At 36.6% G+C, this 72,089-nt stretch overlaps 1 protein-coding gene and 2 pseudogenes across 1 annotated transcript; all 3 read right to left on the reverse strand.

Annotated features, from left to right (window-relative positions):
- Positions 1-7,592: 7,592 nt before the first annotated feature.
- On the reverse strand, positions 7,593-9,048 carry LOC145038584 (eukaryotic translation initiation factor 3 subunit D pseudogene; annotated as a pseudogene).
- An 8,285-nt stretch (positions 9,049-17,333) lies between these two features.
- On the reverse strand, positions 17,334-22,092 carry LOC145039709 (uncharacterized; annotated as a pseudogene).
- A 40,772-nt stretch (positions 22,093-62,864) lies between these two features.
- LOC145039710 (uncharacterized) lies at positions 62,865-64,073 on the reverse strand. Its single transcript, XM_078987730.1, has one exon. The coding sequence runs from the start codon at positions 64,071-64,073 to the stop codon at positions 62,865-62,867; it is 1,209 nt and encodes a 402-aa protein (XP_078843856.1).
- Positions 64,074-72,089: the final 8,016 nt, after the last annotated feature.

Raw genomic sequence — 72,089 nt, forward strand, 5'->3', positions numbered from 1 at the left:
CTGTTTGGTTATAAGACTCATGTTTCTTAAAGTATTTAACTTCAATTTGGTATCCTTTGAAGTATTTAACTTCTTGCTTTATTTTTGGAAAATGGGTTTGAACCCAAAACCCATGGGTTTAAACCCAGAACCCGTCAGTGTATGGGTTGAACCCAAGAAACCGAAAAACCGCCCAAACCGACCTCAGAACCTAAGAAACCGAACCGATTAGAAACCGATCCTATTGGGTTCTGAAAACCAAAAACCGACCAATTATGGGTTGGGTTGGGTTTGGGTCCAAAACCGACCCATTCACAACCCTAATTTTTATATCTATGCGTTTGTATTTTAGTTTACTACAACTTCCGTTTAGATTACTCCCGTTAAAAAGTAATATATTTTTTAATTACTATCTTTATATCCATATATTTTTTATGAATGCATGTATGGATGTTTTTTTTATAAAATCGTAAGTAAAAATATATTATATTTTAATAGGAGTAATCTTAACGAAAGTTATAGCAGACTTAAAAACGAACACGTAGATATAAAGATCATTGAAATCAAACATCATATGAAGAAGTTATGACGTTTGGAATACAAAACCTAAACCAAACCATAAGACCTGTGCAACCAAGCAGTCGAGGCTGCAATGGACATAAGCATCAACAGCCCCAAACACCTCATCAATCAGGGACGGACGCAGGATTTGGTAGTAGGTGTTGTCGGTCCGTATTAGGTGTTGCCAGTAAGTAGAAAAAAGAAAAAAAATCGAAAACTATTCATTGCGTATAGAAAAAGCAGGGGTTGTCCGTGCCACTGCGGGCACCTAAAGAGAACCGTCCCTGAAATCAATGATAGTATCATGTTAGATGTCGTGAGAAAAACCCTAAATAAATCATTTATAATTACTGAATTTGTATAAAAACAAAAAATGACTTATTTTGAAATAAAAAAATATTAAGGACTAAATGTGTACAAAAATATTAAAGACTAAATGTGTACAAAATGAGAAATATATTACCCTAATAAATCATTTTTCCCGGCTAACCTGGAGTAACCGGTCATAAGAACCGGATGTGTACAGTTTAACAAGTTGAAAGGGTAAATGTGGACGAAAAAAAACTCACTGACCAAATGTATACAAATCCAAAAATATGTTACCCTTTTAAGTCATTATCCCTTTACTTGTCCGCGCTTTAATCTCAAGAATATTCCATTGGAGCACTTTGATATCCAAATTTCAAGCTAAGTTATCGAAATGGAAGGCCTCCACAGTCTCTTTTGGTGGAAGACTAACGTTGTGCAAATATGTGTTGGGAAGCCTTGGGGCTTTCTTATTCTCGCTCTATAAGGCACCAATTAAAGTCGTTAACTCTCTTGAAATTTAGAGAAGACATTTCTTTTGGGATAGACAGACACAACAGACAAAATATCATGGATTAGTTGGGAAAATGTACTCTCGAAACAAGAAGACAAAGGCATAAATATTGGAAATCTTTAAGGCTTAAAACCTTGATTTGTTAGGAAAGTGGTGGTGACAGTTCAAAGAAAATAAACAAAATAAACAGGAACTATGGAAAAGTGTCGTCATGGCAATTTATGATCGGGATGGAGGATTTAAATTACCCTCAAGGGCAAAAAGGAAGAGTTGCTACTGGGGTAATATTAAACTTGTTAGTAATTCTCTCAAAACAAAATGTTAACTTCAAAGATCTTTTCAAAGAATCACATACAACTCAGCATACTAAATAGTCTTGGAATCTGGAAGCACAAGAAATATACTTGGTCTCTTCCCTAAGAAGTTTTATTGATAACTCCACGTTGCCCAAATCAACGGTAAGGAGAGTAGCACATGATAGATCCTAACCAATAGGGGTGAGCAAAACCAAACCCGGAAACCAAAAAAACGATAAAACCCGACAAAACCGAAACCGACAGTTTGGGTTTGATTTTTTTAAACCAAAATATTTGGTCGGTTTTGTTTTTATAAAATGTAAAAAACCGAAAACAATAGAACCAGAATTTTATGAAGTCTATGTATTCTACGAATTATATATATATATATATATATATATATATATATATATATATATATATATATATATATATATATATATATATATATATATATATATATATATATATATATATATATATTCGTTGGTTTTTAAACACAAAAATAAACCTAGTGTAGTGGTTAAGGTGCTAATGCATCTTTCTTGAGGTATGAAGTTTGAAAACCATTGCCTGCATTTCATTTGTTTAGGGATGTGCTTCGGGCCAGAACTGATCCGAACCCGAACAATCCGAAACCTAAATTGGATGAAAAGTGGGAATCGAAACCCGGACCGATTATACTAATACGGGACTGGTTCGGTTCCGGTAATACGGGTTTCGGTTCAGGTATTTACCCGAAAGGACCGAAATAACCCAAATAAACATTAACACTATGTTTTTGACCCGAATAACCAAAATCAACCGAAAGGACCCAAATAATCCGAATAACCCAAATAAAAAAAATTATATATCTAGTTTAAGAAAAAAATACTAAAATTTCATAATTCATATTCCAAAAATCCATAATTCATAGTCCAAAAATCCATAATTCATGATTAAACATTAAACATTAAACATCCAAATTAAAATATGAATCTTAAGTTTTTCGCAAAATAAGAATGACCAAATACAAATTAACTATTCGAAAATATTGATTGGTTGTTTTCCCTTTCCACCTCCATTGTTTATCGCGTTTTCCAACTCTTTCGCGACGTCATCATCTTTCAAAACTTCATCAATGTTGTCCACAATTGGCTTCCTTGATTTCTTTATCCAATCTTGAGTGCAAACCGAGGCCTCTAATATATTAGCGGACAAATTTGTTCGATATGGATCTAATATCCATCCACTTATACTAAAAGCCGCCTCGGACGCCAAAGTAGAAATTTGTAGTCCCAAAATATCTATCAACATAAACAAAGAAAGTGTTAAAATATAATTATAAAAAAACCATACAAATAAATAAAGTTATACCTTTCGCCATACGAGCTAGAATAGGGTAAAAAGATGCATTTTGTTTCCACCAAAGTAGAATGTCAAAATCTTTATTATATTTAAGTGACCGCTCGTTTAGGTATCATGTCAACTCTGTTTTTGTAGAGTCCAATGGGTAATCCGCTTGTACTATTAAATCATCCATGAAGTCATTCTCATCATCAAGCATAACTACATCTTCATGAGCACGTGTTTGATTTTGAGAAGACTCAGTATTGTCGAACTTTGCTTTGTAGAAATTAAAAAAATTCTCAATTTTTTTTCAATGTCCCGTATTAAGGCCTTAGCCTTCAAAGTGACCTCCGAGTTTAATATGGGAGGTTCTTCGGTATTCTTCAACCTAATCAACTTCTCAAAGGCTTGTTGAAGAAACTCAAACTTCAATCGTGGATCTAATACGATCGCAAAGTACAAAAGTCATTTAATTTTTCAAGGTCGCCCCAATACTTTTCATATTTGTCAATCATATCCTTCTCGTTCAAGCAAAATTGGGGAGTTGACACCTAATCTCTAATGTGCATGTACACATCGCATATTTCTACAAAAAAACGATGTGTCATAGGTTTTGTAGACGTCGATATTATGTAGGTTTTTACCTTGAATTTCTCAAGAAATCCAACCATAGCTCTACAAATTTTGAAATCTTCTTTTACGGTGGACACAACATCTCGAACATATGTAAGATCTATTATACAACCATAGCTTTAATACCCTTTGTTTAAGTGCCTATATCTCATTGAATATACAACCAAAAATAGCATAAAAATAGTGTAAACTGAATGTTAACTTGTGATCTACATGCTGGAAAAAAAATCAGGCAAATTGGACTGATAATGAAGAAGATATGACAGTTCAAAGTGGACATAAAAATCTACAAACTTGCTGAATCAGAAAAAACAACTTCAATACCTCATGTTTAAGGACCTATATCTCATTGAATATACAACCAAAAATAGCATAAAAATAGTGTAAAATGAATGTTAACTTGTGATCTACATGCTGGAAAAAAAATCAGGCAAATTGGACAGATAATGAAGAAGATGTGACAGTTCAAAGTGGACATAAAAATCTACAAACATGCTGAATCAGAAAAAACAGTTTCAATACCCAATGTTTAAGGGTCTATATTTCATTGAATATGCAACGAAAAATAGCATAAAAATAATGTAAACTGAATGTTAACTTGTGATCTACATGCGGGAAAAAAATCAGGCAAATTGGACAGATAATGAAGAAGATACGGCAGTTCAAAGTGGACATATAAATCTACAAACATACTGAATCAGAAAAAACAGCTTTAATACCCCATGTTTAAGGGCCTATATTTCATTGAATATACAACCAAAAATAGAATAAAAATAGTGTAAACTGAATGTTAAATATTGATCTACATGCTTGAAAAAAAATCAGGCAAATTGGACAGATAATGAAGAAGATATGATAGTTCAAAGTGGACATAAAAATCTACAAACATTCTGATTTTAAAAAAAAAAAAAAAACAAAAAACAATTGAATGGAATGGAAAATGAAATTACCTTTAACTTCAAACTTTCCAAAAACCTTCGCCAACTCCACTGTAATCTTCAATAACTCGTATGTAGAGTTCCATCGGGTTGGGGAATCATTGCACAAAAATTTCTTGGATTCCACATTTAATTCTTTCATGCATTCTTTAAACCTTTGAATCCGTTAAGTGGAATTCCTAATATATATAACGGCCTTTTTGCATGCACTTAATACTAGATTGGTGTTCATCAAACCCATCCTTAACAATAAGGTTTAGGATATGGGTCATACACATTACGTGTAATTGTTTCCCCCAATCGTATAAGTTTGGTAGTTTTTTCATTAGAAATTCAACTGCTTTATCACTTGAAATAACATTGTCTACTTTTATGGTCATTACATTATTGATACCCCACTCTTCAAGACAAGTCAATAATGTGTGCCCAATGTCTTCTCCCCTATGACTATCTAAAGATTTAAAGTTGATAACTCTTTTGTGCATGACCCAATCTTTATCAATAAAGTGGGTCGTGACCACCATATAGCTCGATCGTTGACATGAACTTGTCCAACAATCGGTGGTTAAATGCACATTCGTTAGGGGATTACTAACGAACTTAATCAACTTTGCCTTTTCTTCAATATAGTAATCGATAACTCTTTTTGAAATTGTGGTTCTACATGGCAAAACAACTTTCGCGTTCAATGCATTGGTATACTCAATAAATACTTCATTCTTTATAAACTTGAACGGTAATTCTCCAACTATAAATAAGTTTAACAAAGCTTTTTTTATTCTTTTCTCATCATGCTTCCAAGTGCCAATACTATTCTCCCCATTTTTTTTTTGAAATTTAAAGTGTTTTGCTTTTTTAAATTTTCTTCTAAATTTTTTGGGTTCTGTTTACATCTTTTTGTATGTCTAATCATACTAGATGTACCGTTTTCGCCGGACGCAGTTTTGAGCCACGTCTCACACTATTTGCATTTGCTATATTGAACGTTGTTAACCTTAACTTCATCATAGTCGGCCCAACAAGCCGCTCTTTTGATATATTTTTTCTTCTTCTTTGTTGTTTGACCTTTTCCGTCTTTGTTGTCAATTTGAGTGTTATCAATCAAAACATCTTCATCATCAATCTAAAACACAATAACAAAATGATTTTAATATCATAAAATAGCAAAATATGTTCTTTAACATTGAAATATAATAATTACAATAAGACAATGATTTACAATCACATAATACATTGAAATAGATTAACAATTTTAACACAACATATTGTATTTAATATGATAAAATAGCAATGATAACATTTTGAAAGAATAAGATCATAACAATTAAAAGAAAAACAGTAGATTAAGATAATAATGCTTACACTTGGAACCCAATTGTCCATGATTTAGAATGATTCCTTGAAGATGAAGATTGAAATTCGATTTATTGATAGTAGAGTGTAGGTCGATTTCTTGAATGCTTGGCTTGATTTTTTTGTGATTGATGACAGTAAACTAGGAGGTAGGCAAAGCTGATGAACCAATGAGTCGATGGAAATTGGGCAGTGGTAGTAGGTACGATCGACGATAACAAGGGTGAAACAATGATCGACTAGAGCAAACTCCCTTTTTTTTTAAACTTTGATGATAGCGGGATTATGGATACGATCATAGCGGGATACGACTCTTTTCTCTTTTGCATGACGATATTACTTGCTATGTAATACGCACGGCCAAAGTAACCTTTCATTTTTCGGGTCGGTCTTTTTGACCCGATTAAATCTTTATTCGGGTAACCCGGACCGAATAACCAAAACCCGAATTGGGCAAAAATAAATACCTGAGAACCGACCTGAATAACATATTCGGTCCTAATTCGGGTCGGTCCGGTTCGGGTATTCGGTCCAAATGCACATCCCTACGTTCGTTTTATTTTCGATGTCATTTAAAAAGTATATCACATCTCCCAGGTATTTAAACTAAGCTAGCATATCATCTCTTGTATAAACAATGTTGATTCTAACTTCATTCCCGCATCACCCCTAGTAAGAAAAATCCACCATCGTTACTTCTATAAAAAGGATATATCATCTTTCAAAGAATTACTTGGGCTTCTAATTAGGTTTGGGTTTAAGCCTCAAACCAAATCGAAAAGAGCCTAAAAACCGAGAAACCGAACCCATTGGTTTTGGGTCAGGTTGAGTTCTAATTTTTGAAAACCAATAAGTTAGTTTCCGGTTCGGTTTTAGGTCAGAACAGACCCATAATAGTTTGTATGTAATCTATGAATATTTTTATGGTTCGTAAAATCTTTAATCTTATGTTGGTAAAATTGAAATTTAAAGGTTTTATTTACGTAAAAGTTTTCATATTAAAATAGACAAATAAATCCCTGATTCCTCTTAATGCGGAATCCTGGTCCATATGAGGGTGAGGATGTGGATTCATTTATATTTTTTATTAGGGATGATGATTGAAATGAGAGTGAATGTGAATTCATTTATATTCTTTATTAGGGATGATGATTGGAATGAGAATTTGAAGATGACCCTATTCCCTAGCCGCGTGCAATCTCCAGGGTAGTCACCTTTGAGGATTTTAGACTCCATGCCTCAGAACTTCTTTTGTGTATCTCTTTTATGGGTGGTTTGGTGGTGATAAGTCAAGGTGTTTTTGGTGTGTGTTTTTATTTCTTTTCATGGCTATATTGATTCTTTTTATTGATATGTGTGGGATTTTGATGTGGTTTGTATGATAGTGGGATCTCTTCTGATAGGTGTGAGCAAAACCAAACCAAAAAACCGACAAAAACAAATGACCGGAACCGAAGAAGTGAAACCAAACAGAAACCATCGGTTTTATGTTTCAAAATCAAAAACCGAAATATCAATCTCAGTTTCAGTTTGGGTTCTCGCTTTCAGTTTGGGTTCTTGAGAAACTCACCCTACCCAAAATCTGACCCACTATATTTAATTGTGTTTTTTTAATATTTATTATTAATATATAACATAAAAAATAAGGTATACATCGGTATTACCTAAAGTCCCAAACCCTAAACAATCGTTCCCTTTCTCCCTCGTCTGGTTACTGCATCATTCTCAATCTCTTCCCTCTTTGTTCGTCGACCTTCATCATTCTCTCTTGTTACATAACCTAATTTCACTTGCTAAAACTGCACCTCTTTGAGTATCCAACTTCCTCCTCCAGTCTACACCGGAATACTTTGGATCAAATTCATTCAATGCATTCAAAGTCAAGAAAGATTTCTGATTGTTAACCTCCATAACACTTTGAACTTCACATCTAGCCACCAAGGAGATATCATTATCGAGCTTCCATCGTCTATACCTGCATGTACCCAACAGATGCTACTTCTTCTCCTTCGGTTGCAAATGGATTTGGCTCCTCAAATGTAAACCTGCTGTGAGAAGTTTTGATTTATGTAAGCGGCTTCTAGAGATTAAGAATGAGCAGAGTTGATATCATCTTTCGCTTCAGGCAATGGCTCCTGTGACGTTTCGTTAACAGATAGCAAATGTAGCTGCGATCCATCTCGTTTATCGAAGAACAATTTGTTACCAACTCGTTGGATTACGATATCCCATGAGTAAACCGACCTTGGCGCGCACATGAGAGTGGAGAGAATAGAATTGGTTGCGAGTACAGTCGCTTATCTTCATTGGTGAGCCTTCGAATCACTGGATCGTGCGTAGTTGTGACTTTGAAGAAATTCCAGTTCTTGTCTTCTTGAAACGCTCCAATCGGCGTTCGTTCTTCGCCGTTGTTCTATCGTAGACTTTATCGTAAGATTCAAGCGACTCACAAATAAGTAGATCTTCTGGTTCGGGAACAGTGTATGAGAGTTTTGAAACGTCGAGAAAGGGATTTGATCGAGCATGTTCTATTCCTGTTGAATGTCAACTGACGATTTGAACACCACTGCTTCGCGTCTAGGGTTATTACCTCCAGACCTGTTAGCATGGTCTAATCGGTCACTGCAAGCACGCTGCTTCTCCGCTTCACGTTTACGCGCTTCCACCTCCTCATCACGGCGTTGCGGGAGCTGGTTGCGATTGTCCTGGAACCTCCATTTAGGACCAAATTTCGGGCGTGGTGGAGGCTTGCCGTCGACGAGGCGGAAGGTGGCATCATCGTCAGCGTTGAGACCGCCGCCCAAAGAATCGTCATTGATGAAATCGAAGGCGGAGTTGGCAGGATTATTGCTGCGGTTGTTGAAACGATTAGGATCGTTGTAGTTGGATTTGGTCCAATCAGCAATACCTCCAAGTTTATCGGAACGGGAGAAAGGGGCGAAGTAACATTGACGGGGTGATTAAGGATACAGGCAGCGGAGCCGTCGGATTCCGGTGGACCCATCCGTCATGACTAAAGGGAACATCGCCGATTTCAAATCCTACCATGTTTTCCGATGTGTCGTGCAGAAGAGATGAAGAGGGTTGAAGAAAAACCCAATGCCTCGAGTACAATTACCATTTACACCCTGATTAATAATAGGCCAAAAATCATATTGGTCCTGCTATATTGGGCCAGAATAGCCCATTTATTGTTTTTATATCAGTCCAGACCAATAGTCTGGATCGGGTCCTATTTATCTTGAATCCGACTAACAACAGTTGGGTCGGGTTTTGCTTTGTCCACCGTGTGGGTCCTACCCTGTTTCCAACGACTAGATCAACTTTTACGGTAAGTTTTTTTTTTTTTTTTTTTTTTTTTTTTTTTTCAAAAACTCACCTATAGATTACATTTTATCCACAAACCATTTTTTCCACCCCAAACTCTTTTTCTTTCTTGAAATCTTTCTAAATTCTACAAATTTCTTACAAAGCTTCAAGTTTTTAACATCAAACAGTCTAAAAAAGTTGGGAGTCGAAGAAAATGGTTATCGTTCGTTCCATCAACTGGTGCACTTTTGATCCGATTTAGCAGATTAAACCGTACCATGTCGATTTAGAATAAGTTCATCCAACTTCGACAACTAAATAAACTCTTTAGAAAATACAGTCGGGTGCTATCAAGTTATTGTTGGCGGGAATAGTATGCTAGAACAACATGATTTCTTATTATAAGTTTAATAGTTGACTTAATTTAGGTAATTTATAATATGTTATGCTTAATTAGTTTTATTTAGTTAGTTTCACTTAATTTATAAGTAGTTCAATTTAATTTATAAATAGGTTAGTTTAACTTATAATTATTTTAGTTTGATTACTTTACTTTACTTATAATTAGTCATTTGCATTATATAATTTAATTAATAATTGTCAGTGTAATAATAGTGGATATAATGCAAAGAGTGATGTCTAGAATAGTCACGATCAACTTGGTTGTTTTATTTTCCAAAATGCTTTATATTGAAAGAATCATGTCTTTCGATTGTCTTGTATGTCAACGGTCTTATATGTCAATTATTTACTTGATAGTCAAACATATTATATTAGATTTTCTAATTGATTAATGGAGTGTAATTTACTAATTGTAAATTAACTACTAAAGTGAGTAGTGCAACACCTCTGTATGGGTTGTTTGAAGTTGTTTAATCATTATAATATTTTTAAACTTTAAGAATATCATCAAAATGTACAATTTGGCCTAAAAAATAAACTTAACAAAAAATTGTTAAAAGTGCAAGGTTGCATAGATCAAATCAAATCATACAGTTAAAAATATTATTTACTTATTAAATGTCTTATAAATGTTCATATTTCATATCTTTATCCTTAATATGAGTTTTAATAAGGTATATGTCCAAATACTACGTTAGACTTTGGAAAACCTAATGAAAAGAACACCTTTGGCCAATCCTTTAAGAGTAGTGGATTTGACAAATTCAAGCTTAAAACCTCCCAAAATAATTTTAAAATATCAAATAACATCGTACTCCAATAAGATGGGAAAAAACATTCTAACATTTATATATCATCAAAACATCAAATATCAACAATACATTTACACTAAACACCAAAATATATGTAAGAAGCAAGTTAAACAATTGCATTTTATCAAATCACCAATACACCAAAATATTTCTACACTGAATACTAATACAATACAGATACTTCTAAACCTATACACATGTCAATATTAAAGTCTAACACCGCTTACTAGGGAATCAACAATATGGGAAATAACTAATGGGCCCATCAAACTAGGATACATGTGCCCATTACACATGGTCGACACATGAGATAGCTAACATCATGTGACAATGAGGCTTGTCTAGAATGTATTCACACACTAAAGGTCACAAAGTATCTCCTTCAAAATGGCGTCACTGTCCAAACCCTTCCTAAGAGAATGCACCAAATATGGATGTAAAACATTTTCTCTGAAACACAACAGTTTATCCATTTGAAACAAACACACCAAATGCTTTTCATGAATGCAAACACTACATATGCTATTCACAGACTACGCATATTATGTCATAGATAGGGAATCACACCAAAAATCACAAGAATAAATTATAGAGATATGTACTCTCAGTATACTCACCTTATCTTGAAATAACTATTCACACCAAGCAAAAAATTTATGAGTGTTCAGTGTAGACCTATATAGATAAATATTTTCATCACTCAAATTCTACGATAAGCTCATACTAATACTTCAATACTTTGTTTCATCTTAACTTCATATTTTAATGGTTTAATATGACTTGCTAGATTTTCCACATTGTTTCCAAATGATATCTAACTAAATGAAATAACATATTCTACATAAGTTGTAGGTTATTTAAAAACCTAATTATGTAATGATTTATGGGTCAAGTATGATGACCCAATCAGTTAAACAACTGAAACTCCATTAAGTTCTGTAGAAGACATTTAAGCCTCTGATCTGGATGTCAAGCCCACCAAGCAAATTACACCCTTTGATTGCTATATAAACGTAATATAATGGTAAAAGGGGTATCGATCCTCGGGGAAATGGTTGTATTCAATCACCAATGCAATTCAATAGAACTAGTGAAATTAAACTAACTAACTACAATTAAAATAAAAGGGGGGTGTTTGATTACTTGATAACTAAAATACATAAATAACTAAAAACCTTGCAATTAAGAAAGTTGATGAGATGCTCAAAGGTTAGGAATAATTGGTTAACTAAGGCAATTCAACACAATGAACATTTGTGTGTTTATCATTAGGATCTAATACAAAGCTTATCCTTCATCCCAAATTGGTTATAGCAATCATGAAGCATGATATGCCAAGATTCCTCATAGGTAGTATGGAGGTTGGGGAAGCCCACAACACACCTTCTTAATTAAGATCAAGGGTCAATTGAAGCAATTAATCCCAAGAAATCAATTAGCCTTAAGAATGAAGGAATCCCCAATTCCTAGAGGATGTCAAATGCTTACACATCCATAAAGGAGATATGATTCATAAGCTAGAGATGATTTCTACCATCATAAAGCCCTTGTTCTAGATAAATTCAATGATCTAATGCAAAATCAATGAAATAAATCAACTATTGCTCAATCAAATACTAAGCTCATGATCAAAGTATCAAATAAGCATAAGAATTGCAAACTAGGATCATAAACATGGAATAAATTGATAATCAACATAAATCCTTCAAAACCCACAAACATTCATTGGGTTTCAGCCAAAGTCAACCAAATAAGAGTATTAGCCACTCATGGCAACAAAGTAACAAGAACAATAATGTAATTGCATAAAGAAACTACCTAAGATTTGGAAAGATGAAAGGAAATGATTTCTAGCTCCCAAAATCGCCTCTTGCAGGTCTCCAATGGTGGAAAATCGTGAATGCGCCTCCAGATCTGATCCCCAAGGGTTATGGCAAGCCAAATGACCAAAATGCCCAAACTGGGCAGTTGCGCGGGTACCCGCGCGATGGAAATTCCACCCGCGCAAATGTTGCTGTAATGCTATTGGTCCACCAAGCCACTCCACCCTTCCACTACCAAAGATTCCTTTGGTCCCCCCTCCTTGTCCATGTAATTTGAAATGCACCAATCATCATTTAGCCACCAAATGGATGCTCCAAGCCCAAAATTTGAATTTTATGATCCATCTTCACAAGCGCAAATAATCTAAGTCAATAACTTTCAAAGCCCAATTCTTCCTCTTTGATTCCGCCAAGCCCAATAATGCTTCGGGAGCCCACTAAGCTCGTCTCCAATCAACCCGCAACCGCAACAAGCATCGAAAAACCTACAAAATATCTTATGCAACATAACAAGCACCCCGGTACGATCCATACTAAAGAAAAATAAATAAAATACAATGCATTAATGATAAAAAGATCTAAAAATATAAAATAAACTAATAAAAATAAGGAAATAAAATAAGCTATCAAATCACCCCAAGCTTAAACCTAACTTGTCCTCAAGTTAGAACAAGACTAAAAATGAGCTCGGGATGAACTATCTAAATAGGAAAAAGAAAGATACCATAGAACTTGGTCAACATCAGTCAACATGGTCAGAATTAGTCCTTCATGGACCCTACGCATCTTCAAAATGTTCCCCGCTTTAGTGCCATAAACCACATTCTCAACCACTTGATGGGAGAATAGATCACGGCTGGATGCGGTCGCGGTGTGCAAGACAAAGGAAACAGAGATGCGCCCAGTGGGGGCACTTTAAATCACCAATGTAGACCATAGTGCACGAAGGAAAGGCGCCTCTTCACACACTATGATTCCTACATTTTTCAGGCCAAAGTGTATAATAACGAAATAGGGTTTTGTAGCACGACCTCCGGGCAAACATCTGGTTTCAGAGGCTTCTCCCTTGTACTATCCTTTACAGTCTACCGTTTCATCGTCGGGGCCTTTTCTCACCAAAAATCAAAAATAAAATAAAATAATAAAAACTATACTTAACCTAAATCTAAACCTAACAACCTAAATCTTCAATCTTGAACTTCTGTTATTGGGTCTTCAATCACATTTGCTGCTTGACATTCAGTTTTTTTTTTTTTCACTTTTTTTTTAATTCTTTTTTATTTTTTCTTTACTTTTCTTTTTTTCTTTTTTTATTTTTTTATTTATTTTTTTATTTTTTTTTAATCATCTTTAATAGGCTCTTATTTTCTTCACTTTTTCAAATTTCTTCATTCTTTGTGTTGCTTCTTGGAAGGTTTAAGGATTTTCACCAAGTAACATATGACTCCAATAGTGAAAATTGAGTGATAGATGGAGGTTAATATGAACACCTAATGATCATTGACAATGTGCCAAGATCAACTAAAAAGGGTAGGGAATGACTCAAAAATGGGTGTTACCGAAAAGACTTGGTCCCAAAAGATGTGAATTGGGGGACCCACTTCAAAGTTCATCAAGCACCTCAATGCAAGGTGTGATAAACAAAATCTATCTAACTATCTACTCTAGACCCCTAGAAAAATGATAACCTATCCTAAAAAGGCGGTGAGAATCTAACTAAACAAGGCTCGGACGAGACTCGGGAGTACTAAGGGGTACTCCCTCCAAAACCAAGATGCGAGTCTTCAATATCTTCAATTTCTTCAAAATACCTTACCGGGCTAGTCTTTGCTCGCACACATTGGCATGACCAACCACATCCCTCCGCACCTAGACCCAATCAAGCTACCTGCATCTGACCCCCACACAAGTGGTCTCAAAGTGGTCTGTGAGGCTCAAAATGTGTCCCATTCATCAAATACAAGGAATTCCATATCAAGACCCAGGACCAATCTATGATTCAATACTTATGACTCGGCGCTATGGTACATGTAGGGATGAGAAGACAAGAGAGAACAAAAATGCATGAACTTAAACTAGAATGTATCTAAAAAGTATGAAAATTAGAAAAGAAAGAAAGAAAATATGTAATATTTTTGAATTTTTTTTAATGCAATTTTTATGAATGCCCTAAATGACTAACTCTAAATGCAACTATATACAACCTAAATGCAATAAAAATAAAAGATTAGATTACCTCACCCCAAGCTTAAAATTAAGCATTGTCCTCAATGCTTAGGATGAGAGTAAGGAAGGGTCATACCGGGATCAAGATGGAGGAGGTCCATGAGGAGGATAACCGTCCTCGGGCCGAAAATGATACCATAGGTCCTCCATGTAAGTGTGGGTGCGTGCTTGTTGTTCCTCTATGCGATGGATGGTTGCGGTGTTTCTATTGCCTTGAAGGCGCAAGGAAGCAAGCTGGCTGTAAATATCGAGAGGAAGTTCGTGTGCAGGGTCGGGCTCATTGGGTTGCTGGTGTGAGTGGTAGTCATACTGTGGCTGGGAGTGTTCTTGCGAGGGCTGAAAGTGTGACCCGGAAGCTTGAGCTGGATGAGGTGGAGGTAGCTGGCGGATTGGAAGATCATAATGGTCTTTGGCCTCGAATGGGTTATCAGCATTGTCAGGGTCCACTTGCATGTCATCATGCGCGGCTGCATCATCATCGTCTGGCAAGTCTTGAGGCAAAAACCATGTTTCGGGGTCATTGGTGGTGAAGATGGAGAGACTTGCATTGGGTAAGATGTAAACTGGGTCCTTGACATGGTTTAGCCAAGAGAAATGTCCAAGAAGATTAGGATGAGGTAGAATTAATTCCATCCGCATGAGAGTAATGCAATCGAGAAGGTAAAGAGGTGGATCATCCACTGGTACATATTCAGATGCTGGAAATTGAAGGCCCATACCCAAACCAATGAGGGTAATGAGACCTCCAATACAAATGTCACCAGTGGTCTTCATCCGGAGGCTGTCACATTTGTCTAAAAAGAAGGTGGCGAAATCGGGCAAAGACCAACGGTGGCGCGACATGCAATAGAGAAAATACAACTCAACGGTGTTGATTTGTCCCGGCTCGTGACGAGCAAAGATAGATGTGGATAGGATCCGGTGGGCAATTCTCCAGCAAGGATGCATGATAAACGGGTCTTTTTGGCGACTGAGATTGAACTTGGGCAAGCTCGTGATTTGGGTCCAAAATTCTACGTTGGGCAAGCTTTTGAATTGAGTCCATTGGTGGCTGTAAATGTCGGAGTTGTAGATGTCATATGTGCCCATGATCTTGTTAAGTTTTTTGTACTTGAGTCGGTGCTGCCGACCCTGGAGTTTGAAAGTGAGTACCCTCGCTGTGTCATTGCGAGCATAGGTGGAGAGGAATTCGATTGTGGGCTGCTTGTAGGTTCGTGCAGAAAGATCGAGAAACTGGTGCCAACCAATGTGGAAAAATAATTGTCGCAAGTGGTGGTCAAGGCCGAGTTAATCCATAGAATCTTGGTGGTAAAATTTTGTGGCGTGGATTGCACGCTTTTGAAGGTTGGATTTGAACTCTCGGCTTTGGGCACTCGTGAGGGTAAGGTTCCCATCACGATCAACATGGTCGGTGGACATTTTATTGGATGGCCCCGAGGATTGAGCTTCACGCGAAGAACCATGAGATGCGTGAATGGTCTTATCCCTTGCCATTGTACCTGTGAATGAATCTAGCAAAGACAAAAACTTGAACAAGATTATCCCTCACACTCGCCTCACACCAATCCAATCAAATCAAATAATTAAAACCGGGTAATATTCCAAATTGGCAATTTGGCACAATGCAATTCAATTCAATCAATTCAAGGCAAGCTAAGACTAATTCTATTTAACCTAATGCATAGCATAAGTCTAGTAAAATTAGAAAATGAATGCAATAAATTAAAAGGGATTACCAACTTTGTGTGTTGAAGTCCGAAAGAAATACGCAAAAATCCGCACCCCAAGCTTGAAGTTTAAGCCCACAAATTAAGTGTTTTGAATCTCTGGTGAGAAACAAAAATTTTGAAATTTTTGGGGAAAATTTGTGGTGGCGGCCGGCAGCGGCGGCAGACGGTGGCCGGTGGTGGAGCTTGGTTTCCGGCGATAAGATTTTCCCAGATTAAGAATAGATCGGTGTGCGGTGGAGTGTTTGGAATAGGTTGCCCCAAGAATTTTTGGAATTGGATGGAAGGTTGTGTCGGGATCTACGGTTTTCGGTTTTCCGGCGAGGATGAGAAGGGTGGCGGCCGACGACGGTTTTGAAGTTAAAAGGGGTGGGGTTTAGGCGGAATTAGGTGGTGGTGGTGGAGCGCCGACGAAGCGTCACTTTTCCGGCGACAAAAAACAACTGCACGGGAATGCCGACGGAGGGTAATGCCGACGTGCGGTTGGAGAAGGAAGTGGTGGGAGGCGGAAGAAACTGGGTGGAGGCGGAAGATGTGCGCGGTGGCTTTTGGTGATGCTTGGCTGGTAGCGCCGACCGGTGGCGTAGACAGCAGCGGCGGCGATGTGTGTTCGGAGAAGAAAGTGGTGGGAGGCGATGTTCGTTGCTGACGGGAGGCACACGGAGGGAAAAGGGGGCCGACGAGTTAAAGGAGTTATAAGGTTGGGTGATAAATGGGTCGAATCCGGTTCAAATAGTGGGTATGGGGCGGGTATCTGGGTGAGTTTTGCAATTTAGGGCAAATATGGTGGCCGCGCAATAAATAAAATGATTTAGTCTTGGCCGCACAAAAGTCCTGCGCGGGTGGGTATTGGCCGCGCGCAACAATCAGTTTGCACCCCTTGTTTGTGTAATTTGGAACTCGGGACCTGCGCGGCTGGGGTTGGTCGCGCAAAGACTGCGCGGGCACCCGTGCAAAAGTCAAATTTTTGGAAATTTTCAAGCTTCACCAAAATCACTGGAAGACTTCTATATGCTTATTTTTATGGCTAACTTCAAATGTAGAAACACCCAAAACTTCAAACGGACATTATTTATTTACATTGCATTTATTTAACGTCTTTGCCAAGACATAGTCCCGCTTCCATCAACTTTCGTAATTTGGTATTTCCAATGTTATGTTATCGAATTCTCCCGTATCAAAGCCTTCATAATATGGTTTCAAGCGGTGCCCATTAACTTTGAAGATTTGGTTAGTTTCCAAACTCTTGATTTCAACCGCACCATGATCAAACACTTTTATGATAATAAAAGGTCCGTGCCATCGATATCGCAACTTTCCCGGGAACAGTTTTAAGCGTGAATGATAAAGAAGAACTTTTTGACCTGGAATAAAGTGTTTTCAAGTGATGTGCTTGTCATGAAACGCTTTCGTCTTATCTTTGTAGATGCTTGCGTTTTCGTAAGACTCGTTTCTCAACTCCTCGAGTTCTTGAAGTTGCATTTTTCGGTGCTTTCCACTTTCTTCAAGATTGAAATTGCACTTTTTAACCGCCCCATATGCCTTGTGTTCCAATTCCACCGGTAAATGACAAGATTTTCCATAGACAAGGCGGAATGGAGACATACCAATTGGAGTTTTGTAGGCGGTCCGATACGCCCATAAAGCATCTTCTAACTTTAAGCTCCAATCTTTTCGGGTAGTGTTGACAGTTTTTTCAAGAATTTGTTTGACTTCTCTGTTTGACACTTCGGCTTGGCCATTTGTTTGTGGATGATAAGCGGTTGATATCCGGTGTGTGACACCATATCTCTTTGTCATTGCTTCCATCATTTTATTGCAAAAATGAGTGCCCCTATCACTCACTAAGGCTCTCGGTACACCATATCTTGCGAAAATGTTTGACTTCAAGAAGTCAATAACAGTTTTTGAATCATCATGCCGTGTAGCCTTTGCTTCAACCCACTTTGAAACGTAATCAACTGCCAAGAGTATATAAGTATAACCAAACGAAATGGGGAAGGGACCCATGAAGTCTATTCCCCAAACATCAAAGATTTCACAAATAAGGATAGGACTTTGAATCATCTCATGCCTCATGGATACGGTACCCGTTCTTTGACATCTATCACAACTCTTGCAAAATAGATAGGTATCTCTTGACATTGTTGGCCAATAGAGTCCGCATTCAAGCACCTTTCGCATGGTTTTGTTTTGACCAAAATGTCCCCCGCATGCATATTCATGGCAAAATTTCAAAATTGACTCGACCTCATTTTGATGAACACACCTCCGTATTAGTTGATCCGGACAATGTTTCCAAAGATAAGGGTCGTCCCATACGTAGTATTTAGAATCACTCTTCAACTTGGCCTTTTGGTGCTTGGTAAAGGCGTGAGGAATTTCTTTAGTAACCAAGTAATTGACAATATCCGCATACCATGGAATGGAATTTGAGATATGGAAGAGGTGCTCATCCGGGAATTCATCAAGGATAGGAGAAGAAGAATCGCCAACATTCAACCGACTTAAGTGATCTGCAACTAGGTTTTCGGCACCACTTTTATCCTTTATCTCAAGATCGAATTTTGTAAAAGAAGAATCCAACGAATCAACCGTGGTTTGGCATCTTTCTTGGTCATGAGATACTTTAATGCGGCATGGTCGGAATATACAATTACTTTTGTCCCAAGAAGGTATTGCCGGAATTTTTCCAAGGCGAATACAATGGCTAAAAGTTCCTTCTCAGTGGTGGAATAGTTGGCTTGAGCATTATCCAATGTTTTAGAAGCATAGTAGATGACATGTGATGCTTTGCCCTCTTTTTGACCTAAGACCGCTCCAATAGCAAAATTGCTTGCGTCACACATTATTTCAAATGGAAGCTCCCAATTTGGAGATTGGATTATTGGCGCGGAAGTGAGCAAGTCTTTAAGTTTGTCAAAGGCTTCTTGGCATGCAACATTGAAGTCAAAGTCGATATCTTTTTGAAGAAGAAGGCACATTGGTCGCGTAATCTTGGAGAAATCTTTGATGAATCTTCTATAGAATCCCGCATGACCCAAGAAAGATCTCACTTCTCTAACACATGTTGGGTAAGGTAGGGTTTGGATGACATCAATTTTGGCTTTATCGACTTCAATGCCCTTTTTGGAGACGATGTGTCCCAAAATGATTCCTTGATTAACCATGAAGTGACATTTCTCAAAGTTTAACACCAACTTTTTCTCTATGCACCTTTTCAAAATCTTCTTAAGGTTACCCAAACATTCATCAAACGAATTGCCATACACGGTGAAATCATCCATAAACACTTCGATTATACTTTCAACATATTCGGAGAAGATACTCACCATGCATCTTTGGAATGTGGCGGGAGCATTGCATAATCCAAATGGCATCCGCTTGTAAGCAAATGTGCCAAAGGGGCATGTAAAGGTCATTTTGTCTTGATCTTCGGGGGCAACGGGTATTTGGTGAAAACCTGAGTATCCATCAAGGCAACAATAATGCGATTTCCCCGCCAATCGCTCGAGCATTTTATCAATGAAAGGAAGAGGGAAGTGATCTTTCCGCGTGCTTGAATTCAACTTTCTATAATCAATGCACACCCTCCATCCATTTTGAACTCGAGTGGGTACCATTACACCTTTGTTATTCTCCACAACTGTGATTCCCGTTTTCTTGGGAACCACTTGCACCGGACTAACCCATTTGGAGTCGGAAATTGGATAAATCATATCTGCATCAAGTAGCTTGATTATCTCCTTCTTGACAACTTCCATCATGGGATTAATCGCCGTTGAGCTTCCCTCATAGGTTTGCAATCATCTTCCATGAGTATCTTGTGAGTGCATACATTAGGACTTATCCCTTTGATGTCCGCTATGGTCCACCCCATGGCTTCTTTATGCTCTCTCAATACTTCAATCAATTGGTTTTCTTCAAAGTCTTTCAATTGAGAAGAGATAATCACCGGTAAAGTCCCATCTTGACCTAGATAAGCATATTTCAAATGGATAGGTAAAGCTTTCAACTCAAGTGTGGGTGGTTGGATTATGGAAGGTGGCATCTTGATTGGAGAATGAGATAATGCAACTTGAGAAACACCCTTCTTTGTGGAATTAGTAATTTCTAAAGCCTTCACAATATTTTCGACTTCGGAATCCAATGTATACATATCCAAGGTATTCTTCAAACTTTCACCTTCAAGACTCATGTTAAGAACCATCTTCAAAAGATCTCCATTTGATAACTCGAATAATTGTTGGGTGATTGGCTCAATCACATCAACTCGATACAATGGAGATATATTGCTAGGATATCTCATTGCTTCGAAGATGTTGAAGTGAATGGTCTCGCCATCAAACTCCATGGTGATCTTCCCATTGTGGACATCAATAATCGTGTGAGCGGTATTCATGAAGGGTCTTCCAAGGAGAATCATAGATGACTTGGAAGAAGTCTTTTCTTCAAGATCAATGACATAGAAATCCGCAGGAAATACTAGTTGATTAACTTGAACGAGTACATCCTCCAACATGCCTCTTGGAAATACACTTGACTTGTCCGCTAATTGAATAATGACTCCGGTTTCTTCCAAAGGTCCAACATTGAGAGATTGAAAAACCGAGTATGGCATGACGTTGATTGAGGCTCTAAGATCTTGCATGGCACTTTCAACATGTAAATCACCAATGGTACAAGGTATAGCAAACATTCCCGGGTCTTTGCATTTGGGTGGAAGCTTCTTTTGGATGACCGCGAATGCATTTGCATTTACTTGAATCTTCTCATTTGTCTTGAATTTTCTCTTGTTGGTGCACAAATCCTTAAGAAATTTGGCGTAACGTGGGATTTGCTTAATGGCATCCAATATTGAAATGTTGAGTTGAACTTTGCGGAAAGTCTCAAGAAACGCTTGCTCTTCTTCTTGTTTCTTTGAGGAAGCCAAACGAGATGGAAAAGGTGGTGGTATGACCAGTGGTTTGATGGATTTGTTGGAAGGGTCGGGTTGATCAACATTTGGCACAACCGGTTCTTTTGGAGGAACCACAACTTTTGGAGGATCCACTATGATCACTTCATCTTCTTCTTCTCTTGAAACTCTTTTAGGTTGACTTTCTCCAAGTGTTTTCCCACTTCGCAAGGTGATGGCATTCACATTGGGGTTCTTCTCGGTTTGTGATGGAAGTTTACCCCTTTGTTCTATCTTGTTGAGAGCGGTTGCCAAGTCTCCAATTTGTGCTTGAATGTTGGAGAAAGTATTCTTGGTTTCTTGTTGAAATTGGGTTTGACTTTGAGCAAGAGAAGTAACAAGTTCTTGAAGGCTCATTTGATGGTTACCACTTGATTGACCTTGTTGTGGAGGGTGTTGGTAATGTGGAGGGTTATAAGAATTTTGTGGATATGGAGGTTTTTGGGATTGGTATTGTGGATGTTGGGGTCTCATCAAAAGATTTGGTGGATTTTGCTTTGGTGGATAAGGGTTGTTTTGGGTATTCCTCCAATTTGGGTTGAAGTTATTTTGAAATCCCATGGGTCTTGGTTGACTTTGATATCCGCCCATTGCATTCACATCTTCCGGTTCACTTCCAAGTGTGGGACACTTATCCGTATAATGACCCGTCATTGCACAAATACCACATACCATCAATTGTTGACCACTTCCCACTACCATTTGACTTAACACATTAGTCAAATCCAAGAGCTTTGATTCCAAATGTTGAGTGTTGCTAACTTCACCAACCACTTGTGTAGAATTTCTCTTCATGTCATTTCGAGTCCCAAAATTCCTTTGATTTTGAGAAATGGTACCAAAAAGTAATCGGATCTCGTGAGGGGTTTTGTTGAAGATGTCACCACCACTTGAAGCATGAATCATCCTCCGATCTTTTTCATTCATACCCTCATAAAATTGTTGGAGAAGTAGTTGTTCGGGTATATTGTGTTGAGGACAACTTGTACACAAATTGTTGAAGCGCTCCCAAAAATCATGAAATGTTTCATTTTCCCCTTGACGAATCCCCAAAATGTCACTTCGTTGGCTTGATATTCGGGAGGTGGGATAGAATTTGCTATTGAAGGCCTTGAGTAACTCTTCCCATGTGTGAATAGATCCCGGTGGTAAGTTGAATAACCACTCTCTAGCTTTGTCTTTCAAGGTGAGCGGGAATGCGGTTAACTTGAAATCATCCAATGTCACATTGTCGAGCAACATGCTAACACATATCATATGAAAGGACTTCAAATGCTTTTGAGGATCTTCTCTATCCAACCCATGGAACTTGGTAAGTTGATGGATGAAACTTGACTTCAATTCAATCCCTCGGCGGTTTGCGGGATAAACAATAGCAAGAGGTGTATGAGTAACATCCGTTTCCATCATTTGTCTAAGTGTCAACTCTTGAGGAGGATTGGGTGGATTGGGGTTATTGGGATATTGTTGCAAGTAATTGGGTGGTTGTTGGTAAGGTGGATATGGGTATTGTTGAGGATTGTAGATTAGTGGTGGATAAGGTTGGTAGTTAGGGTATTGGTTGTAAGGAGGTTGTTGTTGTGGGTACATTGGGTTTTGGTACATTGGAGGGTGTTGGTAATTGGGTTGATTTGGGTAATGTACTTGTTGAACTTGAAAGCATTGTTTTGAGGCTGGTTGTTTTGGTGGAAGTGTTGGTTTTGTAGTTGTGGTGGTGGTTGATAATTGGGTTGGTTTTGAGGAGGGGCTTGATTCCAAGGTGGCATATCAATGAGAGGTTCTTGTGGTTGTTGTCTTGGTTGATGGGGTGGGGTATTGGCATCTTGATTTATTGGGTTTGGGTTGGGATTATGAGGTGGAGTGTGATTCATGGCTATGTGGTTTTCAAATGGAATGTCTTCAAAGGAATGACCAACAATTGGAGAACTCTGTTCGGTGTCGGTATCACTTGAAGTATGAACTTGATCTTCTATGTTGATTAGTGGAGAAGAGGAAGAAGCTTGAACTAGTTGTTGTTGCTTTGCTTGTTTGGCTAACTTTTTCAACCTTTTTGCTTCTCTTTCAATTTCCGGATTGTAAAGTAGTTCACCGGTTCTTGTAGACCTAGGCATAAACAATCAAATAACAAAAACCAATTTCCCCGGCAACGGCGCCAAAACTTGATCGGGATGTCAAGCCCACCAAGAAAATTACACCCTTTGATTGCTATATAAACGTAATATAATGGTAAAAGGGGTATCGATCCTCGGGGAAATGGTTGTATTCAATCACCAATGCAATTCAATAGAACTAGTGAAATTAAACTAACTAACTACAATTAAAATAAAAGGGGGGTGTTTGATTACTTGATAACTAAAATACATAAATAACTAAAAACCTTGCAATTAAGCAAGTTGATGAGATGCTCAAAGGTTAGGAATAATTGGTTAACTAAGGCAATTCAACACAATGAACATTTGTGTGTTTATCATTAGGATCTAATACAAAGCTTATCCTTCATCCCAAATTGGTTATAGCAATCATGAAGCATGATATGCCAAGATTCCTCATAGGTAGTATGGAGGTTGGGGAAGCCCACAACACACCTTCTTAATTAAGATCAAGGGTCAATTGAAGCAATTAATCCCAAGAAATCAATTAGCCTTAAGAATGAAGGAATCCCCAATTCCTAGAGGATGTCAAATGCTTACACATCCATAAAGGAGATATGATTCATAAGCTAGAGATGATTTCTACCATCATAAAGCCCTTGTTCTAGATAAATTCAATGATCCAATGCAAAATCAATGAAATAAATCAACTATTGCTCAATCAAATACTAAGCTCATGATCAAAGTATCAAATAAGCATAAGAATTGCAAACTAGGATCATAAACATGGAATAAATTGATAATCAACATAAATCCTTCAAAACCCACAAACATTCATTGGGTTTCAGCCAAAGTCAACCAAATAAGAGTATTAGCCACTCATGGAAACAAAGTAACAAGAACAATAATGTAATTGCATAAAGAAACTACCTAAGATTTGGAAAGATGAAAGGAAATGATTTCTAGCTCCCAAAATCGCCTCTTGCAGGTCTCCAATGGTGGAAAATCATGAATGAGCCTCCAGATCTGATCCCCAAGGGTTATGGCAAGCCAAATGACCAAAATGCCCAAACTGGGCAGTTGCGCGGGTACCCGCGCGATGGAAATTCCACCCGCGCAAATGTTGCTGTAATGCTATTGGTCCACCAAGCCACTCCACCCTTCCACTACCAAAGATTCCTTTGGTCCCCCCCTCCTTGTCCATGTAATTTGAAATGCACCAATCATCATTTAGCCACCAAATGGATGCTCCAAGCCCAAAATTTGAATTTTATGATCCATCTTCACAAGCCCAAATAATCCAAGTCAATAACTTTCAAAGCCCGATTCTTCCTCTTTGATTCCGCCAAGCCCAATAATGCTTCGGGAGCCCACTAAGCTCTTCTCAAATCAACCCGCAACCGCAACAAGCACCGAAAAACCTACAAAATATCTTATTCAACATAACAAGCACCCGGTACGATCCATACTAAAGAAAAATAAATAAAATACAATGCATTAATGATAAAAAGATCTAAAAATATAAAATAAACTAATAAAAATAAGCAAATAAAATAGGCTATCAGCCTCAAATTTACTTCGACAAACCTAAATCATCACCACTTAAACTTCAAATTCAAGATGTGAATCAATTTCGGAACATTTCAAAACGATTTTAAGATTTCAAAATCAAGTTTATAGATAAATGAAAATCAATCCACCATAGATTCACTAACTCAAAGTGAAATCTCAAAATCAAATCCATAAGTGCATTTTCTAATAATTGATGAATGCCATAGCTTGAAATTAGTTTAGAAACATTAATATGATTAAAATCAACATTGATTTCATAAAATCAAGTTTAAAGTAAGATACCACTGTTCTTGAAGCTTTTCAAAAACCATTTAAACTCCAAATTAATCCATAAATGAAAGGAATGAGAGTATACTAGCATCTCAAGCTAAAACTCACTTTAAGCATATTAAAACATTCCTAATGAGATGATTTATAGATTTTGGGGTTTTCACATACACCATAGTAATGTTTCATAATGAATTTCAAACTAAGGTTATTAAATATACATCACGGAAAACCAACCAACACGCTACCAACCATACTAAGAAAATTAGTAGCTAACACGTTTAGTTGGTGGTATAGTACCATATAATAATCATGGTATGGTCATAAAACAAAATTTTAATTAGAATGGTAGTACCAACCAGTTCATTTCTTATATATATATATATATATATATATATATATATATATATATATATATATATCATTAAATTGTTATGTTAATTTATAATTCATTCTGGACCAATCAATTTAAAAATTCTTTTAAGGTCATTATAGTAAATTAACTAAATAATTAAATTAATTATATTAATATCATCGCATCAAGTTAGGTACCTTAAATCAATTAAATATATATTTAACTGAAGAGAAGTGATTAATACTCAATAATTTTTCTCTATACACACCAATTTATGATTTATAGAATTGTATAATAAAATTTTAAAAGACACATTTTTATGTATTAAGAAAAACTCTTGTGTACAAATCAAATCTTATATATATATATATATATATATATATATATATATATATATATATATATATATATATATATATATATATATATAACCAAATCTTATATTTCGATTGTCAAGTGTTTAGTATTTATAATTTTAAGAGCATGATATTAGTTATTTTCCCTTAGTCTGTAACATCCCAAAAATTGTAAGGCAAAAAAAATTCATTTTTAATCTATCATATAACACCTTTTGGTTATACTAATCATTCCAAAGTGTATTAATGTAAAACAATTATCTGAGTACAATCCCAAAATTAGAAAGTTGTGGAAACATGGATGGATGTAGTGTGGTCACGTCGGACCCTTCCTTTTTGTACCGGAAGTACTTGAAAATATAAGCAATAAAACGTAAGCACAAACCTTAGTGAGTTCCACAAAATACCACATACCAAAACATACAAGTGTGATTGGCTACCCCCCGTGGTATTTCCTTGCAATGTCAATGGCCAATCCCAATCTTACATACTAGTGCTAGGGGCTAGATCCTGGTCTTTCAAACAACTTCCAGGGGCCAGATCCTGGTCTTCCATACATTTTCCATGGTCCAAATCGTGGTCTTTCATGCAAGCATCACAGAGAGAACTAGCATTCCACATAACAAGTAATGAGCCGGAATTGGTACCTTAGACCCACCGATACAGTGAGAAGACTCACCTGATTTACAAAGTCAACTTCAACTAATTGCTCTTATGCCAAAAGATTGGTTTTCAGTACCTCCTATTAATCCACACAAGGTAAACCTTAAGTCTACCTTCTAAAAATAGAATCTTGACCCAAAAGTCAAACAAAGTCCAAAAGTCAACGAAGTTGCCATCATGTCGTGTGGAGCCTTCTCTCAAATTGTGAGATCCAAGAAGAAAACTAGAAACGGGGTCACTCATCCCTTACGCCGTGAGACCCCCATGCCTCATGCTGTGAGAATAGTCTAAAGCAAAAGTCCGTCTTTTAAGTCCTTAATCAATTAAGCCTTGCACTCCAACTTTCCAGAGGGTCTTATAACTTCTTAATACACTAGAAAGTTGATGCTTTTAAGATGTATATGTCAAATATATGTCTAGATCTCATTTAGGTCCAAAGTTGAAGAAAATACATTCAACTTTCATCCAATGCTCCAATACTCAACCATTTTATAGATCTGAACTCCAAGACATCCTAAGGTCCTCATAACTCATCAAATTGCCAACTTTATGGTTTCTATTCACTCGACATGCTCAATCAAGAAGAAAAGTAGGACAAAACTTAGATCTGGCCTTATATAACAATGGTCCAAAAACAATGTAAAATGATGAAGACAATGAGTCCTTGCAAGCCACAACACAATGCCACCTTCTTCTTCTTCTTTCCTCCTTATTCCAATCCAAGAAAAGCTCCAAAACCATCAAAGATCATGGGTTTGGGCTGCAGCGCTCCTCACATTGTGAGCCCTTTATTGCTCACGTACTGTCTGCTAATTTGAGTGAATGTTACGGGCACCCCATAGTCTTATAGCACTACCATATTGTCTTCCGATCTAGCAAATGCTACGTCCAACACATAGTCTTATGACACTTCTACCACTACTTGCATTGGTCACCACCCATGGTCTTACTGCTCATCTACCAAACCAACCATAATTGCCCTGAGTCAAACCCGCATCTGACTATATCCCCCAACCAAGTGTTTGGGTTATGCTTAGAACCCTAAAGCCTTCATCTGACATGAACAGACAGAGAGGCTCTAACATAACCCTCAACCTGTTCCTGATCAATATCCACCAAACATCACAACTGATGCACAATGAAACCTTCTTTTCTCTTCTTATACAACCTTTAGACCAAACGATTCTCCCCCACTTGGATTCAAAATGCGCTCTCCCAATTAACCAAAAGTTGATGGATTCCCAATCCATCTCACAGTCTTACAATTCAAACTTGCCAACAACCAGGGCTTACAGAAACTAGCACTCCATTACTAGACAACCTTATGAATCACACAAATTCCAAAACCAGATGACAACTTCCCGAAATCCCTATGAGCTTGATGTGCACGGAAGTACCCATTAATTTTAATATTTATAACCTAACAAACTTAGACTAACTATGCACTTATAGGAAGTGTACCTAGTCAGATTACAGTATAGCTTAGGTAAGTCGGGTGTCGATCACAGGGAACGGTGGATCAATTTAATATATCTGATTATAGGTCACACGAAAAGAATAAAAGACATAATTTAATAAACCTCAAACTAATAATTAATTACCCATCCTCGATAAACTAACAGGAAAACAAATCTCTTTAGGTACTTTGGTTTAGACTAATTCCACCTTGAAAACATAAACAATTGCATACACAAATTCATTTATTCATGTTCACCGATTCCTAAATTGATTAGATTCATGTTCACTATAACTAATCCTTTAGCAAACAAGTTAATTCAAACAGTGATCAATTGATTAAACTAACATGCTTCCTAGTGTTCAGTTCGTATCAAGCAAGACTTGTAAATTTAGTTAATTTAAACATTTAATTAACCTCTTGTTGATGGTCATCAAACAAGGCTCACACATTAACTTACTTATTCCCAAGTTAATCCTAGTTTCACATTCATTATTTCTAGTCTTATAATCTCAATGGTCATAAAAAATCATAAGAGACAAGCAAATCAAGCAGGTTTTCATACAACTTAATTCACTTAACAATTAACAGCAAATAATCATCATTAACACATGAGGATCTTTGAACAAGCTTGGCAAGATAAATTAAACACAAATAAATTATTTAACATAACAATTAGTCTAAGAATCAAAACTTCATTCAATCATAAACACAAAGTAAAAGGTTTTTACACCCAAATCAGAAACTAAATACAAAAAGTACCATAAGGAAGTGCTAAACATGGTCACGTTAGCAATCCATATGATTACCGACATGTATCCACTCTCCAATCCTTCAGATCTCTGCTCCCGTTAGCTTAACGGCCTTCCGGCCGCCTTCTAGACCCTCAAAACGGCTTAACAGAAGTTAATTGTCGACTAAATTAGGTTAGAAGTCGAATTCCCCCTCCTGGTTAGCTAAAAATCGACATTTATAATCTTTGTGGCCGACCTAAGTACGCTGGGCGTACTTAGGATTACGCAGCGCGTACTCTGGATAATCACGCGATCAAGTCTATCCGGTGCAAGCATGTACGCGGGGCGTAACCTTAAGGTACGCGGGGCGTACTCGCTACCTCAGAATTCTTTTCTTTCTTTTAGCTTCTAAGCCCGGTTTCCGCTTCAGTCTTTTCTTTTGTGCTTTATCGACAACAAATAGCTGCAAAACATAATTCAAAGTATTATGAGTACTCTTTAGTTCTAAAATAGAATAAATAAGGCCAAAATATTAAGATAAAGTGCATATAAAAATACACATATCAAAATACCCCACACTTAGCCTTTGCTTGCCCCCAAGCAAATTTACTTTTATTTTACCAATATCGCACTAAACAATCCATTTAAAACTCAGCCATTATGCCAAGACCTCAACGCATGCATTTGTGTCTAAAATTTTCCTAAAGTACCCCCCATACTTTAAATACTCACAATCTTCATAAACACTTGCCCACTTTTTCCGAACAATTCTCATTTTATGCAACCCTCCGAATCCATCCGCAGAAAACGTCCTAACCTCAAGGTATTTTTAGTTGAGCAACCTAAGCATACATAATCTAGAATTATAATTTATGATACCACTATGGAACTTTTTAGGAATTCTTCACTTTCTTAACAATTTGATCTTTGATTTCTTTGAATTCACCACCTTATTTGATTTGATTTCTTGGTATCTTCAACTTTTTGAATTTCTTGGAATTTTGATCTTTTGATCTTCACTTTATTTGCTCCAAAATTCTTCAAACTTTTTCGTAATTCTCTCTCTTTTTTTTTACATGTACCTCTCTTTTTTCGCTCAAAACCCACATGCTTAAGCAGAGGCGCTCAACCTCAACCTTTATTGGTTAATGATAATAATTTTCCTGGATACATTTCATGTTTAGGCTGCTAAACATATTGCATCCTTCAAACCGAGCGGGGTTATGTTTTTGTTCCATGATTTCACTAAAATAAGGGAAGCCACAAATGCACTATAACGTATATTGGCTCAACTAAACATTTGAGTTCTCATCGGATCATCTCATAAAATATTAGCAAAATTTTAAATTATCACTAGATTTTTCTAAATTAAACTATTATTTCAAGTTTTCTTTTAAATTTTTGAATTTCCCTAAATCTAGCAATTTCCAACTATTATTTCATTTTTATAATTTACTTTTACCGACCCCCTACCCCACACTTAATTCATACAATGCCCTCATTGTATGCTAAAACAAATTAAGAACATAAAAAAGGAGAAAAAGGAACAGACTCCCCTGGGTAGTTGTGGCGAGATCGAATGGGGCTGCTACAGGTTGCTTCAAATATTGCTGAAAAACTGAAAACTGGAACTGCTGCTTCTAAATTTGCCGAAAAATAAAATCCAGACCGCCATCTTTGAAAATGTGGTGCAAAATATTGCAATTAGATGCAATGTATAATAACCATGACGTGGGAAAGTGTCAACCACGTCGTGGCAGTCGGAACGTTATTTCTTCCTTGCATCGAAATACAATTCCAATAAAGATGCACCCCACACTTATGACAAATTGTGGGTCTTGACTATAACCTTCGCACTCTCACATGGCTCTCTCTAGCAACAGTCGGACCTAGCTGCTGAACTTACTGCCAACTTCCTAAGGGCGAATATTCTGCATAAATCTAAACAACCATAGAGCATCAACATGGAAAACAAAAGTAAAACAAACTAAATCAAAGTTTAATTACAGACCAAATACTACTAAACTAAAAATAACACAAAACAAATAAAAAAAATCAAAAGGATCACTCGTCATCTCCATCATCATGTGGCTGTGTCCCAGAAGTACCGGCCCCATCAAATCGTGACTGGAATGGTGGTGGAATGGGAACCGAATACTGAAATCCCTGATGGGCAAAGAATGCATTCAATGCATTCCCTTGCCACCGCTGTTGCGCGTCCACATGTGCAACATACTCGCTAAGGTTCTAGACCCTCATGTCAAGACGATCAATGCCCTGAGCTAAGTAGCGCATATCGATCTCCGGCTCAGGTCCCTGCTGCGCTCCCTGAGGAGCAGGTCTACGCCGCGGGACCCGTCTCGGCTGTGGCTCGGCGGCACCCTCCTCATCCGCCAAATCATCTGCTCGAACCCTTAAAACACCATCTCCACCCCGCTCTAATACGCGCATCGACTCCAATAGCTGAAGACTCATCGGCCTCATGTCGTGAAACACCATCGATCTCGTGATCTCACGTGTCATCAACTGATATGATCGAGCTAATCGTGTGATAAAATGCCCTCCGCATATCGGGCTATCTCCCCGAAGTCCCCTGGCCCTTCGTCCCAAGTATGCAGCTAGAGCAACTGGAAGGTTCAGGTGCCTCCCTGGAGTAACTAGTGCCCATAGGAAATACAGGTCCGTCGAAGGCACTCTCTCGCTATTCTTGTGATGCGTGAGAGACATAGAAATCAACCGGTGCAACATTCGGTATGTAGTAGACCGAATCATCCCCCCTCGAGCGGTAGATGGTGTATAAACTCCTCCCGTAATCTCGGCCCAAAAGGTGTTCTCATTATAGTCCTCCGGCCGGTCTGTGAGACAGTCATCAAGGAATGTCGGGAAGTGGACACTCCTCGTCTCGTCGGCTGTGTAAATACCCACCCGAGTCGCAAGCTCTATCACGCTGCATTCCCGGCTCACTCCTCCCAGTCTGAAAGCAAAGGCTGTCCTGTCATCGAGTGCCTTCCTAGGATCATAGGAAATTGTAGCATAGAACTCCAGCAAAAACTCCCGATATACTGGCTCCTGGATCCTGAACAAACGCGCCCATCCCTGACACACAAACAATTCCACACCACTCGCGTCCGAGTGTGTGTATTGCAAAAATTCCTGGATCAATGCAGCAAGTCCAATCCTGGTAGCCAACTCCCAGTCGAAAGAGGGTGCAATATCAATCTCCTTTGTGAGAAGCAGGCTCAAGTTAGTGCTATAACGCGCCCTAGTAGCATCGCTCAGTGTTTGCGGAAATTGTAAAAAGCGATGATCGGTCACATCCTCGGGAGGGTTGGTTCTTTATGCCCTTCGAGCCATAATCTGCACATATTAACACAAAAACACAAAACCAACAAAATATGGCAGCATTAATAGATTTTTAAACCAAAAAAAATGGGGCTGGATAGGGGCAGTACGCTGGGCGTACATCCAGCGTACGTTGGGCGTACGTCCAGGCTTGCGATTCTGTGTCCTGGTCCCAGTCCCTTTCTTGTGCTAAGGTCATTATCCATATCTAAATAAACACCGCAGGGGCATCAACACAATTAATTTTTAAACATCGCGTGGTCCAAAGGTAGTAGGAGAAAAATCGGGACCTCCCTAAAAATATGAATCAATCTCTATAAATTCTTTGTCTATTAGAAAACATTTATAAGGGAAACATGCATAACGGTCAAAAATCGAAGTCAGTCAAGAACTCGAAATCACAGGGGTACGGTTTGCGTATGACCCCAAGCTCAAATCGATGGGTGTGGGACGGAATTAAAAGGCAAATTAGGTTCGAGGGTTTAATGTATTAACCGAAATCGGTCCATTCAAGCCCTAATCAACACATACATTTGCGAAATCGGCCCTAATTCGAGAAATATATAAACCCTAGATTTCAAGCAAAAGCTAATTGCAGCTTATTCCTTCGAATTAAACACAAATCCATAACATAGAGTGACCGAAAAAGCTTACTTGAGTGTCGAATTCAACAAGAACGAAGCACAATCGAAAGTTTTGGAGAGAGTCGCCATCACAGCTTTTGCGAGAAAGGAATTGGGTTTGAAAATAACAGCGAAGTCAAAGGGTCAAGAGGTATACCTGGTCGCCGATGTACGCGGGGCGTAACACAAGGGTACGCGGGGCGTAACCCCAACACCCTGAGATGTTCATCCGCGATTCGGGTCTTATTACGCATGGTGTAATCCTACTTATTACGCGGGGCGTAAGTTTAAATGAAAATTTCCCTTTCTTCTTTTAATTGAATTTCCTTTTTTTTTAATCATTTCATCTAGGGACTTAAAACTTATTTATTTATTTTTCTTTTTAATTTCTTAAGCTAATGATGACTTCACGATGAGTGATAAAAAAAAAATTGAGATGTCATAATCACTTATCTTTGTCAAGATCAAACAACAATGGTTGATCCAAAACCTTTGCATGCAAGAATTGGTTTGCGAAAACACCCACTTTCGGGACCCGTTAGAATATTTCATTTGTTTTCCTTGTACCTTTAACTAGAAGCGGAACAAGAAGTGACCTAACTAGTCAAGAACAGCAAGAGCTCGGTCTTCCACTTAACCACCACAATACGCCTTGCTATACTACGCCTCATGGATCGAGTTGGACAAATCAACAAAGTAGTAGGCTAAGCAGGTCAAGAATTCCCTAATCGCTTTCATTCTCGAAACCCATGCAAAAAGTAAAGTCAAGCAATGTGTACAATCCCAAATTCCTGCAAATAAAAACAAGAACCTTCCCGACAAGTGAAAAGATATCATCGAAAATCAAACTAAAAAATGAAAACTAACTAAAAACAAATAACGAATAATCAAATAAAATAAATTAATGACAAGTCGTTCCCCGGCAACGGCGCCAAAAACTTGATGTGCACGAAAGTACCCATTAATTTTAATATTTATAACCTAACAAACTTAGACTAACTATGCACTTATAGGTAGTGTACCTAGTCAGATTACAGTATAGCTTAGGTAAGTCGGGTGTCGATCACAGGGAACGGTGGATCAATTTAATATATCTGATTATAGGTCACACGAAAAGAATAAAAGACATAATTTAATAAACCTCAAACTAATAATTAATTACCCATCCTCGATAAACTAACAGGAAAACAAATCTCTTTAGGTACTTTGGTTTAGACTAATTCCACCTTGAAAACATAAACAATTGCATACACAAATTCATTTATTCATGTTCACCGATTCCTAAATTGATTAGATTCATGTTCACTATAACTAATCCTTTAGCAAACAAGTTAATTCAAACAGTGATCAATTGATTAAACTAACATGCTTCCTAGTGTTCAGTTCGTATCAAGCAAGACTTGTAAATTTAGTTAATTTAAACATTTAATTAACCTCTTGTTGATGGTCATCAAACAAGGCTCACACATTAACTTACTTATTCCCAAGTTAATCCTAGTTTCACATTCATTATTTCTAGTCTTATAATCTCAATGGTCATAAAAAATCATAAGAGACAAGCAAATCAAGCAGGTTTTCATACAACTTAATTCACTTAACAATTAACAGCAAATAATCATCATTAACACATGAGGATCTTTGAACAAGCTTGGCAAGATAAATTAAACACAAATAAATTATTTAACATAACAATTAGTCTAAGAATCAAAACTTCATTCAATCATAAACACAAAGTAAAAGGTTTTTACACCCAAATCAGAAACTAAATACAAAAAGTACCATAAGGAAGTGCTAGACATGGTCACGTTAGCAATCCATATGATTACCGACATGTATCCGCTCTCCAATCCTTCAGATCTCTGCTCCCGTTAGCTTAACGGCCTTCCGGCCACCTTCTAGACCCTCAAAACGGCTTAACAGAAGTTAATTGTCGACTAAATTAGGTTAGAAGTCGAATTCCCCCTCCTGGTTAGCTAAAAATCGACATTTATAATCTTTGTGGCCGACCTAAGTACGCTGGGCGTACTTAGGATTACGCAGCGCGTACTCTGGATAATCACGCGATCAAGTCTATCCGGTGCAAGCATGTACGCGGGGCGTAACCTTAAGGTACGCGGGGCGTACTCGCTACCTCAGAATTCTTTTCTTTCTTTTAGCTTCTAAGCCCGGTTTCCGCTTCAGTCTTTTCTTTTGTGCTTTATCGACAACAAATAGCTGCAAAACATAATTCAAAGTATTATGAGTACTCTTTAGTTCTAAAATAGAATAAATAAGGCCAAAATATTAAGATAAAGTGCATATAAAAATACACATATCAAATGAGCTCAATGATCCCCAGTACTTCTTCTAATACAACTCGAAATTCTTAATCCACTTCAGCTCATGACGAAGAACTATAACCATTAACCGGAATAGACGGATCATCAATCCAATAACTCACCCGTTGAAGGATCGATGTACGCAAAGATCACTAGTAGATACCATTTATTTTTGCTGACAATCCCAATGGATGAAATAACCCATGCGAACCACACTATCCCATTATTTAAGAAGGATATGATACTACTGCCTAATTCTTACTGACATTAGTAGACGACAACCTACGCTTTACAACAGCTAGCATTCCTTGACCAGCCAAGCCTAGCGCTTGTACATTCAAAATACCTCAATGATCATCCAAATATTTAAGCACTTTCCACTGAATTCACTACATATCCTTAGCGACTAATCGGTTGACGAGGAACAACATCTTAGTGTCGCACAAGTACCCAACCGGGTCAACCACTTACTTGTACTTAGAGCAATTCCCATGCAACCCCCAATTGACCTCGCTTTGAAGGTGTGAACTAAAAAACTACCTATCTTGCAACCATGATCGAACCAATTCGTTACTAGCTCAAAACCTTACACACACCTACACCTCTTGCCTTCAAACCCGACATGCCTACCTTGTGGATTTCCTAAACTTTCGTTGATACTACTAAAGATCTGACCGACTATTGATCTCCTAAGCGGAATACTCAAACCTTTTCTATACGTGTCCCATGGTATGTAAAATGGAAAATGATAACTTTATGGATAAAATAACTATATTACTCATACAAATGCTTCCATTCTTAGAAAATCAAGGCATAATATTTCACACACATCAACACGGAATTATTAGCATAGAGATTTAAGAGTGAAAGAGAAAAATACGATACATACCCATAGTGTCTCCGTGTTTTACTCCCCTTCCTACATAAGCACTTGCAATAACCACTAAACATGGCAATTTTCCATGATATGACAAAGATGATGACAACGATGACACACTTCTACTTCAAGGGTGCATTCTTGGCGAAGGTGACCCTTCCATTCGCACCTGTTGCATTTGGACTTTCTGCGCACACGCTTATGAGTTCCTTCACCCCTAGCACAAATGTCGTGGCCCCTCGGGCCTTTAGCACTAGACATGGAAATATCCAATTGATTAGATGTTGTTGACAGTCGGATAATGAGCCTGCTTCCTCTTCCCTAATTACCCTTCCAAGCTGAGCTCCTGCTCCGGAGTCACCTCGACCATCCCATCAACTGCCTGAACAGATGAGATCTGATCCTAGAACCTGGTGACCAGATGGTCAGTGACATAGACAATAATGTCAGACAACTCCTCACGTAAAGCTCGCAGAACTTCAATGGCAATCCACTATTGTAATCGATCCCCCAAAAGGCACGTTGCATAATCCACCTTCGTTCCTTCATAACAAGAGCTGGCAATAGGATCCTCTTCCCCAAAAGATCCTCGGGCTCCACAAGCCTTAAGCTCCCGATGGGCCTTCAGCTGTCCTACTGCAAACTTGGCCCAAAAAGCCTCGAGACAATCATCCAAGAGTTCTATGATCCCTTCCTTGATGGTGCCAAACATTACAGGCTGCTCTAAAATACTGTGGGTGATCTCCAACAAGATAAACTTCCATATCTTATCATCAATTGGCTCAGTACCTTCTCCTGAGCATGAACCAAAACCTGCACCTCCTCCATGCGTGCTCATCACCATTTTGAAAAAACAAATATGCTAATAATAAGAACATTCCCAAGGATCCTCAATCCACAGGCTTCCTAGATTTTCCGTGACTTTCCTCGATTTGAGTATGGATCCTGTGTTTTCATTAGTACAAGCCCAATACTACCTTCCACACCTATTCATACTTTCCTAAAGAATCATCCCGAATCCTCCCAGTCACCATCTCAAACTGATATTCCAAATACTCGCTAACCGACACATCCGAGCCTACTAAAAACACTTCCTAGGCCCTTCTAGGTTCCCAACCTTACCCTGCCATCAGCTACTGAAGAACTCCCACTGATATCAACTAACTACATCATGAATATAATCACATGCCACAAAGCTTAGATAATCCTTCAAGTAACGAACTCAACCCTACAACGGTTAGACTCAAACAAGAGTTGTGCAATAGTGTCAAATTCATCACTCTAAGATTATTTAACCTTTACAACATGTGACTTGACATATTCACTTAATAATTATCTCAAATCACTAAGAGTTTCACAAAGCACAAATCAAGCATCATTTGTGTAGAACACTCCAAGCCATAGAATAACCAAAGAACATTCAAGCTCACATACTACAACTCACGCTAGAAACTTCCATTATCATTACTGGTTGCCTTATGCATGCAAATTATACACAATACAAGATCAAATAGACTGTCAGATAAAAGACTCTACCCCAGGACCACAACCAAACGAGGAACATAAAATAAGACCAAATTAATCATTATAGGGCTATATGATACTGACCTTATAGAATCTTTAAAGTATACACCTAGCAATTACTAATACGAATACATATTCCCAATCAAACATAACATCCTATGCTTCCTAGGCTACAAGGCATCACTCGTCAGGATAATCTATCATGCAATTACTGAAAGTATCCCTAGCCTTATGCTAACATGTAAACATTCATATCATATAAAATCTCGACATGTCTTGGTATTCTGGGAATCACTTACTTGAACTTAGTTGATTGCATGTACCACCCTTTTCTTTTATAAGAAAACTCTTTATTAAAATGATTTATTGTATGAAAAATTTACCAAACCCTCAGTTTGAGTTCGGACACACCGAAGAGTATGCCCGAATCCCTCAAACCAAGGCTCTGATACCAACTTGTAACATCCTAAAAATTGTAAGGTAAAAAAAACATTTCATTTTTAATTCAACCATAAAACACCATTTATTAGTATCAATCATTCAAAAGTGTATTAATGTAAAACAGTTATCAGAGTATAATCCCAAAATCAGAAAGTTGCTGAAACATGGGTGAATGAAGTGCAGTCACGACATACCCTTCCTTTTTGTATTAGAAGTACCTGAAAACATGAACAATAAACCGTAAGCACAAAACTTAGTGAGTTCTCCAAAATACCACATACTAAAACATACAAGTGTCATGGGCTACCCCTCCCCCCGGTGGTCTTTCCTTGCAATGTCGATGGCCAAATACCAGTCTTTCATACAAGTGCTAGAGACTAGATCCTGGTCTTTCATACAACTTCTAGGGGCCATATCATGGTCTTCCATACATTTTCCACAGGCCAAATCCTGGTCTTTTGTACAATTGCCAGGGGACAGATCTTGGTTTTTCATGCAAGCATCACAGAGACAACTAGCATTCCACATAACAAGTAATGGGTCGACATTGGTGCCTTCGACCCATGGATACAGTGAGAAGACTCACCTGATTCATAAAGCTGACTTCAGCTAATTGCTCTTCTACCAAAATACAGGTGTTCGGTACCTCCTATAAATTTACACAAGGTAAACCGTAGGTCTACCTTCTATAAATAGAATCTTGACCTAAAAGTCAAACTAAGTCCAAAAGTCAATGGAGCTGCCCTTACATCATGAGAACTCCTCTCACATCATGAACTCCAAGAAGATAACCAGAAACATGGCCACGCATCCCTCACATCGTGATACCCACATGCCTCACGTCGTGAGAACAGTCTGAAGCAAAAAGTCCATCTTTTAAGTCCTTAATCCATTAATCCTTGCACTCTAACTTTCCAAATGGTATTATAACCTCTTAATACATTAGAAAGTCGATTCTTTTAAGACGTATATGTCCAATATATGTCTAGATCTCATTTAGGTCCAAAGTTGAAAAAACTACATCAAACTTTCATGCAATGCTCCAAAACTAAACCATTTTCTAGATCTGAACTCCAAGACATCCCTAAGGTCCTCATAACTCATAAAGTTACCAACTTTATGGTTTATATTCATTCAACATGCTCAATCAAGAAGAAAAGTAGGACAAAACTTAGATTTAGCCTTATATTACCATAAAGGTAGGAGCTTTATTACTTAAAATGGTCCAGAAACAATGTAACGTGATGTAAAGTGATGAAGATGATGAGTCCTTGCAAGCCCCAACACAAGACCACCTTCTTCTTCTTCTTTCCTTCGTCTTCCAATCCAAGAAAAGCTCCAAAACCACCAAAAATCAAGCAAGGATAGACACTAGGGTTTTTTTTTTTTGAGGTGAAAGAGGGTTTGGGGCTGATAAGAAACCTTGAAATGAGGTTAGAAAAGCTTAAATACGAAGAAAACCCTAAAATATCATGGGTTTGGGCTGCAATACTCCTCACACCGCGAGCCCTTTATTGCTCAGGTCGTAAGGATCATTTTTCCTCCAAAATCCAACCTTTGACTCCTTGAAACCCTAATTTGATTCGTTTTGGAAAAATGGGTGTTACATAGTCAATGGTTATTACTACATTAAATCTCTCTCTCTCTATATATATATATATATATATATATATATATATATATATATATATATATATATATATATATAAATTGAACTAGACCATTCAAATGATTGTGATTCAAGATAAATCTTCTATCTTGAATCATATTCATTTGAAACTCCTAAACTTTTCAACTTAAGCTACTTGATTGATAACACAACTCAATACTTTTTTAACTCATGATATTTAATTGGTAGTTATGACACATGATTGGTTATTATATATATATATATATATATATATATATATATATATATATATATATATATATATATATTATGATGGAAATATGATTTGAGAAGTCATAAAGATCTATTTGTGGTCCATGTATTTATATTGAATAAAGAATAGATATATATGACTTTTTAAAGGTGTTATGTGTCATTTGTAGAAGCTAAGTCATTTATTAATAGTTTTCATTATATTCATGTCAATTTCTTAAAAGCCATTGTATGTTCTTTTTGTTATATGAAAATTATATGATGAAGATATTTAATATAAGTAAATCTAAGTTTGATCATTTGCTTTATTGTGTATATGTATTTTTTTTTAGTTTCTATATGTATTGTTTCTTGAGAAAAAATTATAGAAGTTGTATATGTTTTTTTTTCATAGATAAACGATTTATCTTCAACCACATTAATTTTTTTTAATATATTAAACTTCTTTATTATTATATTTTTATACCTAATTATTTATCTTTTATCATACCATACTTATTTTATTAGTTTAAATATGTTGTTTTATGTAAAATATTATCATTTTAATGTCACAATTTTTGAATATTGATATAATATTCTTAATTTGATAATATGTTGCAATCATATTATGTATTTATGTGATTGTTGCAAACTAGAATTCTACAACCTTAAACTTGTAACATAGTTATGAAATTATTGTCTCAAATATATAACTTTATTTTATATATTTGATTAATATTTTCGCAGAGAAAAAAAATACACTCCTATATAAACAAATACTCATAAAATATTAAAGACACATAATTAAGTTTTTAATAATTAGTTTGAATGATTTTAATATAATATTTGGTCTAGATGTTAGATGATTACATTATCCATTTAATTGAATAAAAAAAATATAGAATTTAACCATTTATCTTCAACCATATTACTTTGAATTTTTAAAATATTAAACTTCTATATTATTCTACTTTTAAAGCTAACTCTTTAACTTTTAAGATACCATACTTAATTTATTATTTTAAATATATTATTTTATGTAAAATATATTATCATTTTAATGTCATGAATTTAAAATTATTTATATAATATATTTAATTTTTGAATATATTGGAATCACATTAGTATTTATGTGATTGTTGCAATCTAAAATTCTACACATTATGTATTTATGTAATTGTTAATATATATGATTGTTGCAATTTAAAATTCTTCTACACATTATGTATTTATGTAATTGTTGCAATCTAGAATTTTACATCCTTAAGTTTGACATACACAATCACAACCTTTTATCAATCTTTGTTCTCCACATATCCTCTTCTTTCCAAACTCAAGTTGGTTACATGTTTAACATCTTCGTTTGAGGGTTGTAGCGTTCGCTTGTTTTTTTTTTGTACTTTTATCTTTATTTTAGGGTTATCAGTTGAGCTTATAAATAAGGCTTAGTTTTTCTTTCGATTTGGATTGTAACCTAAACTCATAATTTTATACTTTGTCTCGGATTTTAATAATATCAAATACTTAATAACACATCTTAAATTCAAAAACGTAACATAATAAAATCCAAGAGAATGATTTTCATATATTAATCTGTTTTGTTTATTTAAAATAAAATAACAAGCATAAGAATTCAAAAGTAGATTTAAATAGAAGAAAATGGAACTTATTTTCATTAATTTGTTTATAATAATAACAAATGAACATTGTATTTATATTTTTTTAATCTATCATTGTATATCTTCCAAAATCTATCCATGCATCACGATATGTATAGTTAGATTACAATTACAATTTATAATATCATAATACGAAAAAAGTTAAAGTTTAATAACGTTATTTATTTTGTTGTTTAGTATTAATTATGAGAATTAAGTGAAAACATGTGGAAAGAAAAGTGTGGGGAGGCTTTTGCTTTGCAAAACATTTTTTTTTTTTTAATTTTTTATGCCCTTGTAGTTTGGGGCTGATTCGTGTCAATTGTTACTCCATATGTTTGGAACCTTATTTCAGGCAAAGTTGCCAAGATAACATCTTTACAACCTGCCGTCATAACGTTTTACTCTTTTACCCCGCAAAACCTTTGACACTCAATTGTTTTTATTTAAAGTAAACCCAACTCCAAAATAATCTTTTTGGTTTATCCGTTTTTCTTTCACAGTTCAAAAGAGAATAAAAAAAATTATAGACAAACATTGTTGTGGATTCTATCCCTATCATTAACAAAATCAATTTATAGACCAAACTAATCATATTTTTACTCAATTTAAGAGAAAAGTAAAATGTTTTAGTTTTTGAAACGTAACCAACCATTTTGGAATTGGGCATTACATTTACAGAGCAGATGAAAATGGGACAAATATATTTTTGTGGTCCTGGTCGTACATAAATGGGGTCATATATCTTATACCATGTCATTCCAAAAAAAAAAAAAAAAAAATGAAAAAACTGTAACTCAAAGTTTGACGTTTTTCTATGAAAAAACAAATGATTCCACGAACCAGGTATGTTATACATATTTATTTACTTGGATTTTATGTATGTATGTGTAAAGTTGCAGTCAGAAATGTAAAGAACTTGTCTGGGATGCGTAGCATGTCCGATACGTATATTCTTTGTAGGCATGAATTTCAATTTTCCCATATTTTATTTTGTTAGCTTAGTTACTGGTCTTGTTCTTAACCTATTAGTAGCCTAAAAACCATTAGAAGTACACCCCAAAATACCAATAAATGTTCAGAATGATGTGATTCATTTCGAAATGTGAAGAACTGTTCAGGAATGCAAAAAACTGATTTGATATAAGATGTTATGTAATGTGAAGAAATATTCCAAAAGATCGAGATAAGTATGGAATTATACAATATATTCCAAATGGATTCTCAGTTTATTTAAAAAATCATTACTGTATTATTTTTTAATAAGTAATAGTGATATACATAAAACCAATTTTGTCAAATTGGTTTGAAATCAATTATAGTAGTTTGAGTGGGTGTCGCTAGAAAAGAGGGTTTTACATACGAGGAGATTATGACACATCTACATGAACTTTCATAATTAGAGTCAATTAAGGTAAGTCTAAATTTAAATGTTTTTATTATATTCATATTTTGTGATATGTGCTCTAAGGGTACATATAAGAAGCATTAATTGATGTTATATATTACCATAATTAATTATAAAATACATTAATAATAAGAAATATTACCATAAATAAATGTGAAGTGCATTAATAATTTTCATAATAAATGTATTTCAAATTTAATTATAGTAATATTTTTCATAATTAATACTTCTTGTGTGTACCCTTATGACACATATTAGAAAATCCATAAAAACATACATTTTTATTTTCAGAGACAAATACCAAATGTGGAAAAAAAAACCACACTCCTCAAAGTCAAACGTGAAAGTAGGAAGGGAATCAGAGAGGGTTTTATACTAGTAAGAAGGGAATCAGAGAGGATGTTGAAGCTTAAACTAAAAACAAACATAACTGCCAAAAATGGAAGCGGGTCGAGCCTAGATAAATATTATTTTAGACTAGTATAACATGTGTTTTGGAAGTCGAGAACTCCATGGATTAGATAAAGTTTTATAATGTTTGTTTGTTTGTTTGTTTTTGGAACTATATCAATTGTTAAAGATTTCAATGTTTTTTTTTCTCTCATAATCTTCAACATCCTCTAATATGTCACCACCTTCAATAAAATATGAAATAATACACTTTGAGCATAGACAACATGGTCTTTGTAATACTCTTTTTGCAGGATGGATCAGTGGTGACCTGAAGGGGTCAAATGTTTCGTTTTTGAGGAAAAATATTCGCCATGACGTGGTGTATGGATGCCTACAATGTGGCATCATTTTTTATGATTGCGATTTTCTGGTGAGCACCACGACATGGCAAGTAGTGTGACACGACATGGTGCATGTGGCAGTCCAACATATGATCTTTTAGGGATTCTTCCATATTTAAAGCATATAACTTCAAGGTTAGGCATCCTCTTTAGCCTCCAACTTTTAGCCTCCCATATCCTATTTCATCCATTTGTGAGGTTTTTATGTTGGTATGATGTCTTGGAGAAGAAAAAGGTGTTGTTGATGCATAGATCCAACAAAAAAGTTCCCTTAACACCTTGGATCACATATTTTGGACCATTATAAGTCCTCAAGTTCCAATCTTTATGTGTCATGCTTCTAGATCTAGGATTTTATGCTTTGTTCTTCATGTTTGATGTAGTTTGAGTGATTGACTTCCATAAAGTTGCCAACTTTATGGATCCTTGGGATCACTTTGAGGTTTGATGTGCTAGATCTGAAGTTTGGTTGAGTTTTGGTTCCATGCATGAGATTTTGACCTCATTTTCACCATTTTTAACCTAACTAAGTTGAAGACATGCATTAGAAATGTATGTCCATAAAGCAAGGGTTTTTATGAAGCTTATGGACATTTGGAAGTATTTTGGAAGAGATGAGTGGTGGATTAATGGATTAAGGGCTTAATGCATTAAGTGGTTTTTGGACAGTTCCCAAGACGTGGCAACCTGCTTACCATGTCATGCGAGTAGGTTCTTCCTGACTGTTTTGTCGAGTGATTTCCAAGTCATGGCAGGTATGTGGCCACGACATGGTGATCAGTTGTATTGACTTTCGGTTGTTGACTTTTTGACCAGTTTGACTTTTGGTCAAACTATGATAAAGTTGAGTGTTAGTTAAGGACTAGTTCTAGTTTGGTTTTAGGTAACTTGCGTTAGCTGTTCTGTTGCCGAGTTTTGCTATTGAGCCTCTTCTCATTAGCTCATGTGAGTTTTCTCACTATACTTTATACTGTAGTATGTATCCTTATATGTATGATGTTGGTATGATGTAGTGATTTGTTAGATTTGTAGATCTGTTATGATTATCTGTGTTGTTGGTTATTGTTTATCGGTTTGTGTACGTCAACATATTATGGTTGGGTTGAGGCAATCCTTGTGTTGTAGACCAAGATACCAGGAGGTCTAGGTGTATTGTAGGCCTTGTGATATGGTCCAGTTAGACTGTAGGCCCAAGGGAGTGTTCTAGCTATACCGTATGCCTTGTGAGGCGGTCCAGTTAGACTGTACGCTTGGGAAAGTGGTCTAGACATCCTGTAGGCCTTGCGAGGTGGTCCAGGCATACTGAAGACTCATGTGCACATGCATTGTATGTGGATTATTATGTGGAGTATGTTGGGGGAACTCACTAATCTCTAGCTTATAATTGTGGATTAAATGTTTTCCAAATACTTATCGAATGGCGAAGGTGGGACTATACATACGCACATCAACCGTTTTATGAATTGAGTGTCTACAATGTTTTCCTTACAACTCTGATTTTGAATTATGATTTATGAACAAATGGTTTGACTTGAAAGTAACTTCATCAAAGCGGGTGTTTATTCTATTTTAAAAATGAAAATTTTATTCTAGAATTTGGGACATTACAAGTTGGTATCAAAGCCCTGGTTTAAGGGATTTGGATGAACACCCGTGTGATTCCAAACTTAAACTAAGGATTTGATAAATTTTTGTAAACTTTATGAAAATAATGAACTTAAAAGAAGAGAGGTAGATTCATTGTGTACACTCAGTAGAGCTTAATGAAGTGGTATTCCAAAATATCCATATTGGTTTTATATCTACTGATATGAGAATTGTTAGAAATGCATGCTAGTGGATATGTTAAGGATCTTTTAGGAATTTCATGTTAGAGTTGCCTGATATTTGAGATGCCTTATAGCCTAGGTATTGCATGTTAGATTGATTGTTGACTGTTGATTGGTTTGTGCTATTTAAAACCTATGTTGATATTAGTTAACTATTATACGAGTATGTTAGGACTGTATGCACCTAGGATTAGAGAGTCCTAGATTGCTTGGTCGGGCCTGTTTTAACATTTCAATGTGTAGTTGATATTTCCTCTTATATTTTTCAACACTCCACTAAAAAATAAATGTAGTTTAACGTTCATACCCCCATTATTTCATCCATTCAATTAAAATGAAGGATACAAAAGCCAAATCACCTCTTTTATATGAAGGTGATAAAACAAAAAATAAAATGGAAATATGAAGAACTTATTCAATCCCCCATGCTACCATTCCTATGACTTTCACTATTTATGGGGAAATGATTGACAATTGTGAAGCTGGAATTTTTATTGTACAAGTCAGAAGAAACCCAATTTACTTTTGTAATTAAACTTATCATTAAAATGTGTCAATTATTTTATATGGATTGTCATAGTTTTTTATAATAACAATAAGTATTTTATATCTTTTTAATATTAGTAATTGGTTTAAAATGAACTAACAATAAACTTGAGGCCTTAAAACAATAACAATCATTGTTTTGGTTTAAAATTTACTAACAATAAAAAATTCTATGATGGTTTATAAGCTTATGTTACTTTAGAAATCACTTAATATGGATAACTGTATAATACATTATGCGCATAATATGGATAATTATATAATACATTAACACATTAATCTTTGCATAAAGTATGTTGGGGTCTTAATACATTAAACATGACTTTTGGCGTGACCCACTTACTAATTTTGTTAATATTAAGTGAAAAAGAAACAATCATATATAACTATCTAGAATAAGTTTTTAACCCGTATAGTTCATTAAGTCTAAAAGAAACATCTTCTAACTTTACTACTCATCACTGTTAGTTCTGAAAAATAAACATTCTGGTACAAGAAAATCATGGCTAGAGAAAGAGCACAGTTAAACAGTTGGTCAATCAAAACAATAACCGATCAATCAACCCCTTATGTTTGACATTTGGTATTTTTTTCATTGGGACTTTTTGGATTTTTTTAAAAAACATTTCTTTTGACATGATGCTTATCCTTTTAATGATATTTTGGTTGAGTGAGAGATGACGATCCACAAAAATAGTATTTCATAGGACTTTTGGTGGGTTTCTCATGGACCACAACACAACATTATGAAATATGGTGTATATCACATTAATGGCTACCTATTTCATACAAAAATCTTGTGAAGATAGAGTAAAGCAAAATAGTAGGGTTTTCGTAGAGGTGATTGACATACACATTTATAAAGAAGTTGTATCCTATGACAACCTTTTATTATGTTGTTCTATCATAGATATGAGTTCTAGATTATTATATAAAAAAATTTATATGTTCAAGTGCGACTGTTCTTAAAATACAATGGGGGTTTAAAAGACCGTCTTGGCTACACCTTGGTATAACTTGATACATTATGACATAATGATGATCCATTCATATTGGTCTTACAAGCACGACATGTACTTTATGTGAAAGACGAGGATGATAAGAAAAAAATTGATTATGATCATGACAATTTAAAAAAATTATAAAGATGCATATGAATGCAATGATGATGAATATAGTATAATAGTTTTACCACACACAGATAATTATATAATGTCACATGTATATACTATTCTTTTATGTTTAATAATTTTTTGTAAATATTTTAGGTTAATTTTTGGTAAATCTCATTATATCCAATATACCAGGGCATGTTGTTGTATACCCAATATCTTAATAAGTGATAATTTTTTATTTTTTATTTTTTTTATTTTTTATATATATATATATTTTTTTTATTTTTAAGATTTACTTGTGTTCAAATCTAGGCATTGACAAATTCTTCTTCTTATACCTTTCTTTTCCTTCCTACGTGTCGAGTTGATATATATATATATATATATATATATATATATATATATATATATATATATATATATATATATATATATATACACACACACACATATAGAGATGTATGTTCAAATGAGAACATTTACAGTTTTGAGAACAATTATCAGTCACACATTTCAGACGTTAGAAATTCAAAATTTTATTACAAAAAGTTTAGAAATTCCTACCTCCTTACCTCCAACCCTACCCATCCACTCCACCAATATACAAGCTAGTATGCTATTTTCATATTCTCCTGACCACCACTAAAGCTAGCGGACAACCACCGGATTCGCCGATCACCGCCGTGTCGTTGCTGGAACACCATCAGAAAGCTAGAGACTTCGAAACTACCGGAAAGTCAAATTTTACTCTCCATATCTACTACCTTCGCCTCTACTCCTTCCACCATTCACACCAACATCTGCATCTTTCCTCTCCCCCCGCCTCTATTTCCAACCAAAAAGCTAAACATATAACATTTCACTGACAATCAGAGCTCGTTTAACTGACTCTGGTTGAGGCTTCCTTGTTCTTTCCACCTCCGACTTCTTCACAGGCTTCCCTGTTCTTGTTGCTTCCGACTTCAATGATGTCGTTGACTCCTTCGGCTACGAAAACTCTTCTGGCTGCCAAAACCACATCCTTCTCGTCTTTTCTCCGATTTCGTTTTCACTGGCCACCATATCTAGTTTCACTGGATCTGGATCTGTAGTAGTAATTAAGCAAATGTATCTATGGATCTGCAGTAGACACTAAGTCAATAGAAAGTCATTTTTACGATCGATGAGAAGAAACAACAAGTTGTTGAAAAAATGGACAATCTAGCAGAAAGTTGCAAGATTTCACATAATCTTTTGCCAGAAAACGATTGAAGATATGACATTCTTTGTGACTTCCGATAACTATAAAAAGAGTACGATATTCTTCATCTTAGTTGTTTGAAAGTCAACAATATACAATTTTATCAAGTTCTGGTACAAGTTATTTTTTCTTTTATTATAGTGAAAACCCTATTGTCTTACTCATGAATAGTATGTTGTTTTCGAAATCATAGATATTTATGTAAAAAGTTAAAAAAACTATATTGTTGATATTATAAAAGCTTTCCTAAGTATTTTCTTAAAACAAAAGGTTTTCGCTATTAATATATTAATAAATTAAATATGTTATAATATCATATTTATATATTAGTGAATTCTAATAAAACTTTAAACAACAAGATATCTTTTTACTTTAATCTCAAACTAACATATCATTCTTTTTTAAATATTATTTTATTAAGTTCGATTTAAATAGAACATGTTTTTTTATTAATTATTATTATACTAAGTTCAATTAAAACACAAGAATAATACTAATAGTATTTAATTTCTTAGCTCAAAAATATATGAATGTGGGCATTATTATAATTGTTCCAATAAATATTTGAAATAAATTAAAGAGTTTTACATGTCATATATAAAAAACAAAACTCTTATGTCATTCATAATATAGTTTATGTTATGCTTATAATTAATATATTAGTAATGAACTGATATTTAAGTTTATAGTATATTCTTATGTATAAATATTAAACATGTTGTAGGTTCAAATAAAACAGTTATGAATTCGAAAACTAAAGAATAAATTAATGGCATGTAAATAATAGGTTATAGCTACATGTGAATAACTTAATCACATGCAAATAACATAGTTTAATCACATATGAATAAATACATTAGAACAACTATTGAATCGATATAGCAAAAACGAATTTTGTCCATATAAGTCGTATGTGATTAGTTACATTTAATCACATGTGATTATATTTATCCAATCACAAATGATTTATGTTAATAAGTTTCATTTTCACGTTCTAGATTCAATAACTGTTCTTTGTCAACTTTAATAGTAAGTGATTAATTATATCTTATCAAATGTGACTATATGTATCTAATCACATATGATTTATACAAAAAAGCTTCTCTATATAAATCATATGTAATTAGATATATATAATCACATGTGATTATATACATGAGAACAACTATTGTATTAAGAACGCAAAAACAATGTTTTTCAGCATAATCTTATGTGATCAACTACATATAATCATATGTGAGTAAGCACACAAGATCAATTATTGAATTGAAAATGCAAAAATTAATATTGTTCATATAAATCATATGTATTTAGATATATATAGTCATATGTGATTGTGCATACCCAAACAACAATTAAATCAAATATGCGAAAACAAATATTTTCCATATAAATCATATGTGATTAAATATATGAGACAAATTATCAATTCAAAACCACAAAAATAAATATTGTCCACATAAATCATATTTTACTAAATATACATAATCATATGTGATTATATGTATCCAATCACTGATATTTTTGTGGAGAAGGTTCATTGTCACATTCTCGATTCAATAATTTTTTTGTCAACTTTAATCATACGTGATTAAATAAATAAAATCATATATATGATTCTATGTATCTAATCACATATAATTTATACAGACAAAAAAATAATATTATCTATATAAATTATATGTGGTTAGATACATATAATCACATGTGATTATATACAAGAGAATAAACATTGAATCAAAAACGTGAAACTTAATATTTGTCTACAATAATTATATATTATTAAATACACGAGTTCAATTGTTGAATCGAAACCGCAAAAATAAATATTATCCGCACAAATCATATTTTATTAGATACATATAATCATATGTGATCATATATATCCAATTACATATGATTTATATTGATAAGATTCATTATCACGTTCTCGATTCAATAATTGTTCTTTGTCAACTTTAATCATATGTGATTAAATATATCTAATAACATGTTATTATATGTATCCAATCATATATGATTTATATAGAAAAAAAAGAATATTGTCTATATAAATCATATGTGATTAGATACATATAATCACATGTGATTATATATAAGAGAACAACCATTGAGTAAAAAACATGAAAACAAATTTTTGTCTGCATTATTCATATGTTATTAAATACATATAATCATATATGATTAGATACATGAGAAAATTATTGAATGGAAAATATGAAAACAAATCTTGTTTATATAAATCATATGCGATTAGACACATATAATCACATATGCTTATATGTATATAATCATATGTGATTTATGTGATTAAATACATAGAATCAAACATGATTTATATAATTATATGCATTTAATCACATTTGGTTGAAGGTAGTAGGAGGTGGTGGTATGGTGGAAATGGGTGGTGGGGGAGGTGGTGATAGGTGGTTGTGGTGGTGGTCGTGGGTGGTGGTTGGTAGTGTTGGTGAGTGGTGGGTGGGTAGTTGTGTTAGTGGGTGGTGGTAGTAGGTAGTGAGGGGTGATGATATTGATGGGCGGTGGTAGGTAATAGTGATAGGTAGGTGGTAGAGGCATGTGATGGTGATGGATAGTGGTGGTAATGGCAGTGGGTGATGGTTGGTGGTGATGGACGGTAGTAGTAATGGGGGCAGATGGTGGTGACGGGTGGTGGTGGTGTGTGGTGGAGGTGGATTGTGGATGATGGGCGGTGGTGGTGGTGATGGGTGGTGGAGGTGGATGAAATAAGTAGGTGGTGGTGGCGGGTGCTAGTTGGTGGTGGTAGCGGGTTGTAGTTTGCGGTAGTGGTGGTGGGTGGTGGTAGTGGTGGTGATGGATGGTGGAGATAAGTGGGTGGTGACGGGTGGTGGTGATGGGTGGAGGAGGTGGGTGGTGGTGGTTGGTGGTGGTGGTGGTGGAGGGTAGTTGTGGTGATGGTGGGGGTGATGCTTGTGATGGGTAGGTGGGTAGGGTGGTGGTGGTGGTTGGTGCTGTTGGTGTTGGTTAGTGGAGATAGGTGGGTAGTGGTGGTGGTAGCAGGTGGTGGGGGTGGTGAGGATGGGTGGTGGTGACGGGTGGTGGGTGGTGGTAGTGGGTTGTAGGTTGTGGTGATGGGTGGTTGATAGTGGTGGTGGGTGGTGTTGGGTGGATGGTAGTGGTGGGTGGTGGAGAGTGGTGGTAATGGGTGGGTGGTGTTGTTGGGTGGTGGTTGTGGGTTGTTGGTTGTGGTGATGTGTAGTTGGTGATGGTGATGGTTTGTGTTGGATTAGGTGTCTAAGCCCATAACTATAATTGGTATATACTTGACCCAATAGTCGCATGGTCCATTTTGGGTTTCCTTCACCAGAACAATTTGACGGATATTTGAGAAAGAGGTTATTTATGATTTAGTAATACATTATAAGACTAATATATTAATTGAGAAATCATATTATTTATTTGGTATTGATCAAGAATTAATTTAGTGATCAAAAGATACTAATTAAATAAACAGGTACTGATTATGTAAATCAGTGATACATATGGTTTTGGCTAATGATCCATGATTGATTAGTAATGGAATAAGTTTATATGAGAGTCCATGAAGTTTTATTGGATTAAAAGCCTAAGTGTATGAATTAGAGTTTACAAATTACCCTTGCAATTCTACACTATAAAAGTGTTTCCTTAGCTCCAAAAGCGATATACAAGTATTTCCAAGAAAAGGCTAGCCGATTTTGGTGACTCCTAAAACTCTCTCATTGTCCTCCAATTTTTGGTGGTGTTTGTGTCTTGATTGTGGCATCACACTTGAGGTGCTAAGCTCTTTTAAGGCCAAAGTTCTACAAGCTACAACATGAGGTAATCATCTAACTAGTTTTTATGATTCATATATCAAAGTTGCATGCTAGTTAGGCTTCATGATTTGGAAAAAGAATATTGCATGTATAATTAGAGAAAACTTAGAATCCAAAGCATTAGGGTTGTATGTGCACCATATGGATGTTAGAGTACATAAAACCCATTAGTGGTCTTAAAGACTAGGGTGTTTTCTGTTATACTGATGCAATTGTGTTATTTTCAAAGTTAAAAAACTTGCAATTTTGGATTCTGCCAGGCTGAATTCGACGAGTCCCATAAGGGAACTCGACGAGTTTGATCATATGATGATGAACTCGACGAGTCCATTGCGTGGCTCAAGGAGTTGGATCATCTGTTGGCAGAATTTTCAAGTTTTTGGCCTATTTTGGATTAGGATCATTATCACAAAATGTTTTGGCTCATAAAATTCGTTTCATTGATTTGGTAATGATTATCCCCATCCAATAACATGATGATTGTCAAACTTTAAGATAATTACTTGAATTTTGTGAAAAACTAATTATTTGTAGAATTTGATATTATCTTGCCATGTGAGTAGTATTAGGTCAAATTGGTAAATGATAAATTATTTGATTATTTGTTAGTTTAAAATTTGATCTAAATGACTTTGGAGAGTTACAAAACTTGCCATCAGGTTTTGGAATTCAAAAGGTCTTGAAAAGTTTCATAACTTGCCCTCAACTTATGGATTTTGGATTGTCTCATTTATGTAACATTAAATTCTAAAAATCAAGAGGTTTTGAAGAGTTTCAAAACTTTCCCTCAAGTTTTGGAATTTGAAAAATCACATTTATGAAACTTTAAATTCCAAACCATAGAATTTTAAAAGATTAAAATTCAACCCTTATACTATTATAATATTAAAAGCTTAATACTTATATAATATGTATAAGACAAGTTGGTCTTACCGTTAGTAGGCCTCATTCACGGAGCTAGTCTATAAGGGGTGTTTAAGGAAGTCGCCTATAATATGACCACCATTATGTATCCACTCTTACCCACCGCACACTTGACTAGTGGAGGGTCCTTAGCCGAATGGGTAGGATATGACATTAATCCTCATTAATAAGTATAATAATATTATAAAGTAACTAAAAATTTATAAATTCCTAGTATTAGTTACTTTAGGAAAAATGTGAAAATGGTGCTATTCCATGAAATTGGACTTTACACCTTGCTAAGTCATTAGTGGAGCGTGTGTGGTTAACATGCACACTAATTTGGGACTAAAAAGGGTAGCTTGATGTTTATCATAGATCAATGGAGCATGTGTGGTTAACCGGAACACTGATTAGGTGATAAGAAACATCAAGAGTACCAAGCACATTTACATGGTTATTCACACCTTGTTTGTGATCCTCGGTATCCTAGTCAAAAATTTGAAGGGCAAAATCATGATTTGGACATGCCATTGAAAAAGTTCATTGAATCTCAAAGAATCTAGGAATTTCAATTCATTTAAAACCTAATCTTTAATTTCATTTTTCATTGTGGAAATTGGTAAATCATCATTACCTACCTTCAAATATTTTACAGTTGGATTACGGCATCCCTCTTCCGAATTGTAGGATATTGAGTTGGGTCTTAGCCTTAATATTTCATTTGGGTGTTATATCAAGGATCCTTATCTAATCTAAACTTTGTCTTTCTTTTCAGATGTTTTCTTCAAACACTACTTCAAACCTAAACTCTTCTGGCTCTTTCTCCCTCATGAACTTGTATAGGAGGGTCATTTTTTATGGATCAAATTTCAATGATTGGATTTGAAACATCCGCATAGCCATTCGCTACGAGGAAAAAGAGTATGTTCTTGACAAAGAGTTTAAGGAGATTGATGAAAACACTGCCACTCCTGAATAGATAGCTGAATATAAGGCTCATGAGAGGGACGCGACAAAGGTGTCGCGTATCATGATTGCTACCATGACTGGTGAGCTTCAAAAGTCCTATGAGTACTTTTGGCCTTATGAGATACACCAAGACTTGATGGAAAGGTACTGTTAGGCGTGTCAAACCCAACAAATAAAGGGGTACGATATACTCCAAAATAATCCCACTATATTGCACTAAAAGGTAGTACAAGGCAAGCAAGGTCGATCCACAGAGACACGGGACAATTGGTCTATACCTATTTGCACAAGGTACTATGGCCACCAATAGTAAAGAGAGAGGGGGGGGGGGGTTAGAATGTAATGATTAAATAAATAGTTAAAAACATAAGCAATCAACTAAATGCGTGAATTAAATTCAGAATTTGTAAGGACTCCAACCCCATGTATGACAATTTAGCAATGTGACTCAAAGATGACACAATATTCGTTCAATTCTATCTAAGTTGGTACTTGAAAGTGCTAATAAGCTCTAACACTTCCCATTCACCATATTAATTAACCAAAACAAGCTCTTTGATTAATCCTAACCTTACTAACTTAATCTAAACAAGCTCATAGGATTAGATTGTAAGATTGCATGAAGCTTTATGTGAATGTTCCCAACAACACCCAATACCCCTCATAAGCTCGGGAGTGTAAAAGTGTATGAATAAGATTTACACTAAATTCATTCAATAGAGATCAATTTAATGCTTGTTACTTGTTCAATTTCACAAAACAATTACGGATTTTGTAAAAGAGATAACTTGAATGACCTAACCCTAATTCAAATGGCCAATAAGAATCATAATTAGAATCAAACATTCGATTGAAGCAAAATCAAATTCATTAGATAGAAATTAAGAACAAATATCATGTCATATGAATGAAGTCACTACCAAGAAGTCAAAACATGAGATTGGAGAAATTAGGGTTCTAGCCACACATGGCTAGAACAAGATCACAAGTCTAAAAGATGAAATTAAGTGTAATTACAACTTACAAAAACAAGAATTAATGTTTCTAAATGATTAACGGACAAACCCTTGCAAAAAGCTTCGAATTCCCTTCTCCAATGGTGCTCTGGTATGTTCTATGTATCTCCAAATGACCCTCAACCCGTAATATGAAAGATAGGAAAAACTGCCAAAAGTTGGTTTTTGGGTCGAACACGGCCCGTGTTAAAATAGGCTAAACTAACACAGGTCGTGTTCAGCAACACGCCCCGTGTTGATTTGCGCTAAATTGACACGGGTCGTGTTCAGCATGGTCAACAGCTCCCATTTTGGTCAAACACGCCCCGTGCCCACTTTTCAGTGTAAATTCAACACGCCCCGTGTACCTCTCTGACTCAAATTCCAAACTTGATTTTTCCAACTTTTTCGTTCTTCGCCCGATCGTCCCGAAATCTCCACCAATGCTTCCCGACACTTCCCAAAGCGCGTTCCAACCTCCGGTTTACCTGAAAAAGATATAAAAGTGTGCAAATAAGGTTGTTCTAGAGACTAAAATGAATATGATAAAATGCAAGGAAAAGGAAGAACAATTGTGCTAAATATATGCATAAAATGGGACTAAAAGGTGCGCAAAAAGGTGCACAAATAGCACCTAACAAATCTCCCCAAGCTTAGACCTTTCTTGTCCTCAAGAAAGAACAAGAACCGGATAACAGGATGATTTCTAGATGGCAAAAAGAAAAACTTAGAAAGAAAAGGGGATGAAGGATCCTAAAGGTTAAGAATGAATGCATGCAATGTAATGCCATGAAAATTAAGGTATGTACAAAATGCACTTGAGAAACAAAATGAAGCAAAAGAAAAGAAGATTAAGAACAAACACAAAATATGTACTTTTGTAACTAAATAATGGTATGATCAGACTTTACATCGATAGGGCTTCGATCATTGATAGCTTGGCAACCATCCTGTTTCCTTCCACATATCACAGACTCTCAATGTGAGGAAGACTCGAAACGGTGTAACCCAATAATCCAACCAAAGTTTTATTTAATCTTTATACCTTACTAAGCTTTATGGGCGAAAATAACATAGTTCGGATTTCATTTCCTTAAGACTAGATGGCCAAGAATCAGAATCGACGCCTCCTTAAGAACCCGTCACGGCGAATCAGCTTTCGCTGAAACAGTGAGCCCACCCGAAGGGGCTCAGCTCCTATGCTTTCACATTTTCGAGAGCCACAAGTATCATATCAAACAGTTCTTCATTCGCCATATTTGACTTGAGTTGGCTTTTGATTTGATTGAACTTTGATTTGTACTTCGTTTTGAATTTGGATTCTTCAATCTTCATCTTTGGAATTTCTTTAGATTTCTTCGTTTTGGCATTTGAAATTCTGATTAGGGTACTGGATATGAAAGTTGTACCCTTCCTTCATTCTTGACTGTGTGGGTCTGATACTTAAGCTCTCTGTTACCGCGGGGGTAACGCGTGTCAACAAATAGGTCCGTGTTCTGTGGGTTTAGAGTTGCCGATAAAGATTCTTTTTAAACATTCAAAAGCAAATCATCCTAAAGCTGTTATTACCGCCCAAAAAAACGTTTCAATATAATTTTTTTTATTATCTGAGGCTAGGGTCTCGAATTACGGTGTTTGGGTCCCCTAGTTATGACAGATGATTCTATGCTTCCGGTAACAATCCGGTTGCTTCGGTATTTTTCATTTCATGGAGCAATTGTATGTAAAAAGTGTCATCATCTCGTACATTTTTTTTAAGAAAAGTTTGAAAATAAGAAAATGCATGCATGAGAATGAATGAACCTTTTTAAAGAAAAAATTGAAAATAAGGAAAAAAAATAAGAGTTATAAGGAAAAATTTGATAATAAGAAAATGCATGCATGAGAATGAGTGAACCTAATATACAAGTGTACCCCTCCCCAAGCTTAAAGATAAGCATCGTCCCCGATGCATGGAGAGGGTGGAACAACCTAAAACGGAGGTGGAGGAGGAGGATAGTAGCTGGGGTTTCGGGTCCAAGCCCAAAAGTCCTCCTCATGTTTGCGTTGACACTCTTGATCCCAAGCGTACTGGGTGGTGAAGGTGGAAAAATTCTGGGTCAGGCTGGTAATATCCTGTTGATAGGTGTCGAGGCGGGTATGGATTGATTGGAATTCGTCCATATGTTGTTGATGATAAGGTGGGGGTGCAGCAAAATGGGATGAGCTGCCACCACCGGTGGGAGAAGCATGGTGAGGATCCTCCTCTTCTTCATCATCATCACCATCTTCCTCGTTTTCTTCGCTTTGCTCATCGACCTCGGTGGAATAAGAGTGGGGAAAGATGTATGGAATGATTTGCCAATCGGTCATATGAATGGGATTTCGGAAATCAAGAATACCTTTATTTTCTGGTGTAATGAGGAGCTTGGGATCATGATTTTGACCCACGGTCCAATGGTGTGTACCATCGCCTGCCGAGCGTAAGAGTCGCATGGACTCAAGGACAGTAGTGGTGAGATAAGGCTCACCCGACAGTGGCTGGTGGGGACCGGGGTATGGGGCTCGGATGTGGGCGCTCTTGGCGAGCATGCTGACAATACCCCTGCAAACAATCTTTCCCGATCGGGATGCGCTAAGGCGGATGAGCTTGTGGCACAGAAACCAACCATAATGAGGAATGAGGTTATTCTCGAGATGGGTCATTGCATAAAGGATTTTAAGTTCCAGCGCGCTAATGGTGCTTCGCTCCTCTCTAGGGGCGACAAGTGAAGCAATGATTCTGTGAGCTACCTTAATCACAGGATGGATAAGTGATGAGGCTTTAGCAGTGCTAGATACATATGGGTGTAATTGGGTGAGCTGGGTCCACCAAGTCATGTCATAGTATCGTTGGATTGGATCAGTCGGGCCAAATGTGTTTTCCGTTGGGGCCCCCACAATGGCATTGATTTGATCCAAAGAGATCTCATAGTCTTGATTCATTAGACGGAAGTAGAGGATCCCATGGTCTAAATAAACTGAGGATAGAAACTCAGCTGTTGGGACTTTATAGCTCAATTCATGGACCCTCAACAAGCCGTGCCACCCTATGTTGCGAAACAGGGTTTTGACTTGATTGTAAACATGCAACTCTTTTAAGGTTAGAACATGCGTGGATTTTTGGATGGCATGAGCCCGTTTAAGGAATGACTCAAGTTTGCCCTGTTGACCTAGGCCAAGACATACGACACCAAAATGAGATGGGCCGGCTGGGGGTGTTGGGGACCTAGATGGAGGTGATGGAGATCTAGATGGAGGTGATGGAGATCTAGGCTTCCGACGGCGGGCGGATGATTTGGTTTGTCTTGGTCTTTTGGAAGATGTAGCTTCCATAGTCAAGTTTGGGACAGATTAAAAGTCAACGGGTCAAAATGTCAAAAAGTCAACTGTTGACGGGTCCAGTCAACTTTGAACAAATTTCGCGAGAAATTTGGTTTTCAAAGATTTCCAACTAAGAATCAAATCCAAATAGACCACAATTTCAAGTATTTGACTCAAGAACACAAAATTCAAAGGTTAGGAGTTGGAAAGAATTTACCGAATCGTGTGTTGGATCGTGTTGTTCTTGATGGAAAAGATCTTCTTTAACCTCCCCAAGCTTGCCCGTTTTAAGATTGAGACACTAAAACACCAAAATCAAGTGAGAATTTTCGGATCTAGGGTTTGTCAAAACCCCCAAATCCACCATTAAAATGCAAGAAAATGGTGTTTAAGATGGAGAAGATGAAGTGTAGATGATGAAAATCAAACCTTTTTGTAGATGAAAGTCAAAATCTTGAAGAAATTGAAAGGTATTTGATGAAAATCGGACCTAAGGTTTTTGTTGGGAGAGAGGGGCTGTTAGGAAGTGAAAGTGGGGATAAATGAGGTCACATCTCGATTTTTTTCTTTAAAAAGGGGGGTAACTGCTGCGCGGACATGACCCATGTCTCCCCAGGCTAAATTGACACGCCCCGTGTTGGGGGGTTTATGCTGAGTTTTGGACGAACACGACCCGTGTTGGGTCAAGGCCAAGAACCAACACGACCCGTGTTGCTCTCTGGAAGAATTTGGGACTTTTTTTTTATTAACACGACCCGTGTCATTTGCAGGTCAAAATGGGACACGACCCGTGTTGCTCTCTAGAAGAATTTGGGACTTTTTTTTCATTAACACGACCCGTGTCATTTTCAGGCCAAAATGGGACACGACCCGTGTTGGTCCCTGGATGCTAATCCCCACTTTTTGAATTTGAAAATTTCCCTCTCTTGGAAATGAAGTACTTTTCCACCCCAAGGTCCGTTCTTTTGGTTTGAAAACAATGACAAAACACATTTGGAACACTAAAAAAAATAAGAATGCAAAGAACGAAATGTTTTAGTGAAAAATGACGAAAATACCCTCGGATTGCCTCCCGGTTAGCTGCCCTTGTTTTAGGTCGTTGGCTCGACTTTGTCCCCCAAGCTTGATTCATTCTTGGTATGTGGGGTTCTCCAACTCTTCTACCTCTTCATTCTTCACCTCAAATCCTTCATAAAACGGCTTCAACCTGTGACCATTAACTTTGAATGTTTTACCCGTTTGCTTGCTCGTGACTTCCACTGCACCATGGTCAAACACCCTTGTGACCATGAAAGGACCGACCCATCTTGATCTTAACTTTCCTGAAATTAGCTTGAATCTCGAGTGATAAAGCAACACCTTTTGTCCTTGTATAAAGGTCTTTCGGGAGATTGCTCTGTCATGATATGCTTTTGTTTTCTCCTTATATATCATGTTACTTTCGTATGCATCATTCTGAATCTCTTCTAGCTCTTGGATATCCAGTTTCCTTTTATTTCCCACCTCATCTTCAGTCAAGTTGAATTTCTTTACCGCCCAAAAAGCTTTATGCTCAAGCTCAACTGGGAGATGGCGTGCTTTACCAAACACAAGCCGATATGGGGACATACCAATGGGAATTTTAAAAGCAGTACGGTATGCCCATAAGGCATCATCTAGCCTCAAGCTCCAGTCTTTGCGGTTTGGGTTGACTGTTTTCTCCAAGATACTTTTGATCTGTCTGTTTGAGACTTCTGCTTGTCCATTGGTTTGGGGATGGTAAGCTGTTGAGACTTTGTGTGTCACTCCATATCTCTTCAAAACAACTTCTAGCATCTGATTGCAAAAATGGGTCCCGCGGTCACTTATGAGCGCCTTTGGTGTGCCAAACCGTGAGAAAATCTGTACCTTAAGGAAATCAACCACAACTTTGGAATCATTAGTACGGGTGGCCTTAGCCTCCACCCATTTGGACACATAGTCCACTGCTAACAAAATATAAGAGCAACCAAAAGAGGGCGGAAATGGTCTCATAAAGTCAATGCCCCATACATCAAAATTTTCACATACTAGAATAGGGGTAAGGGGCATTTGATTTCTAGAGCTTAAGGACCCGGATTTTTGGCATTTTTCACAATGTGCACAAAGTACATAGAAATCATGGAAAATAGAAGGCCAAAAGAATCCGCTATCTAAAACTTTCCTAGCTGTCCTTTGGGGTCCAAAGTGACCACCACAAGCATAGGAATGGCAAAAATTAAGGATAGATTGTACCTCTTTTTGGTCAACACACCTGCGAATTACTTGGTCCGCACAGTACTTCCAAAGGTAAGGTTCATCCCATATGTATCATTTGGCTTCTTTTTTGATTTTGTCTCTTTGCCAACGGGATGAATCTAGGGGAAATTGACTTGTGACCAAGTAGTTGACGATATCTGCATACCATGGTGCCTCTTTGGCTGCAAATAGATTCTCATCCGGAAATGTGTCACAGATGGGTATACCATCTTCGGGTGATACGATGCGACTTAGATGATCCGCAACCAGATTTTCCTTTCCACTCTTGTCTTTGATCTCAATTTCAAACTCTTGCAAAAGCAGCATCCACCGTATTAACCTCGGCTTTGAGTCTTTCTTTGTAAGCAAGTGCTTTATGGCTGCATGGTCCGAATATATGATCACTTTAGTTCCAAGGAGGTATTGTCGAAACTTCTCCAAAGCAAAGACAATAGCAAGCAACTCTTTCTCTGTTGTGGTGTAGTTGCCTTGTGCCCTATCAAGGGTCTTTGATGCATAGTAGATGACATGATGTGCTCGGTCAACCTTTTGTCCCAAAACTGCCCCAACCGCGGTATTGCTAGCATCGCACATGATTTCGAATGGGAGATCCCAATTTGGCGGTTGAATAATGGGGGCGGATGTCAACAAATCTTTCAAAAGGTCAAATGCCTTTTTGCATTCATCACCAAACTCAAAATCAGCCTCCTTTTGTAGAAGTTGACACATCAGTACCGTAATCTTGGAAAAATCCTTTATAAACCGCCGAGAAAAACCTGCATGGCCAAGAAAAGAACGTACTTCCTGAACATTTGTCGGGTATGGTAAGCTCTTAATAATATCTATTTTGGCCTTGTCAACTTCTAAACCTTTCTGGGACACCACATGTCTAAGTATCAAGCCCTTGTCGACCATAAAATGGCATTTTTCATAATTAAGGACTAAGTTCGTATCAATGCACCTTTGTAAGATTTTGGTGAGATTTTGCAAACATTCATTAAAAGAGTTTCCATAAACAGTAAAATCGTCCATGAAAACCTTTATGATATTTTCGACATATTCTGAAAATATGTTTACCATACATCTTTGGAAGGTTGCGGGTGCATTGCACAAACCAAAGGGCATGCGTCTATATGCAAAGGTGCCGAAGGGACATGTGAATGTGGTTTTCTCTTGGTCTTCCGGGGCAACCGGAATTTGATAAAAACCAGAGAAACCATCAAGGCAGCAGTAGTGGGATTTCCCGGCCAATCGTTCTAACATCTGATCAATGAATGGCAAAGGGAAGTGGTCTTTGCGGGTGGATGCATTCAGCTTCCTATAATCGATACAAACTCTCCACCCGTTTTGCACACGGGTGGGTACCAATTCCCCTTCGGAGTTTTTGACAACGGTAACTCCAGCTTTTTTCGGGACTACTTGCACATGACTTACCCACTTACTATCAGAAATAGGATAGATTACACCTGCATCCAAGAGCTTCATGATCTCCTTTTTGACCACCTCCATCATAGGTGGATTCAACCTCCTCTGTGCTTCACGGGTTGGCTTGAAGTCCTCTTCCATCAGTATTTTGTGCATGCATAATGATGGGCTCAACGCTTTTATATCCGCAATATTCCAACCAACAGCCTCCTTGTATTTCTTCAAAATGCCAACTAACTCTTTTTCTTCTTCTCGTGCCAGCTTAGTCGAAATTATCACCGGTAGTGTCTCTTCCTCTCCAAGATAGGCATACTTGAGATGGTCGGGAAGAGCCTTCAACTCAAGAGTCGGCGGTTGTACTATGGATGGGAGAAGTTTTGGATTAGAACTTTTTAGCTTCATGCGGGGTGGTTCAACTCTCATGGGTTGTGCTTTCTCCAAGGAATCAATTACTTCGATCAATTCGTCTTCCAATGTGTACTTGTCAGCCAACTCTTTAATCCCTATCTCATCAAAGTGTTTGCTCAAGATGGTGGTTAGCATATCTTGGCTTGACATCTCAAAGCAATCATTAGTACATGAATCAATAACATCTATGAAGTTTAAAGAATGAATATCGCTAGGATAACGCATGGCTTCAAAGATATTAAAGTTAATTACCTCACCATCGAACTCCATTGACAAAGTACCATTGGCTACATCTATTTTTGTTTTTGCGGTACTCATAAAGGGTCTCCCCAAAAGGATGGAGCTCGATTGTGGGGTGTTTTCATCACCCATGTCTAAAACATAAAAGTCAACGGGAAAAACGAGCTCATTAACTTGCACTAACACGTCCTCCAATACACCTTTCGGATGTACCAAAGACTGATCAGTAAGTTGAATGATAACTCCGGTTTTTTTATAAAGGTCCAATTCCCATTGTCTTATAATTTGAATAAGGTAAAACATTAATTGATGCTCCAAGATCAAGCATGGCACGTGGTACAAAAAGGTTACCCATTTTGCAAGGAACCGTGAAAACACCCGGATCCTTGCATTTTTTCGGTAGCCGCTTTTGTAACACGGCTGAGACATTTTCACCAACCTTCACGATTTGATTTCCTTTAAGCTTTTTCTTAGATGTGCAAAGTTCCTGAAGGAACTTAGCATATCTAGGAATCTGTGTAATGGCATCTAGAAGAGGGATATTGATTTCAACATTTCGAAACATGGCCATGATTTCGTCATCTTCCCTTTCTCTTTTGGTGCTTGCCAGCCTTGAAGGAAATGGAGCTGGTGTGACTTTCACTTCAGATTCTATTAGCTTCTTGGACTTTGGATTACTCTTCTTTTCCTCTTCTTTGATAGCTTCTTCCACCTCAATCTCCTTCTCTTCTTCTTCTTCTTCTTCCGGCATCTTTGGATTTTCATAGCTTTTCCCACCTCTTAATGTAATTACACACGCATTGTGTTTTGGGTTCTTCTCCGTTTGAGAGGGTAGCTTGCCTTGCGGCTCCATCTTAGTCACGGACTGAGCAAGTTGTGATACTTGTTGCTCCAGGCTTTTTATGCTCGCCTTGGTTTCTTGTTGAAAGCTTTGAGTACTTGTGGCAAGGCTTTTTACTATGTCTTCTAAGGACATACTTGAAGAACTCGCTTGGGGAGGGGGTTGTTGTGGATGCCTTGGATGGAAATTTTGAGGTTGGAATGGTGGTCGTGGTTGATTTTGAGGAAATGGTGGTCTTGGTTGATATTGATGCGATTGATTGTGTTGATAGTTCCCTTGTTGATTGCCTCCCCACCCTTGATTATTGTTCCATCGCTGATCACCTCTTGGTTGCTCATAACCTCTTTGATTTGCCCCCGAATAGCCTCCCATGACTTTCGCTTCTTTATAATCTTCCTCTTGGAGTTGTGGGCACATATCAGTTGGATGCCCCACTTGGGTGCAAATACCGCACGGGCGGGGTGTGGGCTGCACACCTTTGTCTTTGCCCAACATCATGACTACTTTCGTGAGCTCAGATAATTGAGCTTCAATCTGAGGAGTTTGTACTTCTTTTACACCCCGGGGTGCATCCGTGTACCATTCTTCATCATGGCTTGAATGTTTGGAATCTTCAGCCATATTCTTGATTAGATTTCGGATCTCAGCTGCTGAGCTTCAAAAGTCCTATGAGTACTTTTGGCCTTATGAGATACACCAAGACTTGATGGAAAGGTACTGTTAGGCGTGTCAAACCCAACAATTAAAGGGGTACGATATACTCCAAAATAATCCCACTATATTGCACTAAAAGGTAGTACAAGGCAAGCAAGGTCGATCCACAGAGACACGGGACAATTGGTCTATACCTATTTGCACAAGGTACTATGGCCACCAATAGTAAAGAGGGGGGGGGGTTTAGAATGTAATGATTAAATAAACAGTTAAAAACATAAGCAATCAACTAAATGCGTGAATTAAATTCAGAATTTGTAAGGACTCCAACCCCATGTATGACAATTTAGCAATGTGACTCAAAGATGACACAATATTCGTTCAATTCTATCTAAGTTGGTACTTGAAAGTGCTAATAAGCTCTAACACTTCCCATTCACCATATTAATTAACCAAAACAAGCTCTTTGATTAATCCTAACCTTACTAACTTAATCTAAACAAGCTCATAGGATTAGATTGTAAGATTGCATGAAGCTTTATGTGAATGTTCCCAACAACACCCAATACCCCTCATAAGCTCAGGAGTGTAAAAGTGTATGAATAATATTTACACTAAATTCATTCAATAGAGATCAATTTAATGCTTGTTACTTGTTCAATTTCACAAAACAATTACGGATTTTGTAAAAGAGATAACTTGAATGACCTAACCCTAATTCAAATGGCCAATAAGAATCATAATTAGAATCAAACATTTGATTGAAGCAAAATCAAATTCATTAGATAGAAATTAAGAACAAATATCATGTCATATGAATGAAGTCACTACCAAGAAGTCAAAACATGAGATTGGAGAAATTAGGGTTCTAGCTACACATGGCTAGAATAAGATCACAAGTCTAAAAGATGAAATTAAGTGTAATTACAACTTACAAAAACAAGAATTAATGTTTCCAAATGATTAACAGACAAACCCTTGCAAAAAGCTTCGAATTCCCTTCTCCAATGGTGCTCTGGTATGTTCTATGTATCTCCAAATGACCCTCAACCCGTAATATGAAAGATAGGAAAAACTGCCAAAAGTTGGTTTTTGGGTCGAACACGGCCCGTGTTAAAATAGGCTAAACTGACACGGGTCGTGTTCAGCAACACGCCCCGTGTTGATTTGCACTAAACTGACACGGGTCGTGTTCAGCATGGTCAACAGCTCCCATTTTGGTCAAACACACCCCGTGCCCACTTTTCAGTGTAAATTCAACACGCCCCGTGTACCTCTCTGACTCGAATTCCAAACTTGATTTTTCCAACTTTTTCGTTCTTCGCCCGATCGTCCCGAAATCTCCACCAATGCTTCCCGACACTTCCCAAAGCGCGTTCCAACCTCCGGTTTACCTGAAAAAGATATAAAAGTTTGCAAATAAGGTTGTTCTGGAGACTAAAATGAATATGATAAAATGCAAGGAAAAGGAAGAACAATTGTGCTAAATATATGCATAAAACGGGACTAAAAGGTGCACAAAAAGGTGCACAAATAGCACCTAACAGGTACCATCAAATTGCTCGACAAGAAAGGTATGAAATCATTGCCTCTATGATCACAACAAAAATGATGGATGGAGAGTCCATCACGACCCACTTGCAAAAGATGTAAAGGCTTGTGGGCCGCTTGCTGAAGTTGAATGTCAACTTCGATGAAGAGTTGGCTATTGACATTATCCTACACTCTTTGCCTCCTTGTTATGATTAGTTTAGGATGACCTAATCATATGAACAAGGAGGAATTCACTCTTAGCAAGTTTTAGGGCCTTTTGAGAACTGCTAATAGTAGTTTGAAAGGAAAATATGTTTGTCTACTCTTGCCGCTGCTGCCACTGTCTTAGAAATTGGACATAGGAAGGGAAAGAAGAGGAAAACTTCCTCAAAGAGCCACAAGGGAAATTCTCATGATGGATCCTCTTCTAGTGGGTCCAAATGTGGTTCTACTACTCCCTCTTCCAATCCAAAGGAAGCAGAGTGATTCTATTGTCATGAAAAAAGGCACTGGAAATGAAGCTACCCCAAATACTTGTAGCACATCAAGGATGGGAAGATAAAACCCACCTTCGCAGGTATTTACACTATTCTATCTAATAACTCATCATATGCTAATTCTTGGGTCCTTGATACAGGATGTGGTTTTTACATTTGTTCTGATTTGCAGGGTCTAAAAGGAAGTAGGGATGTGGAGCACGAGAATATGAACTTGATCATGGGAAATAGGAAAGTGTCGCTTGTCACCAAGATTGGATTTTATTCTTTATTGCTTAGTAGTGGGATAAATTTAGCGTTGAATAATTGTTGATACTCGTCTGATATGGCGAGAAACATTATTTCTTTTCATGGTTTGTATAAACAAGGTTTTACTTTTTCATTTAATAATGTGATTGGTGGTATTAATGCTTATTATAATGGTAAATTTTATTTTGAAGCATTGCCTTGTAATGGTATATATGAAACTTTGATGGTTGTAGATAACTTAGGAAATAATGTGTTGCATGTCGATTCGTCCAATGGTTTGGATAAAGCATGCTTGTGGCATTATCGTCTTGGACATATCAAAAAGAAATGCATAACCCAACTCCAAAAGGATGGAGTGTTGGAGTCATTTGACTTAAAGTCAGATGACACATGTCAATCTTGTTTACTTAGAAAGGTGACCAAGTCATCCTTCATTGGTTCTTGTGCAAGGGGTGAGGGTTTGTTGGATCTCATACACATCGGTGCGTGTGGAACCTTCAGATCTGCCACAAGGGATGCTAATCGCTTCTATGTAATGTTTACCAATGATTATAGTAGATATGGGTATGTCTACTTAATTAAGCATAAGTCAGAAACCTTTGAAAAGTTCAAAGAGTTTAAGCAAGAAGTGGATAATCAATTGGGCTGGAAGATAAAGATGCTCTGATCCGATCAAGGTGGTGAGTATCTTAGTATCGAGTTCCACGACTATCTTAAGGAATATGGAATGGTTTCATAATTGACACCACCTAGGACACCACAACTTAATGGTGTGGATGAGAGGCGCAATCAAAACTTGTTGGACATGGTTCGTTCCATGATGAGTCGAGATTCGTTGCCTATCTCTTTTTGGGCATATGCCTTAGAGACTCCTGCCCATATCCTTAATATAGTCCCAACTAAAAAGGTTGCCAAAATACCTCACGGGATGTGGACAGGGAAGGTTCCCTCGTTAGCACATATCAAGGTTGGGGTTGCGAGGCTTTCGAAAGACGAGAGACTCAAGACAAGCTCAAACCACACAGTGAGCATTGTATTTTTATCGGCTACCCACAGAAATCCTTTGGTTATCTCTTCTATAGACCGAGTGACAATGTTGTCTTCGTTGTGATGAGAGGCGTTTTTTGCGAAAGAGAACTCATATGCCAATAGGACAGTGGGAGGCAAATTGACCTTGAAGAGCTTCGAGAGTTAAGTGATGAAGGAACCACAAACACTAGCGCTTAACTCGAGGAGGAAACACCAGTTAAACTAGTTGATGAGTCCTTACCTCTGAGACATTCCAGTAGAGTTAGAATGGCACCTGAGTTTTATGTTTTCCAGATTACTACTGAAGGTGATACTTTTATCAGTGATAGTACACAAGTAAATTTGGATGAACCTAACAAGTACAAGGAAGCCATGGCAGCCCCGAGTCTGCAAAATGGAAAGAGGCTATGGACAACGAGATTTAGTCCATGTATAACAATCAGGTTTGGAACTTGGTTGACAATGTGCTAGGTCATAAGACGGTTGGGTGTAAATGGATCTTCAAGAAAAATACCGACATGGATGGGATCGTACACACATATAAGGCATGATTGGTTGCAAGGGATTTACTCAAACTCTTGGAGTTGACTATGACGAGACCTTCTCACCAGTAGCCAAAATCAAGTTTACAAGGGTTATGCTAGCCGTAGTTGCATTTCATGATTATGAAATATGGAAAATGGATGTCAAAACCGCTTTCCTAAATGGGAAGTTGGTTGAAGATGTTTACATGAGTCAGCCAGAGGGTTTTGTTACTGAAAAGTACCCTAATAGAGTGTGCAAGCTTGAGAAATCCATTTATGGATTGAAACAAGCATCTCGCAGATGGAATCTTTTTTTCGATAAGAAAGTCAAAAGTTTGGCTATTCGAGAAGCGAGGATGAGTCATGCCTATATGTCAAAGCTAGTGGGAGTATAGTTAGCTTTCTTTTATTGTATGTAGATGGCATACTGCTCCTAGGAAACGACGTCCTAACTTTGCAGGAAGTTAAGTCCTAGCTTGGGAAGTTTTTCGCTATGAAGGACCTCGGGGAAGCTGGTTACATTCTGGGGATAAGGATTTCGAGAAATAGGAGTAAAAGACTAATAGGACTTAGTAAAGTTTCTAGTTGGACAAGGTGTTGAAACGTTTCAACATGGAGAACTCCAAGAAAGGTGAATTACTTATCATTAGCAATACCAAATTGAGTAAGACTCAGAGTCCAAGTACAAATGCTGAGATAGCAGAATTGAGTCGAGTACCATATGCTTTAGTTGTTGGTTCGATCGTGTATGCTATGACATGTACTCTCCTTGATGTAGATTTTGATTTGAGCATGGTTAGTCGATATCAAGAGAATCCTGGAAAAGCTCACTGGACTATGGTAAAGAACATTCTTAAGTACCTGAGGAGGACTAAGGACTGGGTCCTTATCCTCGGTGGGAGTGATGACTTAAGAGTGACAGGGTATAGTGACGCCAGTTATCAAACCGAAAGAGATAATTTCCAATCTCATTCGGGCTGGGTATTACCCTAAATGGATGAGTAGTAACATGGAAAAGTCCCAAATAGGAAACTATAGCTGATTCAACATGCGAATTAGAGTACATAGCAGCAAGTGAAGCATTGAAAGAGGCGATATGGATAAAGAACTTCATTGGAGACCTTGGAGTTGTACCAGCTGTAAAGGATCCTATGGAGGTTTTCTGTGACAACAAAGGTGCGGTCTCCTTAACCAAGGAACCAATGGATCATGGAAGATCCAAACACATAGACAGAAAATATTACTTCGTAAGACATCTAGTTGAAGAAGGACACCTCGTAGTGAAGGGGGTATCATTAAAGGAGAACCTAATAGATCCCCTTACGAAGGGACTGAGTAGGGTTAAGTAGTTGCAACATGCTAGGAGTATCGGGCTGAAGGACGATATTAGTTTTAGTGATTAGATAGATTTTTAGAAACTTGTAATAGCTAAAATGTAATTGACATTTGATGATTGAATAAAAGGAGTTTTATTTTTAAGTAAATATAGTATCTTGTGTCAATTGTGTACTATTGTTTCACATTTCCATGTTTTGACTTCCAGAATAATAAGATTATTCAAACTATCCACAATCGATCATACTTTGGAAGTAGGTTATGAGACTAGACTGTCATGAATGGGTTTGCAAGATTGTCTAAGGTGTTAGACATAGCAAAAGTTTGCTACAACATTCATGAGTGCTCTTGAAATAATATTTGAGTCTTGGATTAAACCCACGCTCACATGAATCACTTCATGGAATTTATCACGGGTGATTGTGAGACGATAATATCGTATAGTTTTCACACCAAGATATATGAGTTGTTGATTACAAATTGATTGTACATTGATAATATGAAACCGCATCACTAACTTGATGTTATAAAACATATTGTTGTGTATGATTTAACGAGTAGTTAGTACAAGCATATAAGTCTAAGTTTATCTATTCCTTTTATCCTAATATGATTAAAAGCGATATCTTGGGCCCCTCAATGATTTTTTTGACTTATATGTCGGGCTTGGTTAGGACTCAAGTGATGTGTTCAATTAAGTTCTATGTCAAACAAATCAGAATCGGGAAAAAAATTGTTGGACAAAGAGTATGACTTTATTCTATGTCTTTGTCCACATGATATCTTGAAGAATAAAGGATTATATGATCCCTTATTTAATGGACGCGTTAGAGTTTGACAACGACTTTTGAGAGCTACATTGGTAATCGGATTTTGAAGAAGCATTGGAAGTTATAGTTATTAGACTTATCCGAGTGGGAGACTGTTGGATTAAGTGTCTAAGACCATAACTATAATTATTATATACTTGACACGATAATGGCATGGTCCATTTTGGGTTTCCTTCACCAGAGCAATTTGACAGGATGGATATTTGAGAAAGAGCTAACTTGTGGTTTATTAATATATTATAAGAACAATATATCAATTGAGAAATCATATTATTTAATTGGTATTGATCAAGAATTTATTTGGAGTTAATTTAGTGATCAAGAGAGACTGATTAAATAAATAGGGATTGATTATGTAAATCAGTGATACATATGGTTTGGGCTAATGATCCATGATTGATTAGTAATGGAGTAAGTTTATATGAGAGTCCATAAATATTATTGGATTAAAATCCTAAGTTTATGAATTAAGGTTTACAAGTGACCCTTGCAATTCTACGCTATAAAAGTGTTCCCTTAGCTCCAAAATTGATACACAAGTATTTCCAAGAAAAGACTAGCCGATTTTGGTGACTCCTAAACTTCTGTCATTGTCCTCCAATTGTTGGTAATGTTTGTGACTTGATTGTGGCATCACACTTGAGGTGCTAAGCTCTTATAAGGCCAAAGTTCTACAAGGTACAACAAGAGGTAATCTTCTAACTAGTTTTTATGATTCATATATCAAAGTTGCATGCTGGTTAGGCTTCATGCTTTGGAAAAATAATATTGCACGTATAATTAGAGAAAACTTAGAATCCAAAGCTTTAGGGTTGTATGTGCACCATAGGGATGTTAGAGTACATAAAACCCGTCAGTTTATGGGTTGTAAGTGGTGGTGATGGGTGATGTTGGGTGGGTGGTGAGTGATGTAGGTTAGTGGGTTTTTTCAATTGTTTTTAACAATTTTTTTATTTATATGAATATTATTTTATAGTTTTGATTTAATTACAAAAGTGTCACCTTGCAAATTAAAGTAGGATTTTTGTTCTCAAATGTTATCGCAATAAGAAATGTTCTTGATGGATAATTTAAAAGTACGTCACATTAAAATTAAATCATTCACAAGTTGGAAAAATGATATAAGTAAAAGGTGATGGATAATTTAAATGATAAAAATCATTTTTATAAGATATCCCTAAAATTTTTAATTGTGAACATAAAATACTTGTAGCGATATAGTCTTCATGTTTATGATAACAAGTGTTTACCATCTTATAAACAATAGGCATAAAAATACATATAGTGACATATAGTCATAATCATAATACCATAAAAATTATATTTATAAGATATCCCTAAAAATACATATAGTCATAATCATTTCATTTTTGCATAACTATTGTGTATCCTATAGACACATAAAACATGTTAATCATTTATCATGAGAATTGTTTAAATTTAGTCACATTATCATGATCACTACTAGAAAAACAGCCTTTTACGACGCTCATTGCGCGTCGTAAAAGGCTCAGACGACGCGCAAATGCGCGTCAGGGAAGGCCCTGTCATAAAGAGAGACGACGTGCAATTACAACGCGCGTTTACGACACACAATGCGTATCCAGGAAGGCCCTCTCATAAAGGAAGACGACACGCATTCGTGTGTCGTAACCTTACGACGCATGTGTTAATGACACGCAACACGTATTAAGAAAGCCCCTATCAAGAAAGGCCATGTCATAAATGAAGATGACACACATTTTTGCATATCGCAAATTTAAATGTTTAAAAAAAATTATATATTTATTAATTCTTAAATTAAATTTGCATTTAATTTCTCATAATAGAAATAAAATATCATATACAAAAAATACAATCCATTGCATAATATAAAATAAAATTTCATACTAAAAAAATAAAATAAATTGCACAAATTATAATGTCATATAAAGAATCATTCAAATGTTAAAAAAAATAATACATTGCTAACATGGGATATACATT

This window comes from Lactuca saligna, chromosome 4 (genome assembly GCF_052625555.1).
Source record: "Lactuca saligna cultivar CGN05327 chromosome 4, ASM5262555v1, whole genome shotgun sequence".
Taxonomy (NCBI): Eukaryota; Viridiplantae; Streptophyta; class Magnoliopsida; order Asterales; family Asteraceae; genus Lactuca; species Lactuca saligna.

What these genes read in the sequence shown, in the direction of transcription:
- LOC145039710 (XM_078987730.1), bottom strand. Translation starts at nt 64,073, where the DNA reads ATGGCTGAAGATTCCAAACATTCAAGCCATGATGAAGAATGGTACACG.